Source organism: Solanum lycopersicum, chromosome 10 (genome assembly GCF_036512215.1).
Source record: "Solanum lycopersicum chromosome 10, SLM_r2.1".
In the NCBI taxonomy this organism is placed as follows: domain Eukaryota; kingdom Viridiplantae; phylum Streptophyta; class Magnoliopsida; order Solanales; family Solanaceae; genus Solanum; species Solanum lycopersicum.
Window position 1 is genome coordinate 55,591,859 of NC_090809.1, and position 72,089 is coordinate 55,663,947.

General features: G+C 33.8%; 6 protein-coding genes across 14 annotated transcripts; 4 read left to right on the forward strand and 2 right to left on the reverse strand.

Annotated features, from left to right (window-relative positions):
* Positions 1-3,149: 3,149 nt before the first annotated feature.
* Positions 3,150-5,620, forward strand: LOC101246871 (SKP1-like protein 1B). The gene is made up of 2 exons (XM_004248606.4): positions 3,150-3,523; positions 5,281-5,620. Exons 1-2 carry the CDS (start codon positions 3,245-3,247, stop codon positions 5,452-5,454), a joined length of 453 nt encoding a protein of 150 aa, XP_004248654.1. The 5' UTR covers positions 3,150-3,244; the 3' UTR covers positions 5,455-5,620.
* A 6,347-nt stretch (positions 5,621-11,967) lies between these two features.
* LOC101246572 (SKP1-like protein 1B) lies at positions 11,968-14,177 on the forward strand. Its single transcript, XM_019216024.2, has 2 exons — positions 11,968-12,246; positions 14,004-14,177. Exons 1-2 carry the CDS (start codon positions 11,968-11,970, stop codon positions 14,175-14,177), a joined length of 453 nt encoding a protein of 150 aa, XP_019071569.1.
* Positions 14,178-35,730: 21,553 nt separating this feature from the next.
* LOC101264381 (SKP1-like protein 11) lies at positions 35,731-38,918 on the forward strand. Its single transcript, XM_069290031.1, has 3 exons — positions 35,731-36,099; positions 37,883-38,013; positions 38,133-38,918. The coding sequence occupies exons 1-3, from the start codon at positions 35,796-35,798 to the stop codon at positions 38,322-38,324; spliced, it is 627 nt and encodes a 208-aa protein (XP_069146132.1). The 5' UTR covers positions 35,731-35,795; the 3' UTR covers positions 38,325-38,918.
* A 2,918-nt stretch (positions 38,919-41,836) lies between these two features.
* On the forward strand, positions 41,837-59,374 carry LOC101246287 (SKP1-like protein 1B). 9 transcript variants are annotated; one of them, XM_010329105.4, is made up of 11 exons: positions 41,837-42,054; positions 42,943-43,065; positions 43,317-43,406; positions 46,971-47,047; positions 47,972-48,070; positions 48,715-48,824; positions 49,137-49,253; positions 49,341-49,424; positions 56,896-57,072; positions 57,485-57,808; positions 58,943-59,374. In XM_010329105.4, exons 10-11 carry the CDS (start codon positions 57,530-57,532, stop codon positions 59,114-59,116), a joined length of 453 nt encoding a protein of 150 aa, XP_010327407.1. In that variant the 5' UTR covers positions 41,837-42,054; positions 42,943-43,065; positions 43,317-43,406; positions 46,971-47,047; positions 47,972-48,070; positions 48,715-48,824; positions 49,137-49,253; positions 49,341-49,424; positions 56,896-57,072; positions 57,485-57,529; the 3' UTR covers positions 59,117-59,374. The 9 variants fall into 9 exon arrangements, 8 of the variants coding, with proteins under 8 accessions (XP_010327407.1, XP_010327408.1, XP_010327406.1 ...); XM_010329106.4 differs by lacking the exon at positions 56,896-57,072 and having other exon boundaries at positions 42,943-43,080; XM_010329104.4 differs by lacking the exon at positions 56,896-57,072.
* LOC104649709 (uncharacterized) lies at positions 55,086-56,178 on the reverse strand. The gene is made up of 2 exons (XM_010329234.1): positions 55,777-56,178; positions 55,086-55,523 (listed from the first exon to the last, which is right to left on the reverse strand). Exons 1-2 carry the CDS (start codon positions 56,176-56,178, stop codon positions 55,086-55,088), a joined length of 840 nt encoding a protein of 279 aa, XP_010327536.1.
* Positions 56,434-57,059, reverse strand: LOC104649708 (uncharacterized). Its single transcript, XM_010329233.1, has 2 exons — positions 56,847-57,059; positions 56,434-56,760 (listed from the first exon to the last, which is right to left on the reverse strand). Exons 1-2 carry the CDS (start codon positions 57,057-57,059, stop codon positions 56,434-56,436), a joined length of 540 nt encoding a protein of 179 aa, XP_010327535.1.
* Positions 59,375-72,089: the final 12,715 nt, after the last annotated feature.

Genomic DNA, 72,089 nt, shown 5'->3' on the forward strand with positions numbered 1-72,089 from the left:
TTAGATTGTGACACGTGTCCCGTCATTAGTAAAAAGGTATATACGCTCCAAAATTTAGACGGTAAGGACATCAACGAAGGGTATTTAGATACCATTTATAATAGTTCGGGGGTATATTTGTTCTTTTTCCCTAGTTACTATGTATCCGTTAGCTTTTCATACAAAAGCTAGTTATATGTGGTATGTTCAAATTTGTCGCTGACCAGCATGCAAAAGGTACGCCGTTATAGTTAGTGTCCATTTAGATTAACCTCTTTTGAGGTGATTTTGACTTTAAAGTAGTTTTTTTATAAGCACCCACTTTTAGGGCAAAAAATTTCTAAAATACGTCAAAGTCAAAACAAGGGTACCATCTGATTATGACTTTTAAGTTTTGACTTATATGTTGCTTATCATAAGTCATCCAAATAGCCCCTTATTTTCATTAATTATTGTGCATCGTGATGAGACATGTAACAAAAAGTCGAAGAAAAACGAATTTGTTAAGTGATTTAATATAATGCTGAAGGAAAATAATTTTGGCTAGTGATGTGATATAAATTCGAAGGAAAAAGATTTTGGGTAGTGACATGATTTAAAGCCGAAGATAATTGGTTTTGGTTAGTGATGTGATATAAAGTTGAATGAAAATGATTCTTACTAGTGATATTGTGTCGAAGGTAAATATTCTTGCACATGATAATATCTAAAGCTGATAGGAAATGATTTCAGCTAGTGACATTATGCGAATGCAAAAAGGTTCTGCCAGGTGTTGATTATTGTGATTTGAGGAACTTGACACTTGAGATTGATCTATTTGATACTTGTGATTAATCTACTTGATACATGTGTAGATTCATTTGATACTTGTGATGCATATTCTTTATACTTGCTCGTTGTTGAGCTGTGACTATTGGATTGTGATTGTTACCCCTTGTGAATTATGTATTGTGAAACTGTAAGGTTGAGCTGATTTCTATTCAGGTCATAGTTTGAGGAGGTTTGGTTGGGATGATGGATTACTCATATTCTAGCTAATTTTTTCTTGTTTATTTTGTTACTAATTTAGTATCGTATTGTTTGGTACTCATTCCTCAGTTCTACACTAGCGTATGTTCTTCTTCTGGTTACATCTGAGTAAACATTGAGAAGTAGTTGGTTGCATTGTCATCCGGCGGAACCTCTTGTTTGTTGTTTTATACTTTGGTCTATTTGAGAAATAAAGACATTGAAACTTGTAATTATCTTTCAGTTTCCATTTTATACATTAGTAGTTTGTACACCTGACAATTAGGCTTGGAGGTTATATTAGTATGAATAAGTTTTTCAGTCTTATGCTATTCTAGTTTTACTTTTCACATTTTTCTATTTCGTTAGGTTTAGGTGGACTTATATTGGAGAAAATACACGAGCGTCATGATGCCTATTTTTTGATAGTGACAATCTCTATTGACTGTTATGATTTTTTGATAGAGTCATTTGATACTTGTGATGTGATAGATTCATTTTTAGATAGTGACAATCTTTATCAACTGTTGAAGGATTTTCATTAAGGGGGTTTAAAAAAAATTGATCATATACATAATATCCACATATAAATGAGTCGAATAAGATATAAACGGGTTGGATTAAACATGTAAATATTTGACTTTATAATTAGGTATTAAACTAATAAATCCTAAATTAGCAAGCAGTAGAGCGAATTCCTGAACCCCCACCGCCACTAAGCTACGCCATTGTTGTGTGTTCAGAGGGTTCAATAGTGTATATATACACATAAATTAAATTTGTAATCACATATATATAGTGTAATTTTTTGACGAAAGAAGTTCGTTCAACGTAAATCCTCCCCTGTGTGCAGTAGTTAAAAGAAAAATCAACTTGTGGCTAAAACTTATCCTTGAAAGCAAACAAATATGACACTTCATTGGAAGCTTAAAAAAATGGAATATCACAATTCTAAAGTAGTTTGAAAGAAGGAATGTTCTTCGATGTACATATAGATATACATGTCTATTTAGAGTGGTTATTGTTCAAAATTAAAATCAAATCAATTACTAATAGTTGTAACATCTCGTAAATTGAAATAACTAGGAAGACGCTAATCATTGAAAATAGTCATTTTTGGAAAGAATGAATATCTGGAAATTTTATTAAGTTAGAATAAGTTGAGTCTTGAACAACAGCAAACGTACATAACTTCTAGATCTTGGAATGATCTTTCCAATGTTGTTGAGTTTGCGTGATTCCTATATCGTATGATTGAGTTATGCCCTTCACTAGTTGGATTATTGGAATAAGAAAAATCCAATCCGGATTTTGAAAGGGTAGTTTGGTCTTTCTCTTTCCCAATTATTTTATTTATTTTTTGGTAATTAAGTTAGTATCAAATCAAAATTAGATAAGTTTACACTTTTACCAAATACGTTTTGGGTTTAGAGAAAAGAGAAAAGAAGAGGAGAAAGGAGAAGAGAAGCAAGATTCATCAAGATCGTTGAGTTAGTTGTGGATTTCGTCAAAGGGTGATCTCTACGAGTTATGTGAGATCACATAGCATTGCTTTAGTTCACCCACGCGTCAATCAATAATTTATTCAGCGAATTTAATTCTTTAAAAGTTTAGAAATTAAGTTCTTCATGAACATTATATTGTTGAAGATTTCGTTTGAATTCTTCTGGTTGTGTTGTTGAAGCTTTCTTGCGATTTGATTCATACGTACGAGTGTAATTTCGGTTTTAATCTATCATATATTTATGCTATAAATGATTCTAAGTGTTTGGAGAAAGAACCATTGAAGTTTAGAGAATTTAGAGCTGAAAAATTGGAGAAGAAAAGTCGTCATGCACTTGGGGAAAGGGGTTGGACGTTGGGCTAGTAGTGCGCCCGAAAATAGATTCTTACTTTCACACTTTAATAGTCTTTTTATATTTTTATTTTTATTTTTTTATTTAATGCACAGACCGCCCTATTTATATTTCTCAAGCTTCATAAGTCGATAGACTTATTTAGGCCGGATAAAAAAAACCTTTTCCTTAAATAGATTCAAAAAAATTATAGCTCAATCCTATCAAATTACAAGTTAAATCAGACAAGCCCCATTGGTTTAACCTATATTAACGCTCTAATAAAAGGATGATTTTGACCAAACACCTAATAAAAGTAATATAAGTAGCAAATCCTACCTGGTTGTCTCACTATTGCCTCTTTTTCTTTTCTTTGGTGTACGTTTAGGGTTTGTTGATCGGTTCACATTTTTCTTTCAAAGATGATCGTTTTGAGATGCTCCGATGGAGAGACCTTTGAGGTAGATAAGGCGGTGGCATTGGAATCACAGACCATTAAGCATATGATAGAGGACGACTGCGCTGACACCAGCATCCCTCTGCCCAACATTACTAGCAAGATCTTAGCCCTGGTCATTGAATACTGCAAGCGCCATTTGGAGGTTGCTAAAGTTGAGGATCAGACTGCTGAAGAGGATCTCAAGACTTTTGATGCTGAATTCGTTAAAGTTGATCAGAGCACCCTTTTCAATCTCATTCTAGTATGGATCTTTTTAAATCTATATGTATATCTTAGTTCGTATGTGTTTTTTATTACACTGTGCTGATGGTTCAATTATTAGTGTGTAGGATTATTGATTCTTTGATTAATTTATCCAAAAATAGTTGGATGAAAATTAGAGGTTTAATTCTAAGTGGAGATAAAAAAACAATAGGTGATTCATACCATCTATTCTAGCTTCACCTGCTATTTGTTGTTGATGGGAGATTTAATTCCACAGAATTAGTCGAGGTGCGTGAAAGTCGACGATGCCATGTGTAATTTCAAAAATGGAGTCTAGGATCTTATCCCCTACCCATTGAAGTTAGAGGTTTTTTTTATGGAAGACTAGTGACTCAAGTAGAACACATCGAAGCACCATTTCAGTAAAAGAGAAAGCTGTATCAAAACCCAAAAGAATAAACGTGTCTAGATTTGGAAGTTCTGTAATTTTTCCATTTACCCTAAGTAACATTCTCTTACAGTCGATGACATGTTCTAACTAGAAAGTACTTTCTATTTGTTAGAATTTCCTTTTTCTTTATTAAATTCCATTCCCAGTCAAGCATCATCTCCATATAAAATTGATGAGAATATATTAGTTTTGTGTGATCAACGTGGTAAATTTTTTTAGGTTTTGTTTATTTTGTTAATCTATAGTAGTTTGTCAATTTACCTTTTACTTTTGGCTACCATTGCCTATCGACATCGCTTATGTTTGCTGTCTCTTCCAAAGACTGAGTTTCCCCTCTGGTTTGAACCTGTTTAAGCTTCAATGGTAATACACATTGAGTTTATTAGGGTGGTCACAAATAAATTAATCAATCAATTATGTCTCAGTCCCAAACTAAATCATCTGTTCCATATTCTTTCTGCTTTGTTTGGCTCAAAGGACATTTGTATGTGTAGTTGTTTTGTTGTAGTAACAATAAACTGCAGTTGGTTGTAGTTGTTTTAAGTAATGAAATGGTGTTTGTCTGCTACTTCTATGGTTCTATTAGTCTGTTATATTTGGCAAAAAAACAATTTCCTTTGTCATGGTCAAGTGGACTTTCTATTGCTTAGTACAAAAGTATAGTACTATAGTCTTAAAACGATGGGTAAGAACTAATAAGATTTGTTGTAACACAAAAATTGGAAATAAAATTAAAACATACTTGTAATTGTAAAATTATAGTGAAACATATTTTTACCTTTAGAACATGTAGACACACTTCAGTTTGTTGCCTATTTTAAGAAATAAATGCTATGTGGACATGTTTGCAGCACATTTTGATTTACATGTTTGATATGCCTCTCTGTTCCACCTCTTGAGTTCTTGCGTGGATATTTTGAATCTGTAGAGTGGCTTACAATTGTTGAATGTTTTTTTTAACTGTTATATTTTGCTTTTTTTAAAGCTTACTTATAGGTTTCCATTTCTTTTTAGTTATTTTTATTAACATTTAATGATTTACAATGGACCCTCCCTCTTATATCTAATTTTCTCAAGTTTGTAGAGATATTCTTTTACCTTTTTTCTATTGAGAGCTTGTATTTGAGGTTTACTGTGTTTACGTGATCTCATCCTATGGGTGTTGTTACTATTCCTTGCATATACTTTTTACTGCTTTGCTATTCGTTGCCATGTTTCTCCACCTATTTTTTCATTTTATTACTACTTGGAGTATTTCACTTGGTATGTTGATTTTGAGAGCTTGTATAGAGGTTAAGTATCCTTTGTGGTTGCGTTGAATCATTTGCCTTGTCTCTTCACAGGCTGCCAACTATTTGAACATCAAGAGCTTGATGGATCTGACATGTCAGACAGTAGCAGAGATGATCAAGGGAAAGACGCCTGAAGAGATACGAAAGACATTCAACATCAAGAATGACTTCACTCCTGAAGAAGAGGAAGAAGTCCGGAGGGAGAATGCCTGGGCATTCGAGTGAATTTGAGTCTGTTAAGCGTCCATATCTGATAATGGATCTGCAATATACTTTACTAAATGCTATAAATAACTTATGTTAGTAAGTGTGTCACTGTTGTTTCTTGCACCTTCTGGCTTTGTGAGTTGAACCTCTTTTGCTCCGTTATGCCATGGTTTCTTATGTTCTATGTAAAAATTGAAAATAAAATCATGTTGGTAGCTGATGTCCATTTTCTTTTATCCATTATAGGAGATTCATATTATTTCTCGTGTTTATCATCATTGGTGCATTTAGCTTCTTTACTCTTTACTTAAATGTAAAGTCAATTCCTTGGCTTGTGCCTTTTGCATTATGTAATGGTTTGGTCGTGTTGTTTCCTGTCACAAAAGGATGTTAGACTAGAGAGTGTATGTTGCCTGTTGTGGCTAGTCTTATATGGGCTTGATATTTGAAGGCACATAATGAATGGCCTACTGCTTATAGGTTCTTACCTTGAAGCCCGCTTTAGACAGACTCCATTGAGAGTTTGAGTGTCACTAAGAGATGAAGAAGCCCACATTGGTGGGTGATACAGTATGATGGCCTTGGGCCAATGAGTTTTGCATTTTGAGAAGAATCAATGTTTATCATATTTAAGAGTTGTATATGTCAAGTTTGACCTTCATATCTTGTTCGTGGTGATTTCTTCACTGGTCTTTCTCTTCATTAAGCGTGGCTGTACAACTACACTTGGTTTTTTTTTTTAAGTTTCCGTGTTCTTACTACGTGATTATTTTCATGACATGTTTGTTTCAGTCGGATCTGGTAACTTTACCTGTTGTGGCAGGATGACTGGCTAGACCTTATATTCTTGTTGTTGTTTACACGACATTATGTCCCTGTTGGTTATAGGTAGCTGGTATGAAAATATACTTACAATTTTGCCAATGTAGTTTGGTGTGTGATGGTCATATTATGAATGTGCTCTAAGGAGATCCTTTTCATCAGTATAGTATGTTGCTAACACATGAACAAAGAAGGAACAAAAAGGGATAAGGAAAAATAAAGCAAATAATGATATAACCTTTTGAACAAGAAATTTGCTTTTGTCAAGTGTGTTGTACAATAGCCATAAGTCAAATTGTTGGACTGGAATTAAAGTATTTTACTAAACCAAATACAACAACAAAAAAGTTAGAACATGTTTTGTTTTTCCTCTCCAGAAAACTTTGTGTTTATGATCGATTCTCTATTATATGACTCATTCACTATTAATCACATAGTGAATGTTTAACCAAAAGAAAAAGAAACAAACATTTCCATCTCACTAGGGTGTGAAATTAAGTAAAAAAATTAGAGAACTCACCCAGATAATTATGGGTTGAATTTATTTAAACATTAAACAATTTAGAATGGTTGACAACTTAACCTAGTTTAATTATTACTTCAGCCCACTTTTTGTCTTCATAAAGTCACAAATATTGCCTAGTAGTTTTCATCATATCCAGTAGGATTAGATCCAGATCGGATCGAGTCTTGGGCCCTAGGTCAAGGTTGGAATCAGATCACAAATTCCAAATCAGGGTTGGATTGTACATCACGTGTTTCAGGTTAAGTCCAGAGTCGGTTCTTAGATCGCTAGTCGGGGTCTGGGAGGATCTCAGGTCAGGATCGGTTTGGATCACGTTTGGATTTCGAGTTTCAGATCGGTATTTGTGTTGGATTATGGATTTCGAATTTTGTGTTAGTGTTGGATCTTGTGTCTCGATTTTTGGGTCCAATCATCTCTCTTTGCCCGAGTCTTTGAGACTCAAGTTCCAAGTCGAGTTTTAAGTCTATAATTTTTTTTGTTTTTATTTTTAGCGAATTTGATCTCTTTTCTTTACACGAATTACGTAAGTATGTCAATAATGTTTATATTAAGCAAGTCAAAATGGATGGATCATGATTCAACTTAATTTTTAATTCAGTTTAATCCACTTAATTTAGTCCAAAATAATTTTAATACATGATGATTCAACTGAATTTTTAATTCAATCAATTTAATTTTAACCTCTTTTGTTTAAGCTTGATCTGTGCATTTAACACAACAAACAAACATGATTGTAATTTATGGTTAATTATCTGACGAATGTTTTACTTAAAGAGAAAGGTTATCAATTTGTTGAGTTTGAATACATGGGTTAGACCGAAGTGTGAAGAAAAGGGAAATGAAAGAAAAAGATATTGTTACTACTGCTTTTATCCCAATTTACGTAATGAATTTACTTTTTGAGAGTCAAGCAGTTTAAATTTGACTGAGAATTTGCTCATGAAATCATAAAAGTTTTAAAAAATAAATTATATATTTGTAAACTGCGTAAAAATTAATTTAAGATACAATAAATAACAATTCAAAATATTTAAAATATATATATGAAAAATTTACGGTAAAAATTGAACTTGTTTGAATGTCGATATCCAAGATGTTTCATATAAATTGGAGCAGAGGAAGTACCATTTATTATTGGACCAGTCTCTGGGCACGCACGTGTAGCCCATACGTCAATAAGTAAAAGAGAAAATTACATATAATAACAAACTATTAATTCATATTAAATGTTATAACCATAGTTTGATTTAATTGTATCTCATAACAAACTGTTGTTATTTCGCCTCTCTCCTGTTGAATCTCGCTCGTCACTCTCGTTCTCTCCCTCTCCTCTCACTTTTATACAAAAAACAAATGTATAAAATGTTTTTGTATTTGTATAACGCGAGAGAAAATTTTATAGAGACGTATATTTTCGTTGCCTTCTCCCAGATCTCGCTCTCTAACTCGCCTCTCTTTCTGTATACAAAAACCCAAATGTATAAAATGTGTTTGTATTTGTTTAAAGCGATAGAAAATTGTATATACACATATATTTTTGTTCCTCTCTATCCCCTCTCTCAGATCTCGCTCGCCACTCTCCCAGATCTCGTCCACTCACTCGCATCTCTGACTTTATACAAACATAAATGTATACATTGTGCTTGTGTTTGTATAAAGCTAGAGAAAATTGTATATACAAATGCATAAGGAGGGATGAGTTCGTTTCATATTTGGAGGAACATTTTCTGTGAACAACGGCTTGAAAATTGAAGAACTTAGCCAGAAATCAGCCAAACTTGACCAAAATTTGGAGTATGAGAAAGGACAAGAGTTATAGGTTATAATTTGGGGTGGGTATTATGTTATTTGGGTCTATTTTTAATTAATATGGGTGTATCTTTTAAAAATATGGGTAAAAATTTAATAAAAATAGGGTAAGTGTTTTAGATTGTGACACGTGTCCCGTCATTAGTAAAAAGGTATATACGCTCCAAAATTTAGACGGTAAGGATATCATTGTCCTAAAAATATAACGAAGGGTACTTAGATACCATTTATAATAGTTCGGGGGTATATTTGTTCTTTTTCCCTAGTTATTAAGTATCCGTTAGCTTTTAATACAAAAGCTAGTTATATGTGGTATGTTCAAATTTGTCGCTGACCAGCATGCAAAAGGTACGTCGTTATAGTTAGTGTCCATTTAGATTAACCTCTTTTGAGGTGATTTTGACTTTAAAGTAGTTTTTAATAAGCACCCACTTTTAGGGCAAAAAAGTTCTAAAATAAGTCAAAGTCAAAACAAGGGTACCATCTGATTATGACTTTTAAGTTTTGACTTATATGTTGCTTATCAGAAGTCATCCAAATAGCCCCTTATTTTCATTAATTATTGTGCATCGTGATGATACATGTAACAAAAAAGTCGAAGAAAAACGAATTCGTTAAGTGATTTAATATAATGCTGAAGGAAAATAATTTTGGCTAGTGATGTGATATAAATTCGAAGGAAAAAGATTTTGGGTAGTGACATGATTTAAAGCCGAAGATAATTGGTTTTGGTTAGTGATGTGATATAAAGTTGAATGAAAATGATTCTGACTAGTGATATTGTGTCGAATGTAAATATTCTTGCACATGATAATATCTAAAGCTGATAGGAAATGATTTCAGCTAGTGACATTATCCGAATGGAAAAAGGTTCTGCCAGGTTATGATTATTGTGATTTGAGGAACTTGACACTTGAGATTGATCTATTTGATACTTGTGATTAATCTACTTGATACATGTGTAGATTCATTTGATACTTGTGATGCATATTCTTTATACTTGCTCGTTATTGAGCTGTGACTATTGGATTGTGATTGTTACCCCTTGTGAATTATGTATTGTGAAACTGTAAGGTTGAGCTGATTTCTATTCAGGTCATAGTTTGAGGAGGTTTGGTTGGGATGATGGAGTACTCGTATTCTAGCTAATTTTTTCTTGTTTATTTTGTTACTAATTTAGTATCGTATTGTTTGGTACTCATTCCTCAGTTCTACACTAGCGTATGTTCTTCTTCTGGTTACATCTGAGTAAACATTGAGAAGTAGTTGGTTGCATTGTCATCCGGCGGAACCTCTTGTTTGTTGTTTTATACTTTGGTCTATTTGAGAAATAAAGACATTGAAACTTGTAATTATCTTTCAGTTTCCATTTTATACATTAGTAGTTTGTACACCTGACAATTAGGCTTGGAGGTTATATTAGTATGAATAAGTTTTTCAGTCTTATGTTATTCTAGTTTTACTTTTCACATTTTTCTATTTCGTTAGGTTTAGGTGGACTTGTATTGAAGAAAATACACGAGTGCCATCATGCCTATTTTTGGATAGTGACAATCTCTATTGACTGTTATGAATTTTGGATAGATTCATTTGATACTTGTGATGTGATAGATTCATTTTTAGATAGTGACAATCTTTATCAATTGTTGAAGGATTTTCATTAAGGGGGTTCAAAAAAATTGATCATATACATAATATCCACATATAAATGAGTCGAATAAGATATAAACGGGTTGGATTAAACATGTAAATATTTGACTTTATAATTAGGTATTAAACTAATAAATCCTAAATTAGAAAGCAGTAGAGCGAATTCCTGAACCCCCACCGCCACTGAGCTACGCCATTGTTGTGTGTTCAGAGGGTTCAATAGTGTATATATACACATAAATTAAATTTTTAATCACATATATATAGTGTAATTTTTTGACGAAAGAAGTTCGTTTAACGTAAATCCTCCCCTGTGTGCAGTAGTTAAAAGAAAAATCAACTTGTGGCTAAAACTTATCCTTGAAAGCAAACAAATATGACACTTCATTGGAAGCTTATAAAATGAAATATCACAATTCTAAAGTAGTTTGAAAGAATGAATGATCTTCGATGTACATATAGATATACATGTTTATTTAGAGTGGTTATTGTTCAAAATTAAAATCAAATCAATTACTAATAGTTGTAACATCTCGTAAATTGAAATAACTAGGAAGACGCTAATCATTGAAAATAGTCATTTTTGGAAAGAATGAAAATCTGGAAATTTTATTAAGTTAGAATAAGTTGAGTCTTGACCAACATCAAACGTACATAACTTCTAGATCTTGGAATGATCTTTCCAATGTTGTTGAGTTTGCGTGATTCCTAGATCGTATGATTGAGTTATGCCCTTCACTAGTTGGATTGTTGGAATAAGAAAAATCCAATCCGGATTTTGAAAGGGTAGTTTGGTCTTTCTCTTTCCCAATTATTTTATTTATTTTTTGGTAATTAAGTTAGCATCTAATCAAAATTAGATCAGTTTACACTTTTACCAAATACGCTTTGGGTTTAGAGAAAAGAGAAAAGAAGAGGAGAAAGGAGAAGAGAAGCAAGATCCATCAAGATCGTTGAGTTAGTTGTGGATTTCGTCAAAGGGTGATCTCTACGAGTTATGTGAGATCACATAGCATTGCTTTAGTTCACCCACGCGTCAATCATTAATTTATTCAGCGAATTTAATTCTTTAAAAGTTTAGAAATTAAGTTCTTCATGAACATTATATTGTTGAAGATTTCGTTTGAATTCTTCTGGTTGTGTTGTTGAAGTTTTCTTGCGATTTGATTTATACGTACGAGTGTAATTTTGGTTTGAATCTATCATATATTTATGCTATAAATGATTTTAAGTGTTTGGAGAAAGAATCATTGAAGTTTAAAGAATTTAGAGCTGAAAAATTGGAGAAGAAAAGTCGTCATGCACCTGGGGAAAGGGGTTGGACGTTGGGTCAGTAGCGCGCCCGAAAATATATTTTAAACTTTCACACTTTAATATTCTTTATATATTTTATTTTTAGTTTTTTTATTTAATACACAGACCGCCCTATTTATATTTCTCAAGCTTCATAAGTCGATAGACTTATTTAGGCCGGATAAAAAAACCTTTTCCTTAAATAGATTCCAAAAAATTATAGCTCAATCCTATCAAATTACAAGTTAAATCAGACAGGCCCAATTGGTTTAACCCATATTAACGCTCTAATAAAAGGATGATTTTGACCAAACACCTAATAAAAGTAATATAAGTAGCAAATCCTACCTGGTTGTCTCACTATTGCCTCTTTTTCTTTTCTTTGGTCTACGTTTAGGGTTTGTTGATGGGTTCACATTTTTCTTTCAAAGATGATCGTTTTGAGAAGCTCCGATGGAGAGACCTTTGAGGTCGATAAGGCGGTGGCGCTGGAATCACAGACCATTAAGCATATGATAGAGGACAACTGCGCTGACACCAGCATCCCTCTTCCCAACATTACTAGCAAGATCTTAGCCCTGGTCATTGAATACTGCAAGCGCCATTTGGAGGTTGCTAAAGTTGAGGATAAGATTGCTGAAGAGGATCTCAAGACTTTTGATGCTGAATTCGTTAAAGTTGATCAGAGCACCCTTTTCAATCTCATTCTAGTATGGATATTTTTAAATCTATATGCATATCTTAGTTCGTATGTGTTTTTTATTACGATGTGCTGATGGTTCAATTATTAGTGTGTAGGATTATTGATTCTTTGATTAATTTATCCAAAAATAGTTGGATGAAAAGTAGAGGTTTAACTCTAAGTGGAGACAAAAAAACATTAGGTGATTCGTACCATCTATTCTAGCTTCACCTGCTATTTGTTGTTGATGGGAGATTTAATTCCACGGAATTAGTCGAGATGCGTGAAAGCCGACCATGCCATGTGTAATTTCAAAAATGGAGTCTAGGATCTTATCCCCTACCCTGTGAAGTTAGAGGTTTTTTTATGGAAGACCAGTGACTCAAGTAGAACACATCGTAGCACCATTTCCGTAAAAGAGAAAGTTGTATCAAAACCAAAAAGAACAAAACGTGTCTAGATTTGGAAGTTCTTTAATTTTTCCATTTACCCTAAGTAACATTCTCTTACAGTCGATGACATGTTCTAACTAGAAAGTACTTTCTATTTGTTAGAATTTCCTTTTTCTTTATTAAATTCCATTCCCAGTCAAGCATCATCTCCATATAAAATTGATGAGAATATATTAGTTTTGTGTGATCAACGTGGTAAATTTTTTTAGGTTTTGTTTATTTTGTTAATCTATAGTAGTTTGTCAATTTACCTTTTACTTTTGGCTACCATTGCCTATCGACATCGCCTATGTTTGCTGTCGCTTCCATAGACTGAGTTTCCCCTCTAGTTTGAACCTGTTTAAGCTTTAATGGTAATACACATTGAGTTTATTAGGGTGGTCACAAATAAATTAATCAATCAATTATGTCTCAGTCCCAAACTAAATCATCTGTTCTATATTCTTTCTGCTTTGTTTGGCTCAAAGGACATTTGTATGTGTAGTTGTTTTGTTGTAGTAACAATAAACTGTAGTTGGTTGTAGTTATTTAAAGTAATGAAATGGTGTTTCTCTGCTACTTCTATGGTTCTATTAGTCTGTTATATTTGGCAAAAAAACAATTTCCTTTGTCATGGTCAAGTGGACTTTCTATTGCTTAGTACAAAAGTATAGTACTATAGTCTTAAAACGATGGGTAAGAACTAATAAGATTTGTTGTAACACAAAAATTGGAAATAAAATTAAAACATACTTGTAATTGTAAAATTATAGTGAAACATATTTTTACCTTTAGAACATGTAGTCATACTTCAGTTTGTTGCCTATTTTAAGAAATAAATGCTATGTGGACATGTTTGCAGCACATTTTGATTTACATGTTTGATATGCCTCTCTGTTCCACCTCTTGAGTTCTTGCGTGGATATTTTGAATCTGTAGAGTGGCTTACAATTGTTGAATGTTTTTTTTAACTGTTATATTTTGCTTTTTTTAAAGCTTACTTATAGGTTTCCATTTCTTTTTAGTTATTTTTATTAACATTTAATGATTTACAATGGACCCTCCCTCTTATATCTAATTTTCTCAAGTTTGTAGAGATATTCTTTTACCTTTTTTCTATTGAGAGCTTGTATTTGAGGTTTACTGTGTTTACGTGATCTCATCCTATGGGTGTTGTTACTATTCCTTGCATATACTTGTTACTGCTTTGCTATTCGTTGCCATGTTTCTCCACCTATTTTTTCATTTTATTACTACTTGGAGTATTTCACTTGGTATGTTGATTTTGAGAGCTTGTATAGAGGTTAAGTATCCTTTGTGGTTGCGTTGAATCATTTGCCTTGTCTTTTCACAGGCTGTCAACTATTTGAACATCAAGAGCTTGATGGATCTGACATGTCAGACAGTAGCAGAGATGATCAAGGGAAAGACGCCTGAAGAGATACGAAAGACATTCAACATCAAGAATGACTTCACTCCTGAAGAAGAGGAAGAAGTCCGGAGGGAGAATGCCTGGGCATTCGAGTGAATTTGAGTATGTTAAGCGTCCATATCTGATAATGGATCTGCAATATACTTTACTAAATGCTATAAATAACTTATGTTAGTAAGTGTGTCACTGTTGTTTCTTGCACCTTCTGGCTTTGTGAGTTGAACCTCTTTTGCTCCGTTATGCCATGGTTTCTTATGTTCTATGTAAAAATTGAAAATAAAATCATGTTGGTAGCTGATGTCCATTTTCTTTGATCCATTATAGTTGATTAATATTATTTCTCGTGTTTATCATCATTGGTGCATTTAGCTTCTTTACTCTTTACTTAAATGTAAAGTCAATTCCTTGGCTTGTGCCTTTTGCATTATGTAATGGTTTGGTCGTGTTGTTTCCTGTCACAAAAGGATGTTAGACTAGAGAGTGTATGTTGCCTGTTGTGGCTAGTCTTATATGGGCTTGATATTTGAAGGCACATAATGAATGGCCTACTGCTTATAGGTTCTTACCTTGAAGCCCGCTTTAGACAGACTCCATTGAGAGTTTGAGTGTCACTAAGAGATGAAGAAGCCCACTTTGGTGGGTGATACAGTATGATGGCCTTGGGCCAATGAGTTTTGCATTTTGAGAAGAATCAATGTTTATCATATTTAAGAGTTGTATATGTCAAGTTTGACCTTCATATCTTGTTCGTGGTGATTTCTTCACTGGTCTTTCTCTTCATTAAGCGTGGCTGTACAACTACACTTGGTTTTTTTTTTTTAAGTTTCCGTGTTCTTACTATGTGATTATTTTCATGACATGTTTGTTTCAGTCGGATCTGGTAACTTTACCTGTTGTGGCAGGATGACTGGCTAGACCTTGTATTCTTGTTGTTGTTTACACGACATTATGTCCCTGTTGGTTGTAGGTTGTTGGTATCAAAAATATACTTACAATTTTGCCAATGTAGTTCGGTGTGTGATGGTCATATTATGAATGTGCTCTAAGGAGATCCTTTTCATCAGTATAGTATATCGCTAACACATGAACAAAGAAGGAACAAAGAGGAATAAGGAAAAATAAAGCAAATAATGATATAACCTTTTGAACAAGAAATTTGCTTTTGTCAAGTGTGTTTTACAATAGCCATAAGTCAAATTGTTGGACTGGAATTAAAGTATTTTACCAAACCAAATACAACAACAAAAAAGTTAGAACATGTTTTGTTTTTCTTCTCCAGAGAACTTTGTGTTTATGATCGTTTCTCTATTATATGATTCATTCACTATTAATCACATAGTGAATGTTTAACCAAAAGAAAAAGAAACAAACATTTCCAGCTCACTAGGGTGTGAAATTGAGTAAAAAAACAGAGAACTCACCCAGATAATTATGGGTTGAGTTTTATTTAAACATTAAACATTTTAGAATGGTTGACAACTTAACCTAGTTTAATTCTTACTTCAGCCCACTTTTTGTCTTCATAAAGTCACAAATATTGCCTAGTAGTTTTCATCATATACAGTAGGATTAGATCCAGATCGGATCGAGTATTGGGTCCTAGGTCAAGGTTGGAATCAGATCACAAATTCCAAATCAGGGTTGGATTGTACATCATGTGTTTCGGGTAAAGGCCAGAGTCGGTTCTTAGATCCCTAGTCGGGGTCTGGGAGGATCTCAGGTCAGGACCGGTTTGGATCACGTTTGGATTTCGAGTTTCAGATCGGTATTTGTGTTGGATTATGGATTTCGAATTTTGTGTTAGGGTTGGATCTTGTGTCTCGATTTTTGGGTCCAATCATCTCTCTTTGCCCGAGTCTTTGAGTCTGAAGTTCCAAGTCGAGTTTTAGGTCTATAATTTTTTGGTTTTTATTTTTAGCGAATTTGATCTCTTTTCTTTTCATGAATTACGTAAGTATGTCAATAATGTTTATATTAAGCAAGTCAAAATGGATGGATCATGATTCAACTTAATTTTCAATTCAGTTTAATCCACTTAATTAAGTCCAAAATAATTTTAATACATGATGATTCAAATGAATTTTTAATTCAATCAATTTAATTTTTAACCTCTTTAGTTTAAGCTTGATCTGTGCATTTAACACAACAAACAAATATGATTGTAATTTATGGTTAATTATCTGACGAATGTTTTACTTAAAGAGAAAGGTTATCAATTTGTTGAGTTTGAATACATGGATTAGACCGAAGTGTGAAGAAAAGGGAAATGAAAGAAAAATATATTGTTACTACTACTTTTACCCCAATTTACGTAATGAATTTACTTTTTGAGAGTCAAACAGTTTAAATTTGATTGAGAATTTGCTCATGAAATCATAAAAAATTTTAAAAAGAAATTATATATTTGTAAACTGCGTAAAAAGTAATCTAAGATACAATAACTAACAATTCAAAATATTTAAAATATATATATGAAAAATTTACGGTAAAAATTGAACTTGTTTGAATGTCGATATCCAAGATGTTTCATATAAATTGGAGTAGAGGAAGTACCATTTATTATTGGACCAGTCTCTGGGCACGCACGTGTAGCCCATACGTCAATAAGTAAAAGAGAAAATTACATATAATAACAAACTATTAATTCATATTAAATGTTATAACCATAGTTTGATTTAATTGTATCTCATATCAAACTGTTGTTATTTCGCCTCTCTCCTGTTGAATCTTGCTTGTCACTCTCGTTCTCTCCCTCTCCTCTCACTTTTATACAAAACACAAATGTATAAAATGTGTTTGTATTTGTATAACGCGAGAGAAAATTTTATAGAGACGTATATTTTCGTTCCCCTCTCCCAGATCTCGCTCTCTAACTCACCTCTCTTTCTGTATACAAAAACCCAAATGTATAAAATGTGTTTGTGTTTGTTTAATGCGATAGAAAATTGTATATACACATATATTTTCGTTCCTCTCTATCCCCTCTCTCAGATCTCGCTCTCCACTCTCTCGCATCTCTAACTTTATACAAACATAAATGTTTGCATAGTGCTTGTGTTTGTATAAAACGAGAGAAAATTGTATATACAAATGCATATATTTTCGTTTGGTACATTTATGATTATACAAATATGATTTTTCTCTGCCCAATTTTATTTTGTCTTTCTCTCTTTCTCACTTTATACAAACACAGATTATATAATTGACCTTTTGTATATGTATAACAAAGGAGATTATACAACTTCTTTATTTTGTATACATATAACGAAATTACACAATTATTTTTTTGTATATATATAGCGAAATATACATACTTATGTTTATTATGGAACACATATATAATTTTTATGTTTGCAATATGTGAAAGTTACTCTAAGTAAAAACTCTTTTAAGTAAAATAAATATTATTTTAAAATGTAATACCAAACATAACCTCAATGAATCCAGCTTACTATTTTCTTTTTTTAAAAAAACAAGGGTGAAACTAAATATTATAATATTAGATTTGATCTTGTGCCTAACTTTAAAACAACGAACCAAACCTTTGAAATATAATTAATAAAAAAACACAAAATGTCATTTTATTCATTTAATACAAGGTAATCAAACTTAATCATTGTAGGATGAAGTCATATTTGATATTTCTGATCTTATGAATTCATCTTCCTCAAAAAAAAAATTCAGTGTCTAAATATGAAGATATCAAATTTGCTATATACTCTATGTTAATCTGAAATCATAGATACACTAATTCAATTTTTTTATATTAATGATCTAAATCTTACTAACAAACAATAGAAGATGGGAAATTAGAGAAAAGAAAGGAACTTTACTAGGTAGATTGGCCAGTGGAAGAACCCAGGAAGACAAATTCGTATTTAGTAATGTTATATATTGATTTAGCGGTAACTCTTCGTATTTGTATACTTATTTAAGAACAATTGTTCAATTTTAATTATTTTACCAATTGCTTATGACTCTTGAAATTCTAGAGATCCTAATTGACTCTTGTTCTTTTATATTACCTTTCTAATAAATAATTTACTTTTCAAAAAATAATTAAAATATCATTATTTAACATTTAATTAATTAAATGTTAGATTTAATTTAGGGTAAAATGGTATTCTAACTTTTCATCTTTCGAACTTTCCATTTTTAATAATATATAATGATATTGAGGGAGAGGCCTGCGAGACATGTTTGAATGGTAAAATACAATTAAATTTGACCTTCATTTGCTATGCAGTCATGAACTCGTCCATTCCAGCTTGCTAAGAAAAGGATTACATGATTTACATTTTTATGTATCTACGAGATATGACGTAGTGAATAAGTTATAACAAAGTGTTTATCGGAAGGCTTCTGGTTAAAAAATAAAGAAATACTTTCACATATAACACACACAAAAATCATATTTGTAAGTTATATTTATAGTTTGGATAATTGCCCTCCATAGCAAACATAAATATTTATATTTCGCGGTACATATCAAAAGAAAGCAGTTGTACATAAAAACTTTCTGTTTCAATATACATATACAAAAGATCAATTGTATAATATATGTTTGTATAAAACGAGAAAGAGAAAGACAAAAGAAAACTGGATAGTAGAGTATTTGTATTGTATAATTATAAGTGCATAGTACGAAACTATATGTATTTGCATGTATACATACATTTTTCTCTCGTTTTATACAAACAGAAACACAATTTATACATTTGTTTTCTGTTTGTATAAACGAAAGAGGCGAGGGTGACGGGCGAGATTTGGGAGAGGGGAACGAAATATATGTATTTTTACAATTTTTTCTCTTTTTATACAGATACAAGCACATTTTATACATTTGCTTTTGTATAAAAAGCGAGAGAAGCGAGGGTGAGAACGAGAGTGACGAGCGAAATTCACCAGGAGGCCAAATAACAACAATTTGCTATGAGTTACAATTAGATCAAACTATAATTATATCGTTTAATTTGAATTAATAATTTTAGCCACCTAAATTTGGCACAAACTTTCATTTAGACACCTTAACCACCTTTTGTTCATTTTAAACACCTTATGTAGATGCCTACTATGTCATTTTGGCACTTTTTTTTATAATCAGCAAAAACACTGAGGAGAGTGTAATACACTCGCCTATGATGTGTCAAAGCAACAAATTCCTGAAGACATGTGGCATAAATACCAAAAATAATTAACAATAAATGTACTACAAATAAAAACATATTTTATTTCTCACCATCTTCATCTCTCCTTCTCCAGCTCTCCTTCTCTTACCACCATGAACATATTTTCAAATTTGATAAAATTATGGAAGGTAATGGAATCAAAAGTACTTTATCTATTTTTACTATCATCAGGTCTTGATAATCTTCACCTCCGCTTCTATCTTTTTTATAAATAAATGAATTAGGGGATGCACCAACTTAACTTTCTCCATAAAAGAAGTGGCCTTTTTGACCTAATTGTCTTTCAACAGATTTCATCATTTTTTTCTTTTTGACGAGATAGTCAACATTATTAGGACCAGATAATTTTTGCTTTCTTAGAGGTAAAATTGCATATTGAAGGACAAAAAAGGAAAAGGATCTTAGAAGATTAATATGGCTAGATCCTAGATGTGAGCATTAAAATGATATGCACCACTATCAAAACATCCAGAATCACGGCCTAATTCAGTTTTTTTCTTCTTTGACAAAATTTTTGAATAATTTTGGCAATGTTTATGACAATAGAATGGTGAGAAAATTAGGGGGGAGAAGGTTGGATACAATGGTGGATAATGGAGGAGGTGTTGGAAGGAGAGAGAAGGAAGAAGAAGAAACAAAAAAAAGTAAAAATGTTCAATATTTAAACTTTTCATGCGCTCAAGAACAGTGTAACACACACAATATGACAACTCAGCAAAAAGTATCAAAATGACATAACAAGGAGTGACATAAGGTGTCTAAAATGAATAAAGTCTAGTTAAGGTGTCTAAGTGAAAGTTGATGCCAAGCTTAGGAGGCCACCGATGGGTTCCCCATTTGCTATTATATACCATTTCTTAAAAATAGGAGTAATAAATGGATATTAAGTCATAAATGAATAGTGGTTGATCAAATATTGGCCCCACCCTTGTCGCAAACGGATCACAAACAAGCATAAACTACTCTTCTTCTCCATCTTCAATATATATCTCATACTGCTTTATGGGAGGGTTGAGTTGAGAGCTCAACAATGGAAGAAAATGAGTTGTTATTAGTGAGCTATAACGGCAGGAAGGTGGTGCTAGGTGAGCGAAAAAGTGAAGCAACTGAAAGGAAAACTACCATACCTTCTTCTCGTGTTGTTTCTCTCGATGTCTTTTGAGGCCTCTACGTTTTTGTAAGCAAAATTAATTTCTACCTTCATTCAATATATTTTGTTTACTAATGAGATAACATATCAAGATTCCGCCTAGATTTTTTGAGGAAACAGATTAAATTGATTTTCCTTTATTTATGTTTTCGGGAATATAGGAACCTGGAATTGGTATAGTCCACGACTTCTCTTTCTGTCTTTTTATGCTTTTAAAATTCTTCTTGGCAGAAGAAAAATGGTTTTTATCTTTCATTCTCCCCTAAATTTGTTTAAAGTTGAGTGAGTTAGCAACGAAGTATATTGAAGAGTGTGCTTCGGTTTCCCTTTGAGGAAGAACGATTGACGTAATAGGTAGGTTTGGATCCGAAAGCATGTGATTATGCAGCTTTGGAAAATGTTATAGCGTTTGCTGGGGCAGAGGTATCTCTTAGCACATAATTATACATTACATGATTTTAAGTTTCCATATCTAGTATCGGAATTCTTGCTATTGAGAAGGCGTAAGTAGTGAATAAGTGAAGTTCAGTTTTACACTGGTTAATCAAGCATGTAATGTATTGCTAGTTTTACTTGATTAACCAAGAAAAGGAAGTCCCGATAAAATTGCTAGTACAATGTGAACTCATATTGGCCAAAATGGAGAGAAGAAAATGGTAGAGAAATTTAGCAGAAAGCAAGAACTTTGTTGATGGGACATTTTGATCCCCTTTTGTATCTCATGATCTCGTGGTTCTAGAGAAAGAGTCAACTAAGTATCTATCTCAAAGCAATCTTTGAAATGAATCCTCGAAACCACATTCACAAAAAAGATATGGCCACCTCTCTAAGTTTCATAACCCTTTAGATTATTTTATTCGTGCTCATAACAACTAAAATCACTTGCACCTGTCCCTATAAATATTGATTCACAATGTTCATTGTAAAGATGCTTCTTTAACTACTAAGCTCCTTGCTTTAAGATTTGGATTGCTTGCTTAGTTTCTTTAATGATGATTTTGATAACTACCTTGTCCATGTTTATATTAAGGCAACAGAGTTCTTCTCACGATCCAATCCACTTAAGCCATGACCTGCGCTTAGTAGGAAGCTTATAACATTACAGGATTAAACGAAGAAGGAGAAAGATCAATCCTCTCTGATTTCTGCAAGGTCTTGATCATGCATATGGTGCACAACATATGCATGACTAAGTTTCTGCTTATACCGAAGCTTCTTGAGTTAGTCTTGTAAATTTGGTTTGTGTTGGTAAAGAGGTGACTTAGAACTTCTAAAGTTTTGTGGAAGTCACTGTCTTTCGATTTTGATAGTCTCTTAGACTTATTATGTTGCTATTGTAGTAGGTCGCATTGATGTTTATTCAATGCTGACAAGTTTTAAATTTATGGATTGCTCCTAATACTAAGAAAACTCTGTCGAATTTTAAACGTGAAATATGGTCCAGGCCTGCTCAGTAAGCTTAGACCTACTGAGTGCCGGTCATTGCTTAAGTGGATTGGGTTGTGACAGTTCTTCTCTTTTTATTCTCCTTGTAGAAATTTCACCCAATCTATTATTTTGCTTGGTGCTTTCAACTTATGATGTTTGTGGATTACGATGGTTTTGTTTTTCCGAGCATTGCTCACTTTCAATGGAATGGTGTCCGCTTGACAGACTTTATAATGCCTTTCTTCCTCTTTGTTGTTGGACTTCCCCTGGAAACTGTAAATACGGTATCTATACTTTGATCTTAAGATAAAATCGTGGACATAAACTCAATCATAATGAAAGATATAGGCTTATGATGCATAGTGCTCAGACTTGCATTATGATATTTTGTACTATGTGTTGTCATTTATAAATAAATCATTTGAGTAAGGTCATGCCTGTCTCTAGGTGGTTGTTGCTCTTAGCACTTTCTGAACCTTATCCTCTTTCAAAACTACAGGTAGTTTTAGACGGACCTGGGGCAACCTTGAAAGTGTGATTAGGACCTTTAAACTTTTTATCCTTGGGATTTCCCTTCAAGGTAATTTTGTGTGCTGGCATATCTCAAATCAATATTATGGCTCACTACTAGTGTCGACCGCATAAAAATATTCTGCAACTATAAGCCTGAAAATATGTCTATTGAAATGGATCTTCTATACCCCATACTTTGCAACAAACGAGTCTGTTTTAATTTTGTGATATACTAGATAGGATATTGCTCAGGTTCTTACAAATGAAACGAAGTTCAATGATGGAACAATTTTCTTCTTGAGAACTTGCACATTCAAAAGACCAGCTAGCTCGTCTATGTCTGGCATTTCCTTGGTCCATAAACTTCTGTACAATATAGGAGTTGCACATAAAAAAATCTCTCGAGCTCGGTTAGCTTCAGTTAGTCAAATAAACCAGGTAAGTTTACAGGCCTTTCACAATGGACAACTAACAACATGAATAAAAAGATATGTTTAATCTACAAGAATGTAAATTTACAGGTAGGTTAAGTTCAACGAGAAGACTGTTCAGCGTTAAGGTACTATAGTTTTATTCCTGAGAGGAAAAGCATCAGCAGAAAATAGTCATTGGAGTTTAACTAGGATACAGATTGTTGAATTCTATGTTTTTGTTGTGTGGATGAAGGGCTTTCCCGCTTTGTTATTGATGACCTTTTCTTTTATTAAGAAGTAAGACAACCGAAAGGAGAATTAAGAGAAACTAATTATTCCCTCGAGCCATTAGAGTTTAAATATTTAAGTGTACATATCCTAAAAAGGAATAGAGAATCAAACTACATAATTATAGGAGTAAAATAAGATATACAATATTTACTGCATCGTAGAATACTCTAGAATATCTATGAAATTCTAAAACTCCCCCTAAAACTGGTGCTTATAAATCAATGTACCAAGGTTGTTACAAATGTAGGTAATGCGAGAACCAATTAGGCACTTGGTGAATATATCAACAAGTTGATCATTTGACTCACTTATTTTGTGACATGTCTCCTACGAGTTTTTTTTCTCTAAATAGAGGGTCTTCTTGAAATTTTCCAAGGAGGTAGAAGTAAGGTTTGCATACACTCTAACCCTTCTTAGATCCTACTTATGGGTTTGACTTTGTCTCTTGTTGTTGTTGAAGTGACAATTCATCTCAATGTGTTTACTTCTCTCATGAAAGATCATACTTGATACTATATGAAGAGTAGCCTGGTTATTGCACTTAAGATCCATTGGATTGATTACTTCAAACTTCAATTCTTTGACCAATTAGTTAATATAATTAGTTCTCAAGTTATCATAACCATTGCTCGGTATTCAAATTTTGCAGTAGATTGAGCCATTGCATTCGTCCTTACTTTTCTAAGATTCCACATTAACTCCTATCGGAGCACAATATCTAAATATAGACCGCTAATCTAAAAGTGATCCTACCCCATCAACATTTGTGTGTTCAAGAATCTTCTCATGACGTCAATTCTAATTGTTTTTATCTATAGTTGTTAACTATTAACAGAAGTAGTTGAGCTGGTAGGAAGTTAAAAAATAGTTCTAGAGATTTGATAAAAAAGAAATTGTTCATTTCAGGAAAGAGTTTTAACTAATTTTCCGTTCAAATTTTGTGGAACCTTAGAACTAGTATAAGTACTTGTAATCTAATAGTTAACATATTCTGGAGAAAGAAGAGAAGTAAAAGAGTAGTTGTTCCATAAATCGTTCATTCTATTGTTGTAGAGGAGCAGTTTCCCTACAACAATTATCATTTTTCTCCACTAATTGTGGAGTCATATCACGATCGTTGAAAATGCAATTATTTGCTATGATTTTATGAATTGGAGAAGACGAACAATTGCATCCCAATGATAATTGCGTGGAGATTCCATAACTGCATTACAACACTCGCAAGAAAGACAAATGTCAAGTCAAGTAACTCTGACATAATTGACCTTAATAACTAGCGTTCACTAAACGATTTCTCTTATCTTGGTAGAAGTTTAATGTTCGGGTAGATGAAAGTGTCAATGGTTCTATCATATTTTTCTATTACAAGTCAATATTAGTATCAATGAGTATACAACTTTTCATACTTATCTCCTTAAGAATATCTAAAGCAAACTTACACTGTGAGATGACAATTCCTAATTTGGAGGTGTGACCTCAATGTTGCAATGTGCAGGGTCTGGGAAGGGACCTCTAATAAGTGCCTATTGTAGGCAGCCTTACCTTGTATTTCTACCTGAGGTTGTTTTCAAATTTTGAATTCGTGACCTCCTGTTCTAATGGTAGTAACATTACCAATTATCCTAAAACTCCCCTTCAAATTATAAGTATGTTGATAAAATACAAGATGTTCAGCCTCCAAATAAGTCATACCAACCACTTGAATGACGGTGCTAAACTTATCAAACTATTCTCAAGGGGACTATCTCAAACCATGTAGGATCAACACAACTAGCATACAAGACCTCAGAAGGCCATATTATGATCGATAAAAACTTTGTTAAGTCTAGCTAATAAAGAGGCCAATTATTAACAACAATCATGGATATATGAAGGCCAAAAATGTTATTTTAGCTACGGAGAGATAGTATCACTATGATCAAGTCCACATATTTGAGTATAACCTTTGATAACAAGGTAGGCTTTAAGTCGAACAATTTGACCATGTGAATCAACTTTGACAGGATACCACCACCGACAACTATCAAGTGATTTACCAGGAGGTAGAGGAATAAACTTCCAAGTGCCACTAGCATGAAAAAAAAATATATCTCTTCAATGATAGCATGTCGCCATTCACAATGACATAACGCTTCACTTGCGAACTCAAGGATATAAATAGAGGACAGAGATTACCCAAAGTCATAATGAAGCGATAATACACTATTATAGCTCAAACAAGTATAATGGGGATAGGGATTAAGAGTGGATTGAATACCTTTTCGAAATGCAATCAATGGACTGGTGAAAGACTAGTCCCTAGAAGGCAAAAGATTCAAGTTAAGACTTGAATCATCTATACGTGATGTTGGACATTGAAGTCGATGATAAATCAATAATGGTGGAGTTGTAGAAGATTGAAAAGTTGAACTATGATTTTAGGTGATTGAAAATGAGTTATAGGTAAGGGAATTGGAGTTGTGGGTAAAGATGAGGGGAAGATAGTTATTGAATCTCCAAAAGATGGAATTAGTAACAACATTAAAAATTTATAAGTGATCATATGGATTGGTGATGTATGGTTTGGTTTGGAAAAAAGTAACACCAACAAACATAAGACATTGTTGAAGATCAAGTGATTAGCATCGATTCCTTTTTGTGTCCTCTAGTAAAGTAGAAATGCTCATCTAATGGCACAAAGAACTATCTTATTATTTCAAGAGTAAGTTTGTTAACAAACCACATGCTCTCAGAAACACAAGATGGAAGGGAAAGAAAATATTATCTTTTGGATAGCCGAGGATGACATATGATTAATAAGATAATAGAATATGAAAATTGCATCCCCAAAAAATACAACAAAATATGAGATTGTATGTTTAGGGAATGAGAGTCTCAATGAGGGTGACTATTCATTTAATCTTGAACAACCATGACCTTAGATCTTCTCTATTAAATCGCAAGACCTCCATTCTTGACTAGAGCCGTCAAAATTGGCTTAGCCCATGAGGCTTGTCTAACCCAATCCATTATTGGGGTAGGGTTGGATATAATTTTTCAAGCGCATTTAAAACTAACACTTATAAGCTCAACCCATATAAGCCCTTACCCCTTGAGGCTTATCGAGGCCAGAATGGGGTCGGCTCATGGGCAAAAACTATTTATGCGAGGGTAAATTACAAAGATCTCACTAGTGATGAGCTAATTACTTAGATGAACATTGTGTTGTAATATTACGAATCTTATTTGATTTTTGTGTTAGATACATTTATCTCGAGATACATAGACTCACACAATGTGTAATTTTTTCTATATACACTGTATCCAAGTAGATTCACATGTATTTAGGATATAGAGTACAAATCCTGCGCCCTCACCTCCCACCCATCTCACTCGCCACTCTCCTATCTCGCTCGCATATTTGGAACACATTACAACAGATACATGTATTTCACTTATCTAGTATTAGATACATGCTAATCATACTAGATATTTTTCTATTAAAATTGAAACAACACCATTGTTTGCCATTTTTCATTTAAAATTTTTCTCATTTTCTTGATGCTATAGAATTTTAAGTTTGAAAAAAAAGGCTAGCCCGCCCAAACACGCGGCCCTTCTAGGGTTGGGTTAGGTTGAGCATTTACAGGCCCTTCTAAATGAAGTGTCGTCCTGCCTAGCCCATCAAATTTCATAGCCCGCAAGTCTTGGGCCGTATGGGGATGGACGGACCATTTTTGACAATTTTATTCTTGACCGTAAAGCAATTCGATTGGTGAAATTAATTGTTAGGACTCCTCTATCTCTCCCTTTATAATCTTTCTTCTTATTGGAAATTATAAGAAGGACCTTATTCCTGTTCCTATGGGGTTTTATTCCTTAGAGTCTCCCCAGGAGCTGCTAATTGATCTACTAGTTGGTCCAATTTTTCCAGAGATAAAACTTTACATTCTAAAACTCCAATTTCTGCATCATCTCACACAATTCTCCTACCTGTGAATTAGGGGTTCCACTTGTTGGTTCTTCAATTGCCTTAGTTCCCTTCGCTATTGATGCCACTGATTCAATAGCTCTTATACCACTATTAACAGAATTCTATGAGCTCAACTGTAAAATCAAGAATTCTATGCTAAAATGGGAACTCTACAGAGTAATTCGAGTGAAATGTAATTGAGACAAATGGGGGAGGAGAATTTAGAAGAAGATTGTAACTGAGAAACATGTAAGTGTATTCATGATCAATCAATAGATGATTACACATGTAAGTGTATTCATGATCAATCAATAGACACATCTAACTTGGCTGAGGCCAACTTCCACTAACAAAATTTCCCGCCCTTAGTGTATTCAGAAACTCCTTACTAACATAGCCAATTGAAATGCTGACATATCATCCCTAACGAATTCTATGCTTTATCTCCGCTATGTAAATCATATATCAGTACTCATCGGAGAAGTGAACTACCTAATTGGAGAGTTGTTAGAAAGCAGTGGAACTCTGATGGGTGATGTTAAATTGAGGAGGTCAGTTCCCAAAAGAATGAACATATCCAGAGAGTCGTTGGACTTTCTCCCGCGCACCAAAACATGAGTGAATCTCGCCGGCAATTTAGACTTCTTCCCGATGTATGACAACAAATGAAAAGTCTGATGATAATGGGTTTTCTGGTGTTTGTTTGCCGAAGAGCTCCAAACCCGGTGGTGGTATTGGTTGAGGCTCAACAGCCGCCGACTGACTTATGTAATTTCTATATAGAATGAAATGATAATTGGTATAAAGAGATGTGAAAGATATTTAATGGACTTCTGAAGCAAGTATTTCGGATCAATTCTAATATATTGGAGTTCATTAAGAATCATCGTGCTACTTTATAAAAAGTAGGTCTCATTATGCAAGAATACTAGAACACGTGAATCTGAAAGAGCCTACGGTCGGATTTATTGTTCAAAAAATGATTCGTAGAAAAAAAAAGATTTTGTTTACGGAGTTTTGAGTAGAATACGATTATGAAGTGTATAAAAAAGAAGGTTTTTATGGCTTAATCACATGTGGAGATATATATAATATCTGTCTTTCTTTTCTTTTATTGTTGTATTGTCGTTTTATGTTCTATTCGGGGCAACAAAGGTTGTGCTCTCTGAAAATATAATTTCAATTTTCTATTCAATTCAAAATTCAAATTGAAGTATGATACTTTATATCAAATTGGTATATCAATACCGATTTGATCCGAGCTCTTTGAATTGGAATAAATTTGACAGCGGATTGTGAAATCTTAGTGATCTTCTCTATCTAATGAACGGGGATCCTCTTTAAAATCATTTGCTCGTAACCCAACAAATAAAATACATTTACTTAGTTTACGGATTATCAGCTTATTCATTTAGTGACTTTGGCACTGGACATTTCCATTTAAAATTTTGTTTAATCAATACTCTTAAAGGGTTATGTGAAATTAGGTCTTAGGCCTAACTCACACCCCAAAAGCTAGCTCAAAGGAAGGAGGATTGCCAAAGCCTTACAAAGATTCCACCCATCTCATTAACCACCGATGTGAGACTTTTGTCATTCTTTAACACCCTACCTCACGTCCAGTGCTTAACAATTGGTGCGTGGGCAATTTTGATTTTGGGGGTCCCAACATCGGATGAGACGGGCCCTGCTCTAATACCATGTAAAATTAGATCTTAGTCCTAACTCACACTCCAAAAGCTAAATCAAAATAAAGAGGATTTCTCAAGCCTTATAAGGAGTCCACCCATCTCATTAACCACCGATGTGGGACTTTTGTCATTCTTTAACAGGTTAAATGATATATCTAGTGTGGAATTAGGTCAACATTTCTATTGGAAAGTAAGGGGTTTCCAAATAGATGGCTAAGTACCCTGCGATATTAGCCGAGGCCCGCTTACAAATGCATGCCCCTACGCGCATTGCCTAAGTGACAATGGCAAGTCCCTGTGCGCATCACCCAAGTGACATCGACAGACCCCTGCACATAAAGGCAAGCTCATGGGCACATTTTCAAAGTGAAATCTATCAATTCCCGCGCAGAAGGCCAGGTCTCTGCGCGCATCTATTATGCGATATAACAGAAGCTACATCGGCCAAGGCCTGTGCAGAACGGCATGCCCTGTGCATTGCTCAAGCTACATTGGCATACCCCTCCGGACATCAGTCATGCGACATTGGCCAAGGCCCACGCCCACACACAACGGCAAACCCTTGTGCATATCGGCCAAGCGACATCAGACGATGTCGTGCACAAGCGCAAAACAATGCGTGCATAACTCAAGAGATAACAACCGAGGCGCCCGCATCCACCTGACATTGTCTAATGTCATAGCTTATCTTTTGGAAAATTTCTATACAAAAAAATATTTTTTGTTGAAAACTATTATTTTTGTTATGTATAAATATTTTGTGCAAGCCGAAATGTGTATGATGAAGGGTGTGTTTGGTAGGAAGGAAAATATTTTTCTGGAAAACAAGTAAATTTTCGACTTGTTTTCTCATGTTTGGTTTGGTGAGTAGAAAATATTTTTCGAAAATAATTTTTAGTGTTTGATTTATGAATGAAAAATATTTTTGAGAGACATCTTTTATTTTTACTAGAGTAGAAAATTATTTATAAAATTGAAAATATTTTTTTAAAAACAATTTTTATTTGGGGTGGGGGGGAGGGGGTAGGAGTGAAAAAATAAAAATTTGAACTTTATAATATTTTTAAAAAACAAAATTAATTTTTTTGGTGGTTAGGGGGGGTTCTGGCCCTGGGGGGTAGGAGTCTAAAAATAAAAATTTGAAGTTGAAAATATTCTTAAAAAACAAAATTATTTTTTTGGGGAGGGGGTGAGGTTGGGGGGTGGCCGGTGGTGGGTGGGTGGGGGTCAGAGATCGGGTAAAAAAATAAAATTCTAAAAATATTTTTTTTTTAAATTGTTGTTATTCCCAAAAAAATCTAATTTAAAATTGGAGGAGAGTTTTGGAAAATATTCTCTTTAATTTTTGAAGGGAAGTCATTTTCCTTAATTTTAAGGAAAATGAGTACATTTTCCAAAACTTTAGTACCAACAAAACATGAGAAAATTGAAAAACATTTTCCACAAAATGTTTTCCTTCATACCAAACACACTCGGAGTGTTTCTATTTTTTTTCTATTATATTATCTTTTCCGGAAAATCTCGATGTGTAAAAAAAATAAAATTTTCTTTTTGAGAACTATTGTCTTTTATATTTGAAAGTGATTTGTGCAAAAGGAATTGTGTTTGGTGGTTTTATAAATATTTTTTGATATATTTTTTTCCTATTTAATTATTTTCTTTTTAATTTTAAAATTCTGACTAATTGTGACTAATTGTTCCAGTCAGTAGAATGATGCACAGTGGACAGAAGTTTCTTCTACACTGTTAGTTGCAGAGAAGATTAAGTTTTACGTTGGTTCTTGTATCATCTCCGAAAGTAAGAAATGATTAGAGAATCAAGAAAACCTCAGCTTAATTATTCCTTCAAGTCTTGGGGTTTAAATAGCTAAGTTTACATATTCTAAGAAACAAAAAAAAGAGAATCAAACTACATAATTTCAGGAGAAAATAAAGTTATACTATATTTACAAGATCCTAGAATATTTACAAGATTCTAACACTACTTCTGTATTCTAATTTTGTTCATAGTATATCATTTTCTTGTATGATATCTGAACTTGTTGTTACTGAATCCACATTTGTTTCGTTTCTGGGGATTACTTGCATGGAACTCTGGTTTAACCTATGGTGTAGATATTGAAAGAATAAGATGGATGGGAATTTTACTGGTAACTCTGATATTATTTGTTTTGCTTTTTGCTACCCTGGTATGAGATGACTAGATTAGCTACAAGATTAGTGTTGTTTCATACTAGCATTGCCAGTTGAGATGACTGTCGTCGCATTGCCTCCTACAACTTCTTTTGCTTTGTATCTATGTTTATTATCCTTCCTAAGTGGTCCGTAAGTCTTCGGTCTTCCTTACTTAGACTTTTCAAAAATTGCTTTCGCTTGTGCCCCTTGGTCCTCTACTTGCTGTGAAGTATTGCTCTTGTTGTTCTTTTTAGTTTTGGTGAAAGTGCCTATATGGATTAACTTCCTATTTAGATATTTCTGTGATAGATGCTGATTCTTCAATAGTAGCATCTAACCTGGTTTCCTTGATTATTATAAGAAATTTTCATGTTCTTGTTAGAAGGTTCACTAGTACCCAGGTCAATAGATAGGTGAAGGTGAATAACTTATGCATGTAACCTATTCATTTCAATTACTTGTTCAGAATATTGTACATTTCTTTTCATTTATACAGAGAATAGCAGTTGGATATATTATAGCATCTTTGTGCGAGATATGGCTTCCATGTCACGGGATGAAAAGAGTTGCCTTTTTAAAAAATTATATTTGGCAATGGTAACACAACTACATCGCTGATTTTCAGTAGATTTTTTGTTTTGATTGTGCAATTACTAGGAGTACAACATATCTCTTCTGTTTCCGCATCTTGAAAGTATTATTGCTTTCGAAACTGAAAAGGAAGAATATAAATCAAGTATCTTAACAACGTTGATTTTCTTTTTCCTTTCGATAAACGGAACACAGTCAGATAAACCCTAGAGCTTTAACGATTTGTTATGGTACCAAGCAAAATCTTAGTCGTGGGCTAATTTTTTTCCTTAGTGGAACCGTAAGTGTGTCTTGTCAACTGCTCATAAGTAGGCATTTATCCCCTTTAAGTTATATAAAAATTTAGCTTGCCATTGGTAGAAGTCAAACCCACAACATGTTAGTACAAGGTCTCAACCTAACTACTTGGACTTGGCCTCATTGGTTATTAACATAACAGGTAGATTAAATAGGCAAAAGAGGAGATGTTTGTGAGTTTTTATTGGAAAACTAGCGAGTCCAACTGCAGTGATATTGACAGTCTTATTACTAATCTTCCTTTTTTTATGACAATGGAAACCCGTAGCTTCCACCCTTTGGGTGCGCACAGGGTAAAACCCCCGCTCCTATGCAATAGCTCGCAAACCACATAGGAGAGGTAACCCACATTAGGCAAGCCCAGTGCGACGAGCTCGACCAGCAAGCAAACCCTTGCTTTCGCTGGCAAGGGTAACCACTGGACCACCTCTAAGGGTTTATCAATCTTGCTGTTGTATATTATTGTTTCATGTCCTCTATGGTTTTCATTATCTCTAGTTTTACCTAACAACATTTTACTTCACTTTTAGGTGTGTCAGGTTCCGATTGCCTGCTATATATTGTGGGTTGTTATATGGTATATATGTCCCTGACTTGAAATTCAGTGTGTTGCTGTCAACAGGAAGCACCGTTTATGAATTAGTAGTTGTTTGCTTTCTATTCCCTGTAATAAACTGTATTCTTAAAAGTAAAAACAATGTGACTATGTAAGTGGCTCCAAGCAACACCTTAAGAACTCTATAAAAATTTAAAGATGAATGTGATGAGTCAAAACTACTTTGAGTATGCCCTCTTGGTATCATGCTGCTTTTAATCCGGAAGGCATTGTAAGGTAACAACCTATCATATTTGACTATTACAACTCCATATGAGTATCAATTGGTCTACAACTTGTCATACTTATTCCCTTAAGAATCTCTAGGGCAAACTTACACTGAGATGACAATTCTTAATTTGGAGGTGTGACCTTAATGTCTAGAGAATACCTCTACATGCCTATGTCCTTCATCTTGAAATGTTGGAAGAGATGTTGGTTCAATTTATAAGCAGAAACAATAAGAAATATAAAAAGGGGACCCTGGTGCACTAAGTCTCTCGCTATGCGCAGGGTCTGGGGAAGGCCCGACCATAAGGGCCTATTGTATATATCCTTACCTTACATTTCTGCCTGAGGTTGTTTCCAAGTATTGAACCCATGACCTCCTAGTCTCATGGTAACAACTTTACCAGTTACTCCAAGGCTCCCTTTCAAATTAAAATAAGTATGTCGATACAATACAAAATGATCAGCCTCACTATGAGTCATACCAACCTCTTGACTGACCATGCTGAGCTTATAGAACTGTGCTCAAGGGGTCTATTGCAAACCATATAGGATTGACACAACTGGCACACAAGATCTCAGAATCTGCCAAGCAATATAACAATGGATAAAATTTTCTTAATGTCTAGCTAATAAAGAGACTAATGATTAACAACAACCAAAGGATATATTAAGGCAAAAAATGCCATTTAGCCACGGGGAAGAAGTATCACTACAATCAAGTCAAATATTTGAGTATAACTTTTGATAACAAGGTGGGCTCCAAGTCGACCAATTTGACCATCAGAATCAACTTTGACCGGATACAACCACCGACAACCAACAAGTGATTTACCTAGAGGTAAAGGAATAAGCTTCCTAGTGCCACTTTCATATAAAAAAAGTACATCACATATCCTAGATCAAGTAAAAACTCTGGGTTCCAAGCTACTGCTACATCAATTTCATTAGGAATTGAGATCTATTAATAATACCTTCTAAGGGATGGCTAGTTTAAGATGCTGAACAACAAAGTTTGACCTCTTCGATCATAGCATGTTTCCATTCAGAATGACATAGAACATCAGTGGTGGACTCAGGGATAAAAATAGAAGACAAAGATTATACAATGATGATAAACTATGAAAGCTCAAACAAGTATATTGCGGATAGGGATTACGACTGGACTGAATACCTGTTCGAAATGCAATCGGTGGATAAGTGAAAGACAAGTCCCTAGTGGGCTAAAGGTCAGTTTAAGATTTGAATCATTTGTACGTGATGTTGGACATTAAAGGCGATTATAAATCAAGAATGATAGATTTGAAGAATGTTGAAAAGTTGAACTAGAGTTGTAGGTAATTAAATTGGAGCTATAGGTAAGGATATTGCAGTTGCAAGTGATGATGAAGGGAAGATAGTTATTGAATCTCCAAAAGATGGAAATTGTAACAACCTTAATAATGTCTAAGTGATCACATGGATTGGTGAAGTATGGCTGGGTTATAAAGAAATTAACATTAACAAACATTAGGCACCGTTGAAGATCAGGTGAATAGAATGGATATCCCTTTTGTGTCCTCTAGTAACCTAGAAATGCACATCTAAGGGCACAAGGAACTAACTTATTATTTATGGAGTAAGATTGTGAACAAACCACATGCTCTTGAAGACAGAAGCTGGAAGGGAAAGAAAACATAATATTCTGTATAGCCGAGGATGGCATATGATTAATAAGATAATAGAATATGAAAGTTGCGTCCCGAAAAAATGCAACAAATATTAGATTGTATAAATAGGGAATGAGAGTCTCAATGAGATGCCTATTCTTCAATCTTGAACAACCATGACTTCAAATCTTCTCCATTAAATCGTAAGACCTCCATTCTTGAAACTTGACCATAGAGCAATTCAAGTGGTGAGAATTGTAACTGTTAGGATTCCTTTCGTTCTCTCTCGCTTTGTACTCTTTCTTCTTAATGTCAATTCACAGAAGGACCTTACTCCTGTTCCTATGGGGTTTTATTCCTTCGAGTCTCCCCAGAAGCTGCTAATTGATTTTTCAGTACGACTACTGGTTGGTTCAATTTTTTTAGAGATGAAACTTTACCTGCTAAAAGTCCAATTTCTGCATCATCTCACACAATTCTCCTACCTATGAAGTAGGGGTTCCACTGGTTGGCTCTCCTTTATCTTCCCCTATGTAAATCATGTATCATTACTTGCCTGAGAAGTGGACTGCCTAGTTGGAAAGTTGCTAGAAAGCAGTGGAACTTGAAAGGGTGATGTTGAATTGAGGAGGCGAGTTCCATAGAAGAATAAATGTCGCCAAAGAGTCGCTGGACTCCCTCGCACGAACCAACACATGGGTTTGGTTGATAATGGGTTATATAGGGTTGGATTGCCGAATAGTTCATAACACAGTGGTGGTATTGGTTGAGGCTCAACGCCCGCTTATTCTAACTAATTGTTGTAGTCATTGGGATGATGCACAATGGACAGGAGTTTCTTCTCCGTTGGTAGTTGCACGGAAGATTAAGTTTTATGCTGATTCTTATATCATGTTCAGAAGTAAGACAAATAAAAAGAAAATCTAGAGAAGCTCAGCTAAATTATTCCTTTTAGCCGTTTGAGTTTTAATAACTAAGTGTACCTATTCTAAAAAACAAAAAAAAGAGTCAAAATGCATAATAAGAACTGTCATTCTCATTTTATCATATGAGCACAAAGGAAATTAAAGAGAGAAGGACTAAGGGAGAAGAAATACCTTAAACTGCAGCAACACTTTCAGGAAATTGAAGATGAAAGATAAAGAAAGCTTAGAGTAGATGAAGAGATATTTGAACTTGTGGGAAGTGTAAAGAGAAAGCCAAGGTCTATATTTTGTAGTAAGTAAAATGAATAAGCAAATAAAGACACGATATTTCAGAATGAGATGTCTCCCAAAAAAAGAATTAAATTTAATAGCCAATAAAATAGGGCCATAAATAGCAAAATATTGAATGCATCACAGTACAATCTAAATAGCTTTTGGTCCAATTCTGTAATGTCGGGTTCATCCAAGAAGCCGTCATTTCTAAATAAGGGATAATATAAAAAATGAATATAAATATAAATAAATAAAAGTAGCAAATCATACAAGGTTTTCTCACTCTTGCCTCTTTTTCTTCTCTCTAGCCTACAATTAGGGTTTGTTAATTGGTTCACAAGTCTCCTTCAAAGATGATCATTTTGATGAGCTTTGACGGCAAGACTTTTGAGGTCGATGAGGCGATGGCGCTAGAATTGGAGACGATTAAACATATGATAGAGGATGATTGGGCTAACAACACCATTCCTGTAGCAAACGTTACTGGAAAGATCTTAGCCAAGGTCATCGAATACTGCAAGTGCCATGTGGAGGTTTCTAAAGTTGAAGATAAGATTGCTAAAGAGGATCTTAAGTCTTTTGATGCTAAATTCGTCAAAGTTGAGCAGGGCACCCTTTTTGAATCTCATGCTGGTTTGAATCTTTTTAAATCTTTATGTATATCTTAATTGATTTATATATGTTTCTGATTATGTCGGTGGGATTGTTAACCTATTGGTGTTTGTTATTGTTTATTCTTCAATTATTTTATCTAAACAACTGGAAAGAGGCAAAAGTCAATAAATTTTTATTCTAAATTTATAGTCGAATAAAATGTGTAATACCTATAGAAGTGTCATATAGCAGCTAAGGGTGTGGCTTGACGGTTTTTGAAGTGGTTGAGAACCATGAGATATTAGTTCTGATGTCCTATGGAGACCAAAAACACTAAGTGATTCTTCCTCCTCGGTTTTAACCTCGTGAGAGAGTCACTTAGTACTTATTGTTGGTAGTAGGTGGCAGGTATCCGTGGAATTAGGAGAAGTGCGTGAAAGTTGGCCCAGACACCACATTCAGACTTATTGAAGTGCTTTTTTGGCTTGATTTTTTTTCTTTATTTCTTTTTGTTCCTTGCTGGTAGTTGTGTATATTATTAATCTCAACAGTGTTTTGTTCATTAGTCTATTCTAAAGATGTCTTCTTGTTGGTAGAACTTCATAAATTATTAAATCCCCAAATTTATTTGTTAATATGTACAACATACCATGTGTAATTTCACAAGTGGGGTCTGGGACCTTACCTCCTCCTTCTGAAGGTAGAGGGGTTGTTTCCCAAAGACCCTCAGTTGTAGTAAAACATATTAAAGCATGAAAAAATAAGCCATTTTAGAAAAAGAAACGACTAGTATCAAAACAAAAAAGAATGAGCAATTTTAAAAAGTACTTTTCTATGTGTTAGAACTTTATTATTCTTTATTAAATTTCATTCCCAGTCAAGCACCCTTCCATATAAAATCAACTAGAAGATTATTAGTTTTCCGTGATCAGTTTGGTAGTTTTTGTTATTTTGTGGATCTATGGTAGTTTATCAACTCAACTTTTACTTCCGACTACCATGTCCCATCTACTTGGAATTTTTTTTATGCTTCTTCCATAGACTGAGTTTCTGCTCCAGTTTACTCATGTCTAAGCTTCATTGGTTACAGTGAGTTTATTAGGGTGGTCATGAATAAACTAATAAATCAATTATGTCTCTGTCCCAAACTAGATCATATTTGATCTATATCCATTCCACTTTATTTGTCTACAAGGACATTTCTATGCGTAGTCATTTTGTTGTAGTATACAATATATCGCAGTTGGTTGTAGTTGTTTGAAGTAATAAAATGGCGTTTGACTGCTACTTTTATAGTTCTATTTGTCTGTTATATTTGACAAAAAACATTTCCCTTTGTCATGGTCTAGTGAAATTTCTATTGCTCAGTACAACAATATAGTAGTATAGTGGCTCATTCTAAAACATTGGGTAAGAACTAAGAAGCTTTCTGTAACATTAAAATTGAAAATAAAACTAAAACATGCTTGTAATTGTAAAATTAGAGTGAAGCATATATTTCACATTTAGAACATATAGTCATACTTTAGTTTGTTGCCTTTTTTTTAAAGAAATAAATGTTATAAGGACATGTTTGCAACACATTTTGCTTACATGTCTGATATGCCTCTCTGTTCTACCTCCTGAGTTCTTGCCTGGGCATTTTGAATCTGTAGAGTGGCTTATAATTGTTGAACGTGTTTTTTAACTGTTAAATTTTACATACTGCTGTTACTAGGCTTACTTATTGGTTTCTATTCTTTTTAGTTACTGCCATTAGCGTTTAATGATTTACAATGGACCCTCCCTTTTTTTGTTGAGAGCTTGTATTTGAGGTTTACTATGTTTAGGTGATTTCATCCTGCAGGTGTTGTTACAGTTAAATTGTTACTGCTTTGTTATTTGTTGCCATGTTTCTCCACTCGTTTTCTTGTTTTATTACTGCTTGAGTTGCTTGAGCGGAGAGTCTTTGGGAACCAGCCTCTCTACCTCTCCGAGGTATTGGTATGGACTGTGTACACTCTACCCTCCCAGACACCACTTTATGGAATTTCACTTGGTATGCTGTTGTTGTTGAGAGCTTGTAGGTTAATTATCTATTGTTATTGTATTAAATCATTTGCCTTGTCTCTTTACAAACTGCCAACTACTTAAACATAAAGAGCATGCTTGACCTGACATGTCAGACAGTTGCTGACATGATCAAAGAGAAGACCCCTGAAGAGATATATAAGACATTCAACATCGAGAACGACTTCACTCCTGAGGAAGAGGAAAAAATTAAGAGGGAGAATGCTTGGGCAGGCTAGTGAATTTGAGTCCACTAAGCGTCCATATGTGATGATATATCTGCTATATACTTTAGTAGATGTTATGAATAACTTATATTAGTAAGTGTGTGACTGTTGTTTCTCGGTTGTCAGTTGAACTTCTTCTGCTCTGTTATGCCATGGTTTCTTGTGTTCTCAGAAAAAATTGAAGATAAAAATCATGTTAGTGGCTTATGTCCATTTTCATTGATCTATTATTGCAAAATCCTGTATTTATCCTCACTGGTGCATTTAGCTTCTTTACTCTTACTGCAATGTGGTTGTGTTGTTTTCTGTCATAAAGGATGTTAAACTAGAGTGTGTATGTTACCTGTTGTGACTTGTCTTACAAGGGCATTGTATTTGAAAGCACATAATGGTCTAGGGGGCCTATAGGTTCTTACCTTGAAGCTTGCTTTAGATACTCGGTTGAGAGTTTAAGCGTGACCAAGAGATGGAGAAGTACACTTTGGTGGCGATACGGTGTGATGGTCTTGGGCCAATGAGTAGGGCATTATGAGAAGAACCAATGTTAATCATAGATAAGAGTTGTGTATTCATGAGAAATTCTTCTCAGGTCTTATCTCCTCATTAAGTGGCTGCACAACTCTACTTGGGTGTGACATGATGATTTGTTAGAACTTATGTTTACTTGTTATTATTTTGTGGCTATTTTTTTTTATGATGCTAGTATTTTGTATTCCTGTAGCCTCATTCTGTGGCTGTTTTTTTCATGACCCTAGTATTTAGGCAATTGTATTGCACGTGTACTCCATAACTATAAATAAAAACTATTAAAAAATTACATAATTTCTTTTAAAATTATATTTGATTTACGATAAAAATATGAAAAGTAAAATGATAAATGTTTATAGTGTATAGTTAATTCATAAGAATTAACTTTTTTGGATTTAGTACTCCTCTTATTATAATTTAGATATATATAATTTATATTTGTTTTAAAAGCTAATACGAAGTAGCAAAAAACAAAAATATAGACACGCCACTTTATGATTAACTTCCTTAAAATGTCTTTCTTGTCTCATAAAAATATTGAAATTAAATTAATAGTTATGGGATACACATTTCAAAAAGAGAATGCTTGACATTAATTTGTAGAAGATGAAATTATTCTTCTCACTAAGTAGAAGCAATTAAGTAATTCAAGTTTATAACTAAGAAAATTTAATTAGAAGAAAATAACTAATGAATAAAAATGCGAAGATTGGTATTTAAATTTTGTCATTATATAATTAAAATAATATTTAATTAAATAAATCAGATTTTGATTTAGTGGAGAGCCAAAATAACAATATTAATATTTTTACAATTAAAAGTTTGTAAAATATATTTTAGGTTTTTTTTGTTAAAAGTATATTTTGAGCAATATTGGTCGAGGTTAAATGATCTTTCAAATACATTCTTAAAATGTAATTACAAATATAAAGAAAGAAAAAATCACAAGAGCAAGCTCAGCACAAGGTTACCAGCGAAAATAGAAAATTTTTAAGACAATCTTTCCTTACTTTCTAATGATAATGCAAATTGGAACAAAGCGTGATAAACATTCAATCTGCCACAAAAAAAGTTAAATATCTTGGAAGACAAGTTAACGGAAGTGACATTCAACTATATAAATGAAGGTGTCTTATCATAGTTCTAATCTCGACAAATAACTTAAAAACAAATACATCAGATTTTAACGTTCTAGTAATTGGTGTTATTATCCCTAGAATCACGTTATGCGTTATAATTTTGACACAAAAACGACAGACCGTCCCGTTAATTTCACTGCATCACCTCCCTATTTCTTCCATTGTACCTCTATCGTCAATGACTGCGGGATTTTCTTTATAAACAAAACTAACCTTATTGATTGCTCATAAGTGAGCCAGAGTCTAATTTCACTAATAGTTGTTGCAAAAAATAGAAGCTAATGGTGGAGGATTTGGCACAAATTTGGTCACTTCATCTTTTTCTTCCTTTAAGCGAACATGACGATTCACATGATGAACAAATGCTTTCAACATTCAAGCTGTAAGTATTTCTTCTTCTTCACATAGAAAAATCAATTTTGACAATCGAAACAAGCCTCATGAATTGAGCACTGACCTTCCTTTTGTCACTCGTTAACTTATTTGTTAGAAACAAAGACGTTCAACAAAGAACATTGATAGCTAAGGAAGAAGAACCATAGCAAATCCTAAAAATGAAATCAATTCGTGATTGTGGTTGAGGGTTGGGGGGAGTGCACAAAATCAAAGGGAGAAAGAAAATCAATTTTTAAATATTTTTTTAATAGAAATTTATTTGTTTTTGCCTTTTATTTAATTTTAGTTACTCCTTCCGTTTCATAAAGAATGACATGGTTTGACTTGACATGGAGTTTAAGAGTATAAAAAAGACTTTTGTATCTTATGATTCTAAATTAAAGTTAGGTTAAATGTACAAAATTGTCCCTCTATCTTGTGGCCTTAAACATGCCATGTGAAAAACTGATTTTAAAATGTTACCACAAAAAGAAAGAGGTCATTCTTTTTTAAACAGATTAAAAAGGAAAGGAGATTATTTTTTTAAACGGAGGGAGTACTAATAAAGAATATTTTTCAGGATAATTATGACATGACATTATTATATGTGACATGCATATGACATGTTATTTGTGTAAAGGAGCTACACACATAGGGAAAGGTTGACAAACAATTAAGTAAAAGTGTTTCGAATATAAACTCATATAAATATAAGGATCCATAAGAGCATCTCGCCATAAACTAATTCAACACTTAAAATGACAATACCACTAAAAATGACAATAATGTTGAATATTTATTTCTTTAGTTTTGCGTTGATTCAGACATTCAAAATGCATAATCTAATTTTAAATATGTTTTTATACTTATTTTTATCATGATTTAGTAAATAACTGTATTTTGGTTGGACTAAAGAAATACTGGGAACACAACTTAATTATACGTTTGTATGAATACTAAACCAAAAAAAATTCAAACATTTGAAGAAAAAAAATTCGAGGTTTATTACTTTGGTTTGATTTAAAAATTTAAAAATTTGACACAAATGTTTGATTTGGTATTTGAAAATTTTGAACCAACCTGATGATGAAAAATCTGAGTTTAATCAATTTGGTTTAATTTACAATTTTTTTTATGTAAATGGTTTGATTTGATATTTGAAAAATGTATAATATATAAACACGACCTTTAACTTAGTTTCAACAAACAACTATACTCTTTAATTTTGATTGTGCACAAGTAGATACTTAAACTTTTATAAAATTAAACAAGATATGTGTATCATTCCTGACATAATACACGTAGAACACAAAATTATCATGTAGAGTACAATCTAAAATGAATATGTCTATTTATTTAATTTTAAACAAATTTAAGTATTATAAACACCCAATTAAAAACCGTAATTGTAAGTTAATACCAAGTTAAAGAATAATGCGTATGTATTATGCTTTAAAAACCCAAAGGGTCATGTACACCCGTACTGTTGGTCAACTAATTGGCTCCACCTCATAGATGTTCCTGTTGCAAAGCATAAAATTATCTTTTCCTCTATCTTCAATATAGTAATATAAACTTCTGTCATACTGCTTGCGGAGAGTTGAGTTGGGAGCTCAGAAATGGCAGAGGTGCTTGCTGAGAAACTCAAAGGAAAACTACTACACCTTCTTCCCGTATTGTTTATCTCCATGTGTTTCGAGGTCTCTGCGAATTTATAAGCAAATTTATTTTGACGATTTTGTTTACTGATGAGATAACAGATTAAGATTCTGCCTAGAATAGCCAATTTTTAGAAGAATTTCTGCAATTTGAATTTTTGACGAAGCTGTCGATCAGCTGTGGATGTTGATTCTTTTGTTTGCTCTGAAATGAAATTCAAACTTGTTCCTTTGAATGTATTGATCTTGACAACTCCGTAGGCATGATTATGATTTTTGTATGTATGTTGTGAAAATTGAAGGATTTTTCCTGCTTTCTGGAATATCAGAACCTGGAGTTGGTTTAGTCCACAACTTCTCTCTCTTTTTCTGCTTTTTAACCTGCCCAGAAAACGACGGAATACAGAAAAATGAATTTTTGTTTTCTTTTTCCCTTAACTTGATAGTACAATAGGCCAAAATGGAGAGAAGAAAATAGTAGAGAAATTTAGCAGAAAGCCATCACATTGTTGATGGGACATAGGGATCTCCTTTTTTATCTCATGCTCCCCTGGTTCTAGAGGAAAGAGTCAACCCAAGTATCTATCTCAGAGCAATCTTTAAAATCAAACCTTGAAACCACATTCACAAAGATGATATTGCCACCTCTTTTAAGTTTCAGAAATCTTTAGATTGTTCTATTCGTGCTAATTAGTAACTGCACTTGAATCTGTTCCTATAGATAACAATTCTCAAACTCAATTGTAAAGATGCTTCTTTATAACTCAACACCTTTCTTTAAGGTTACGATTGATTGCTTTTGTTTCTGTAACACTGATTCTGATAACTCTCCTTGTACACATTTAGATTAAGATAGAGTTCTTCTCTTTTCCTTCACGCTTGAAGGAACCGATTTACAGCTTATGATTTTAATTTGTTTGCTGCTTTCAGCTTATGATGCTTGTGGATTATCTGGTTCTGTTTATCCCAGCATTGCTCACTCCCCATGGAATGGTGTCCGCTTGGCAGACTTTGTAATGCCTTTTTTCCTCTTTTGTTGTTAGAGTTTCACAGGTAATTGTAAATAAGGTATCGATACTTTGAGTTGTAAATTAGGTATCTATACTTTGATCTTCAGATAAAATTGCGGACATAAACCCAATCATTATGAAAGATATAGGCTCATGATGCGTAGTGGTCAGATTTGCATCATAATATCTATACTATGTGCTGTCAATTTATAGTTAAATCATCTTAGTAAGATCATGCCTGTCACCAGGTGGTTGTGTTGCTCTTAGCACTTTCTGAACCTTTTCCTCTTTCAGACCTGCAGATAGTTTTAGACAGAACTGGGGCAACCTTGAAAGTTGTGATTAGGACCTTGAAACTTTTTATCCTTGGCATTTTCCTTCAAGGTAATTTTGTGTACTAGAATTTCTCAAATTAATGTTACGGCTCACTATTGATGTCAACCGCTTAACAATATTCTGCAACTATAAGCCTGTATATATGTCTTTTGAGATGGAACTTCTATACCCCATCCACTGCAACAAACGAGTCTGTTTTAATTTTGTGGTATACTAGATAGGATATTTCTCCAGTTCTTACAAATAAAACGAAGTTAAATGATGGAACGTTTTTCTTCTTGAGAACTTGCTACATTTAAAAGACCAGCTGCTCGTCTCTGTTCGGCATTTTGAGCCTTGGTCCATCAGCTTCTGTACAACCTAGGAGCTTCATTCAAAGAAAGTTCTCGATCTCAATAAACCAAGCAGGTTTAAAGGCCTTCCACAATGGACAACAAACAACATGAAGAAAGAGAGATATTTAATCAACAAGAGTGTAAATTTACAGGTAGGTTAAGCTCAACGAGAAGACAATGTTCAGCGTGAAGGTACTGTAGTTTAATTCCTGAGAGGAAAAGCATCATCAGAAAATAGTCAAAATTGAAGATGTTACGGTACCAAGTAACATAATAGAATACATCTTCTGACGTATGTTTTTAGCTAGGATACAAATTCTTGGATTCTATGCTTTTCTTTTGTGGATGAAGGGCTTTCCTGCTTTGCTCTTGATGACCTTTTCTTCTTATTTAGGAAGTAAGACAAACGAAACGAGAATTGAGAGAAACTAATTATTCTCTCTAGCCATTGGGGTTTAAATAACTATGTGTACATATTCTAAGAAAAGAGAATCAAATTACAGGAGTAAATCAAGATATACAATATTTACTGGATCCTATAATACTCTTGAATATCTATGAAATTCTAAAACTCCCCCTCAAAATGGTGCGTATAAATCATGTACCAAGATTATTACAAATGTAGGTAATACGAGAATCAATGATACACTTGGTGAATAGTTCAACTGTTTTCTCAAATTTTGTTGGCTCTTTAACTCTAGGCCAGACATAGTTATGTTTTAAGTCTCCTCTAGTTTTTTTTTTTTGAATTTGTGGCTGGCACTCGTGTCTTAACTGCTATCATGTAACGGAGCTAGAATATCTACTTTTGTACTCTTTGAATCTTCTTGATGCCGGTAATGAAACAACTTACTTCATCAAAAAAAAAGAAAATATCTACAAGTTGATCACTTGACTCACATTTTTTGTGACATCTATCGTAAATGTATTTTTTTTTATCTCTAAGCCGGGGATCTTTTGGAAATTTCCCATTGAGGTAGAAGTAAGGTTTGCATACACTCTAACCGTTCTCTGGCCCCACTTGTGGGATTTCATTTTGTTTGTTGTTGCTGAAGTGACAATTGATCTCAATGTGTTAAGTTCTAATATTTGAGTATAGCCTTTGATAACAAGGTGGGCTTTCAGTCAACCAATTTCACCATCTGAATCAACCTTGACTGGATACAACCACTGACAACCAACAAGTGATTTACTTGGAGGTAGAGTACCAAGCTTCAAAGTGCCACTAGCATGTAAAAAATTACATCTCTTCGATCATAGCTTGTTGCTTCTCGCCATTCAGGATGACATAACGCTTCACTTGTGGACTCAAAGTTGAATTAGAGTTGTAGGTGATTGAACTGGAGCTATAGGTAATGGAATTGCAGTTGTAGGTGATGATTAAGGGAAGATAATACGTGAATCTCCAAAAGATGGACTTAGTAACAAGCTCCAAAATGTCAATGTGATCACCTGGATTGGTGAAGTATGGTTGGGTTCAAAGAAAGTAACATCAACAAACATAAGGCATCGTTGAAGATCAGGTGAATAGCATCGATATCCGTTTTGTGTCCTCTGATAGCCTAGAAATACTCATTCAAGGGCACATGGAAGTGAGGAACTAACTTATTATTTCTGGAGCAAGGTTGTGAACAAACCACATGCTCTCAGAGACAAAAGCTAGAAGGAAAAGAAAACATAATATTCTGGATAGCTGAGGATGGCATGTGATTAATAAGATAATAGAATATGAAAATTGCATCCCAAGAAAACACAACAAATGTGTGATTGTATTATTGGGAAATGAGAGTCTCAATGAGATGCCTTTTCTTCAATCTTGAACAACCATGACCTCAAATCTTCTCCATTAAATCGCAAGACCTCCATTCTTGACCATAGAGCAATTCGAGCGGTGAGAATTGTAACTGTTAGGACTCCTTTCCCTCACTCCCGTTGTTATTTCTTCTTAATGGCCGATCCAGGAAGGACTTTACTCATGTTCCAATGGGGTTTTATTCCTTCGAGTCTCCCCAGAAGCTGCTAATTGATTTTTCCATTCAACTGTTGGTTGATCCAATTTTTTCAAATATGAAATTTTACCTGTTAAAGCTCCAATTTCTGCTATCATATTCTGCATCATCTCATGCAATTCTCCTACCTCTGAAGGGGTTCCACTGGTTGGTTCTCCAATTTCCTTAGTGCCCTTCGCCATTTATGCCAAGAATTCAATAGCTCTGGTACTACTGTTAACATAATTCCAGGAGCTCAATTGTAAGCTCGAGAATTCTAAGCTAAACAGGAAATCTACTGAGCATTTCGACTAAAATGTAACTGAGACAAATGGCGGAAGAGAATTGTAGAAGAAGAAGATTTTAATCGAGACAAATGTAAATGTATTCATGATCAATCAATAGAGGATTACTTCTCTATATAGATGTACTTGGATCAGATCTAACTTGGCTGAGGCTAACTGCCAGTAACGAACTTTCCCACCCTTAGAGTATCCGAAACTAACTCCTAACTAACATAACCAACTGAAATGCTAACATGTCATCCCTAACTAATTCTATCCCTTATCTCCCCCATGTAAATCATGTATCAGTACTCGCCAGAGAAGTGGATTGCCTAGTTGGAAAGTTGTCAGAAAGCAGTGGAACTTAGATGTGTGATGTCGAATCGAGGAGGCAAGTTCCACAGAAGAATAAACGTCGCTATGCAGTCGCTGGAATCCCTCACACGCGCCGGCACATAGGTGAATCTCTCCAGAAAATCAAACTTCTTCCTGGCGTTTAAAAAGACGTGAAGAGTCTGATGATGATGGGTTTTCTGGGGTTGGTTTGCCGACGGGTTCCAAACACAGTGTTGGTGATAGTTGAGGCCTAAACCCCACAGATTCTGTCTAATTGTTGCACAGTCACTGGAATGATGCGCAGTGACGGGAGTTTCTTCTCCGCTGGTAGTTGCACAGAAGACTTAGTTTTACGCGAGCTCTGTTCGAAAGTAAGAAAACAAAAAGAGAATCTAGAAAACCTCAGCTTAATTATTCCTTCAAGCAGTTGGGGTTTACATATCTAAGTGTACATATTCAGATATTCTAAGAAACAAAAAAAGAAAATCAGAATACATAATTTCAGGAGTTAACCAAGCTATACTATATTTACAAGATGCTAGAATACTTACGAGATTCTAACACTACTGTTGTCTTCTGATATTTTTCATAGTATATCGTTTTCTTGTATGAGATATCTTAACTTGATGTTAATGGATCATTACTGATTCCACATTTGTTTTGTTTCAGGGGGTTACTTGCATGGAGTAACTGGTTTAACCTATGGTGTAGATATTGAAAGAATACGATGGATGGGAATTTTGCAGGTAATTTTGATATTATTTTTTTTGCTTTTTTGCTACCCTGGTATGAAATGACTAGATTAGCTACAAGATAAGTTCCGTTTCAGTTTCATTAGCATTTCCTGTTGAGATGAGTGTCATCACATTGCCTCCAACGATTTCCTTTGCTTTGTAGCTATGTTTCTTATTCTTTCTAAGATAGAGGGTATCCAGGATTTCGAGATGATGGGTGCACTATTATGAAAAAGTGGATCTAATCAGTTTGACATTTAGGTTCATATCATTGAAAACAGTTAAAATTTTAAAATTATAGGTCCAAAATCAAAATGCTTAATTAATTAAAACGCCAAAAGTGCTATCAATAACCTCTTAGAGAGGTGTTATCCAATTTTAGAAAAAAGAATTTAGATAGATGTAAAATTCAAATTTCTAATATCACTAAGAGGTGCACCCAATCATCATCACATTATATGATACTTCGTGTGTGGGTCCACACATCTATATTTAACAATAAATTAAGAAACATAACACTATTATATATGATTTTGGGAGAAAAGCATGGGTTCACGTGAACCCGATGACCCCCTCCTGCATACACCTATGTTATAAGTGGTTCATAAGTCCTTAGTTAGACCTCTAAAGACTGTTTTCGCTTGTGTTCCTTGTTCCTCTGCTTTAGCCTGTGAGGTATTGCTCGTGTGGTTCTTCTTAGTTTCAGTGAACTGCTTATATGGATTAACTATTTAGCTATTTCTATGACAGATGCTGATTCTTCAAGAGTAGAATCTAACCTGGTTTCCCTGATTATTATATAAGTCTGCATTTTCTTGTTAGAAGGATTACTAGTCACTAGGTCAAAAGATAGGTGCAGATGAAGAACTTATGCATGTAACCTGTTCATTTCGATTATTTGTTCAGAATATTAAACATTTCTTTTCATATATGCAGAGAATAGCTGTTGGATATTATAGCAGCTTTGTGCGAGATATGGCTTCCATGTCAAGAGATGAAAAGAGTTGCCCTTTTCAGAAATTAAATTTGGCAATGGTAAGACAACTACATCCCTGAGTTTCAGGCAGATTCTTTATTTTGATTGTGCAATTGTTTGGAGTACTACATATATCTTCTGTTTCTGCATCATGAAGGTATTGCTTTGGAAACTAAGAAGGAAGAAAATAAAATAAATATCTTAATAACGCTTGATTTCCTTTTTCCTTTTGGTAAATGGAACATATTGAGATAAACCAAGAGCTTTAACTATTTCTTATTGTACCAAGCAAAATCTTACTCGTGTGCCAGATTCTTTTCCTCAGTGGAACCATAAGTGTGTCTTGTTATGCATACTGTGAACTTCATTTAACAATTATGAGAAAACAACTTCTCGTAAGTAGGCATTAATCCCCTTTAAATTAGATAATTATTTAGCTTGTCGATGTGCAAGTCAAATTCATGACATGTTGGTACAAGGTATCAACCTAACTACTTGAATTAGGCCTCATTGGTTATCAACAGGTAGTTAAATAGGCAAAACAGTAGAAATTTTGTGTGTTTTTATTGGAGAACTAGTGAGTCCAACTGCAATGATGTTGGCAGTCTTAGTATCAATAATCTTTTTATATAGTGTTATTTCTTGTCCTCTATGGTTATCTTTATCTCTAGTTTTACCTAACAACATTTTACTTCATTTGTAGGTGTAACATGTTCTCTATTGTCTGCTATACATTGTGGGTTGTTCTATGGCCTGTACGTCCCCAACTGGCAATTCAGTGTGTCGCAGTCAACTGGAAGCACTATTTATGAGGTTAGCACTATATTCTAAAATATAAAACAATGTGGCTATGTGAGTGGCTCCAAGTAACACATTAAGAACTCTTCAGAAACTTAAAAGATGAATGTGATGAGTCATTACTGCTTTAATAAGTTATATCAGTACTAATTTTTCTACCTTGGATGTAGCATGTAAAACCCTTGCTCGAAGTCAAGAACTTTTGTGATCAATTCTTATCCTATAGATGCTTTTTGTCACTATAATCCAATAAAACCTTAAAAATGACTGGTCCCTTGTTACCACTTTGTGTATGATCAGTTCGATTCCTAATTGATCGAGTTGCAGGTAAAATGTTCTGTTAGAGGATATCGTAGACCCGCATGTAATTCTGCTGGAATGATTGATCGCTATATTCTTGGCATAGATCACCTCTATGCAAAACCTGTATATAGAAATATGAAGGTAACTTTATACTGAACTGCACCGCTGACATGCTTATGTCCAGACCTCACAGTTAGCCCCTTCATGACCAATATTGATCTTTCACAGGAATGCAATGGATCCAACAGTGACAGTTTCTGAGAGTATGCTCTCTTGGTGTCATGCTGATTTGGATCCTGAAGGCATTGTGAGGTAACAACCTTTCATATTTGTCTATTACAAGTCGATATGAGTATCAACGGGTCTACAACTTGTCATACTTATCTCCTTAAGAATGTCTAGGGCAAACTTCCACTATGAGATGACAATTCTTAATTTGGAGGTGTGACCTCAATGCCTAGAGAATACCTCAATCTGCCTAGGTCCTTCATATGGAAATGTTGGAAGAGGTGTTGATTCAACTTAAAAGCACAAATAATGAGAAGTATAAAAAGTGCACCCCAGTACACTAAGGCTCCCGCTATGCGCAGGGTCTGGGTAAGGGCCTGACCATAAGGGCATATTGTCGCAGCCTTACCTCGCATTTCTGCCCGAGGTTGTTTCCAAGTTTTGAACCCGTGACCTCCTAGTCTCATGGTAACAACTTTTCCAGGTACTCCAAGGCTCCCCTTCAAATTGTACGAAATATGTCGATACAATAGAAAATGATCGGCCTCACTATAAGTCATACCAACCTCTTGAATGACCATGCTAAATTATCAAACTGTGCTTAAGGGGTCTATTTTAGATCATATAGGATTGACACATTTGGCATACAAGACCTCAGACTCTGCCAAGCAATATCACGATGGATAAAAGATTTCTTAATATCTAGCTAATAAAGAGGCTAATGAATAAACAATCATGGATATATGAAGTCAATTAATGCTATTTAGCCACGGGGAGAAAGTATCTTTATAATTAAGTCCAAATATTTGAGTATAAGTTTCGATGACCAGGTGCGCTTTAAGTCGACCAATTAGACCATCTGAATCAACTTTGACGGGATACAACCACTGACAACCAACAAGTGATTTACCTGGAAGTAGAGGAACACGCTTCCAAGTGCCACTAGCATGTAAAAAAATACATCACATATCTAGATCAAGTAAAATCTATGGGGTTCCAACAAGCTACTGCTACATCCATTTCATTAGGAATTGATTATCTTTTAGCAATATCTTCTAAGGGATGTCTAGTTCAAGATGCTAAACAACAAAGTTTGATCTCTTCGACCATAGCCTATTGCCATTCAGGACAACATAGCGTTTCACTTGTGGACTCATGGATAGATATAGAGGACAAAGATTACACAAAGGCATAATGAAACTATAATAAACTATGATAGGTCAAACAAATATAATGGGGATAGGGGTTACGAGTGGACTGAAAATGTAATCGGTGGACTAGTGAAAGACAAGTCCCTAGTAGGCTAAGGATTCAGTTAAGACTTGAATCATCTGTTCGTGATGTTGGACATTGAAGGCAATGATAAATCAAGAATGATGGAGTTGTAGAAAGTTGAAAAGTTGAACCGGAGTTGTAGCCTTGTAGGTGATTGAACTGGAGCTATAGATAAAAGAATTGGAGTTTTAGGTGATGATGAAGGGAAGATAGATATTGAATCTCCAAAAGATGGAATTAGTAACAACCTCCAAAATGTCTAAGTGATCACCTGGATTCGTGAAGTATGCTGGTTTTCAAAGGAAGTAACATCAACAAACATAAGGCATCGCTGAAGATCAGGTGAATGCATCGATATCCCCTTTGTGTCCTCTAGTAACATAGAAATGCACATTTAAGGGCAAAAGGAACTAACATCTTATTCATGGAGGAAGGTTGTGAACAAAACACACTAACTCGAAGATCAGGTGAATGCATTGATATCCCCTTTGTGTCCTCTAGTAACCTAGAAATGCACATTTAAGGGCACAAGAACTAACTTATTATATATGGAGGAAGGTAGTGAACAAACCACACGAACTCGAAGACACAAGATAGAAGGAAAAGAAAACATAATATTTTGGATAGCCGAGGATAGCATACGATTAATAAGATAATAGAATATGAAAATTGCATCCCCAAAAGAACGCCACAAATATGAGATTGTATGAATAGGGAATGAGAGTCTCAATGAGATGCCTATTCTTCAATCTTGAACAACCATGACTTCAGATCTTCGCCATTAAATCGTAAGACCTCCATTCTTGAATCTTGACCATAGAGCAATTCGAGTGGTGAGATTTATAATAGTTAGGACTCCTTTCTTTCTCTCCCCCTTTGTACCCTTTCTTCTTAATGGCCATTCCGAGAACGAACTTTTTCCTGTTCCTATGGAGTTTTATACCTTTGCGTCTCTCGGAAGCTGCTAATTGATTCTTCAATTCGACTACTGATTGGTCCAATTTTTTCAGAGATGAAACTTTACCTGCTAAAACTCCAATTTCTGCATTTCACACATTTCTCCTACCTCTGAAGTAGGGCTTCCACTGGTTGGTTCTCCAATTGCCTTAGTGCCCTTCGCCATTGATGCGAAGGATTCACTAGCTCTTACACCACTGTTAAAAGAATTCCAGGAGCTCAATTGTAAGCTCGAGAGTTCTAAGCTAATACAGGAACTCTACATAGTAACTCGAGTGAAATGTAATTGAGATAAATGGGGAAGAGAATTGTAGAAGAAGAAGATTGTAACTGAGATAAATGTAAATGTATTCATGATCAATCAAAAGAGGATTACTTCTCTATATAGCTGTACTTGGATCACATCTAACTTGGCTGAGACCAACTGCCACTAACAAATTTTCCCGCCCTTAGTGTATTCAAAAACTCCTAACTAGCATAGCCGAATGAAATGCTGACATGTTATCCCTAACGAATTATGTCCTTTATCTCTCCTATGTAAATCATGTATTGGTACTTGCCGGAGAAGTGGACTGCCTAGTCGGAAAGTTGTCAAAAAGCAGTGGAACTTGGATTGAGTTTAGGAGGTGAGTTCCAAAGAAAAATGAACGTTGCCAAAGAGTCGCTGAACTCCCTCTCACGGACCGGCAATTGGTTGAATCTCACCGGAAAATCAGACTTCCTCTTGTGTGACAACACATAAAGAGTCTGATGATGATGCGTTTTCTAGGGTTGGATTGCCAAAGAGTTCCAAACACAGTGGTGGTATTGGTTGAGGCTCAATGCCTGCTAATTCTTACTAAATGTTGCACAGTCATTGGAATGATGCACAATGGACAGGAGTTTCTTCTCCATTAGTAGTTGCACAGAAGATTAAGTTTTATGCTGATTGTGATATCTTGTTTGAAAGTAAGACAAACGAAAAGAGAATCTAGAGAACCTCAGATTAATTATTCCTTTTAGCTGTTGGGGTTTAAATAGCTAAGTGTACATATTCTAAGAAACAAAAAAATAGAATCAAAATACATAATAAGAACTGCCATTCTCATTTTATCATTTGAGCACAAAGAAAATTGAAGAGAGAAGAAGAACAAAGGGAGAAGAAAGACCTTAAACTGCAGCAACAGTTTCAGAAAATGGAAGATGAAAAGGGCTTTGAGTAGATGAAGAGATATTTGAACCCGTGGGAAGTAGAAAGAGAAAGCTAAGGTCTATATTTATTTTTTTGAAACTGTAACTTTTTCTATATATGTTAGAATTCGAATCTTACAAGAGTTGTAGCAGCCCCATATTTACGAAGTACTACCTACATCTATGATTCTATGATCCTATGTCTATAATGAGTCTAAAACATCAATAATAGTGACAGGATCATTTAAAAGTAACCGATTACACCAAAAACACAGTAGCAAGATGCAATTAAGTGTAATCTGTTGCATACTATTCTCTGTGCTCTCAAAACACCTAGAATTCCTCTCCTTCCATATTGTCCGCCAAATGCTTGCTGGGACTATCCTCCACCTGCCTTTATTCTTGGCCAACAACCCAGCTTGTTCCCAACTTGTGAAAACCTCTGTAATTTTCCCAGGCATGCTCCTTGCTATTCCTATGAGGTTCAAAAACAATCTCCATAGTTGTCCTGTGATTCTACAATGTAGGAATAGATGATTCACATTTTCTGCCTGCTTCCCACACAAGAAGCACCTAGGGCTTGAATTTATCCCTTTTTCATTAGATTCTCTTGGGTAAGCACTACCTCCATTGCCAAAAGCCACACAAGCATGCCACTTTATGTGGTATCTTGGTTGAGAAAATGACATATATAGTCGCTTAACTATAGGAGTAGGTCTAAAATGGTCCCTTAATTATATACTTGACGAATATAGTCCTTGAACTATTCAAAAATTTGTCAGCTTTGGTCCCTTAACTATACACTTACCAGTTTTAGTCCCTTAACTATAAAATTATCGATTTTAGTCCTGTAAGTATTCAAAAACTTATCAGGTTTGGTCTTTTTTCATTTTGTAATATAAATATCTTAGGTTCATATTAACGGAATCCATTTCTTGAGAAATGAAATCTTTTGGCAATTTTTTCTGTTGTTTCTCTCTCTCTCTGGTTCATTTTCTTCAAATTAACCTTATGTGAAGAACCTTAACCTTAATGATTCAAAATAAAATTTACGAGCAAGGAAAATATAAGTCATAATTTTATTCAATATAGGATAAAATGAAACATATTTATTGCTACTAATGACTTGAATATGCTAAACTTTATTATAAAAAGAAAAAAATTATTCACTGTTAAATTCAAAGTTTGTACTCCAACGACTTCATTGAGCGGTCAGAAATTGTAATTTATAAAATGGTATATTTGTAAAAAAATTTAATTATTTTTAAATAGATCAATTTTATTATTCTATTCGTTTTATTTTACATAAAGAATGTATGCTTAATTTTATCCTCCATTGAATAAAATTAGGACTTATATCTTGTTTCCCCATTAATTTTATTTTGACGTTATTGTTCTTTTTATAATAGTAGTTTGAAGAAAAAAGGGCGGGGATAGAGAAACAACTTTAAAAATGGAGATTTAATTTTACGAATATTTTTGTTTATATAAATCTATTTGTGATAAAGAAATGGACAAAGACCAAACCTGATAAGTTTTTGAATACTTAAAGGACTAAAATCAGTAACTTTATAGTCAAGCGACTAAAACCGGTAAGTGTATAGTTAAGGGACCAGAACTGACAAGTTTTTGAATAGTTAAAGGACTATATATGTTAAATGTATAGTTAAGGGGACATTTTAGACCTACTCCTATAGTTAAGGGACTATTTATGTCATTTTTTGTATTTTGGTTTTCCAAATGTTCTTCCATGGCCAACTGTTTGGCTGTTGGTAGTGGTTCACTTTCATGTACGCTTTGCTCACTTTGTATGTGCCTTTTTCATCTCCCTTCCACCATAGTTCATTTTCATCCGTTCCCAACCCACTAAATTGCCCAATCTTGTTGATGAATTCTGCCATCTTGGTATTTCCCAATCACTGAGTTGCCTTCTGAAGTTGAATCTCCATCCCTCTGTTGTCCATAATTCTGCCATGGTACTCTGTTGGTGTAGTACTAATGAGTAAATATCTGGAAATAAGCTTTCTAAATTGTCTTCTTCATGTCATTCATCTTTCCAGAACTTAGTTTTAGCCCCATTGTTTACCTTGATCTTGAAGAAGCACTTCAGTTCATTCCAGAGATCTCTGATGGATCTTCACAAGTTAACTCCATAAGAAGTTGTAATTTCTTTAGTCATCCATATGTCTTCCTCCTCATATTTAGCTTCTATGACTCTTCCCATAGTGTTGCTTTATCATTGGCATACTTCCATAGCCATTTCATTCTGAGTGCCTTACTACGAGTATCCAGATTCTTTATCCCCAAACCTCCAAACTTCTTGTCAATTATCAGAGATTCCCATTAGACCAAGTAGTAGCTTTTCCTGTCTTTATTTTCTTGCCACAAAAACTTCTTCCTGATTCTGTCTAGCCTACTAATGATTTTTGCTGGTATAGGGAACAAAGACATCATATAAGTTGGCAAGGAATCTAACACGGAGTTGATGAGGGTTAATCTACCCCCTAGTGATAAGTACTGTCTTTTCCACCTTGCCAATTTCTTCTCACATTTTTCAACCACATTGTTCCAGATTTCGTTAGACTTTGAGTTTGCTCCTAAAGGCATACCCAAATGCATTGTTGGTAGACTACCAATCTCTCCTCCCGGAATTGCATTTACGGATTGCATGGTTATGACCTCATTGATCGGATAAAGAAAGCTCTTACCCCAATTGATGTGCAATCCTGACATCCCTTCAAAGAGAACAAATATCACCCTCAAAATTTTTTTGTTCTTCATCTGTATCACAAAAAATAGGGTATCATCTGCATATTGCAAATGAGTCACCTCCTAATTATCCATTGCTTCTCTTGATGCATTGAAACCTCTCAACCACCCATTCATATTTTCTGTTCTGACCATGCTGTTGAGACCTTCATAAGAATGGTGACAAAGGGTCACCTTGCCTTAGACCCTTTTGTGCCTTGAAAAACCCTGTTGGTGAGCCATTGATGATAATTGGAAAATTCACGGTGGATATGCAAAATTTTACCCAGTTTATCCACTTTTGTCCAAACCCCATCCTATTTAGCATTCCCAATAGATATGCCCAATAGACATAGTCATAGGCTTTCTCTATGTCAAGTTTGCAAAGAATCCCTGGTTTTCCTTGCTTCTGTCTGGATCGCATTGCTTCATTAGCTACCAAAACCGCATCCATGATTTGCCTAACTTTAATAAAGGCCATTTCTTGTGAGTCCACCAGTTTTGTCATCACTCCTTTTAACCTCTCTGCGAGTACTTTAGAGAAGATTTTGTATATAATACCTATCAAACTTATTGGCCTGAAATCCTGTAACTCTTTTGCACCTTTCTTCTTTGGAATGAGCCTAATAAAGGTAGCATTGAAGCTCCTTTCAAACATGTCCTCATGAAAATTATGAAAAGCATTCATTATATCATATTTCACCACTTCCCATCATTTGATAAAAAATCCCGTGGTAAAACCATCAGGCCCTAGTGCCTTGTCTGTAGCGCACATCTTTAGGCATCTCAACCTCTTCTTCCTCAACTTCCTTGCATACTCTCCTTTCCCTTGTTGATAGAACTGGGCAGTTTGGAACTGGTAAGTGGGTCTCCAATGATGTTTCTGTATATAAGCTTTGATAAAATTCCACAATCTCCTCTTCAATTCTAGCATTATCCTGAATTATTTCTCCTTCACACAAAGTTGGTCTATACTGTTGTACTTTTTGTTAACATCGGGAACCTTGTGAAAAAACTTAGTATATCTGTCTCCCTCCTTTAGCCATAGTGCCCTTGATCTTTGCCTCCAAGAAATTTCTTCTTTCTTAATCAAATGTTCATACTCAAGCAACAATTCACCTTTATTTGTTGTCTCTTCATGGGTAAGCATTCTTATCCCGGCAATTGTTTCTAAAGCAGCCAAATTCCTTAGCAAAGTATTCCTCTGTGACCCAAGATTCCCCTGCTCACTCTTGCTCCATTCTTTGAGTTTGTTCTTTAAAGCTTTCATCTTACAGGCCAGAACGTAATCAGGTCTTCCTTCATAGCTGAAGCTATTCCACCAACCTTTAACTCTGTCTATAAAACCCTCATTACCCAACCACCAATTTTCAAATTTAAAGTAACTATTCCTTTTTTTTCCCAGGATGCCCCTTGTAGAGCAATAGGAGTGTGATCAGAAGTAATCCTTTGCAGGGGAATCTGTTTCATATTATTGAAACTATCATCCCAATCTGCAGTGATCAACATCCTGTCAATTCTTGAAGCAGCTTCATGGAGGCCCCCCTTGAACCATGTGTATTTTTGCATCTTCTAAGTGCAGGTCAATGAGATTCATATCTTCGATAAAATCTGAGAACTCCTCCATTTCATTTGTTCTTCTGGTGCAGTTTCTTTTTTCAGAAATGTATCTGCCTACATTAAAAGCCAAGGTCTATATTTTGTAGCAAGTATAATGAATAAGCAAATAAAAACACGTGTGATATTTCAAAATAAAGATGTCTCCCAAAAAATGAATGAAATTTAATAGTTTATCATATAGGGCCACAAATAGCAAAATTTTAAATGCATCACAGTACAATTTAAATAGCTTTTGGTTCAATTTTGTAATGTTGTGTTTGTCCAAGAAGCTGTCATTTCTAAATAAGGGATAATATAAAAAAATGAATATAAATAAATAAAAGTAGTAAATCCTACAAGGTTTTCTTACTCTTGCCTCTTTTTCTTCTCTCTAGCCTACAATTAGGGTTTGTTAATTGGTTCACAAGTCTCCTTCAAAGATGATCATTTTGAGGAGCTTCAACGGAGAGAGTTTTGAGGTCGATGAGACGGTGGCGCTAGAATCGGAGACGATTAAACATATGATTGAGGATGACTGCGCTAACAACACCATTCCTGTACCCAACGTTACTGGCAAGATCTTAGCCAAGGTCATCAAATATTGCAAGCGCCATGTGGAGGTTTCTAAAGCTGAAGATAACACTGCTAAAGAGGATCTGAAGACTTTTGATGCTGAATTCGTCAAAGTTGATCAGAGCACCCTTTTCAATCTCATACTGGTTTGGACCTTTTTAAATCTTCATGTATATCTTAATTGATTCCTATGTTTTCTGATTACGTCGGTGGGATTGTTCAATTATTGGTGTGCATGATTGTTTATTCTTAAATTAATCTAAACAACTAGAAAGAGGCAAACGTCAATAACTTCTTTATATTCTAAAATTCTAATCGATTTAAATATGCGACTCCTATAGAAGTGTCATATAGCAGCTAAGGGTGTGGCTTGGTGATTAATGAAGTGGTTGAGATATTAGGTTATGATTCCCTGGGGAGACAGAAAACACTAGGTGATTCTTCCTCCTCTGTCTTAACCTCGTGACAGAGTCGCTTAGTACTTGTTGCTAGTGGGAGGTGGCAAAAAACATTGCCGTTTGTGAAGATTATATTGCTTAGTACAACAGTACAGTACTATAGTGGCTAATTCTAAAACATTGGGTAAGAACTCAGAAGATTTTTTGTAACACTAAAATTGAAATAAAACTAAAACATGCTTGTAATTAGAGTGAAGCATATATTTTACATTTAGAACATGTAGTCATTCTTTAGTTTATTGCCTATTGTTTTAAAAAATAAATGCCATATGTACATGTTTGCCGCATATTTTGTTTACACATCTGATATGCCTCTCTCTTCAACATCCTGAGTTCTTTCCTGGGCATTTTGAATCTGTAGAGTGGCTTACTATTGTTGAATGTGTTATTTTACTGTTAAATTTTGCATACTGCTGTTACTGGGCTTACTTATTGGTTTCCATTTCTTTTTAGTTATTGCTATTAATATTTAATGATTTACAGTGGACCCTCCCTTTTTTGTTGAGAGCTTGTATATGAGGTTTACTATGTTTAGGTGATTTCACCCTGCAAGTGTCGTTATGGTTAATTGTTACTGCTTTGTTATTTGTTTCCGTGTTTCTCCACTCTTTTTTGTTTTATTACTGCTTGGAGTTGCTTGAGCAGAGGGTCTTTGGGAACCAGCTTCTCTACCTCTCCGAGGTATTGGTAAGGACTGCGTACACTCTACCCTCCCACAAACCACTTTGTGGGACTTCACTTGTTATGTTGTTGTTGAGAGCTTGTATAGAGGTTAAGTATCTATTGCTGTTGCATTAAATCATGTGCCTTGTCTCTTTACAGGCTGCCAACTATTTAAAAATAAAGAGCCTGATTGACCTGACATGTCAGACACTTGCTGACATGATCAAAGGGAAGACCCCTGAAGAGATTCGTAACTTACTTAACATCAAGAACGACTTCACTCCTGAGGAAGAGGAAGAAATCAGGAGGGAGAATGCTTGGGCAGGCTGGTGAATTTGAGTCTGCTAAGCATCCATATCTGATGATATATCTGCAATATACTTCAGTAGATGCTATAAATAACTTACATTAGTAAGTGTGACTGTTGTGTTTCGGACCTTCTAGCTTTGTCAGTTGAACCTCTTTTGCTATGTTATGCCATGGTTTCTTGTATTGTTAGAAAAAATTGAAGATAAAATCATGTTGGTAGCTGATGTCCATTTTCATTGATCTATTATTGGTAATTCACATTGTTTCTTGTGTTTATCCTCACTCGTGCATTTAGCTTCTTTACTCTTACTGCAATGGTTTGGTTATGCTGTTTTTTTCACAGAAGGATGTTAGACTATGAGTGTATGTTGCTTGTTGTGACTAGTCTTACATGGGCATTGTACTTGAAGGCACATAATGTTCTAGGGCTTGTAGGTTCTTACCTTGAAACCCACTTTAGACACTCCGTTGAGAGTTTGAGCGTGACTAAGAGATGGAGAAGTCCACTTACGGTGTACGTGCTGGTCTTGGACCAATGAGTAGTGCATTATGAGAAAAACCAATATATAAGCTTCGTATCTTATTCACTGAGAATTTCTTCTCAGGTCTTATCTCCTCATTAAGTGGTTGCACAACTATGCTTGGGTTTGGCAGGATGATTTGTTAGATCTTATGTTTCCATGTTCTTTTTGTTTCAATGACATGTTTCTTTCAGTTGGATCTGTAACCTCGTTTTGTGGCTGTTTTGATGACATTATGTCTGTTTTCCCTACTACGTTCAGCCTGTAAAAGTTGATGGTTGAAGGTACCTGCTATACATTTATCTCATAGTGTCAATATTCTTTCTTGTTCAACTCTTTGAGAGCAACCTGAACTTTTTTAAGCTTCTGCCACAGTTTCATCATTGCAGTCCATGTACCAGGACTCTTCCGAGCTCCTTCAACTAAAGTAAGAAAGTTTGGATGGCCTATCATATAATAAAGAACCTGAACACTTTCCCTCCCCTAGCAAGTCCTTCTATTGAAACAGTCATTGGGGAGTGGTCGGAAAAGAGTGGGTCCAAAATATGAGTTTCCAAACACCATTTACCACGGATCTGTCTATCCTACTATAGACATGTCGATGGTCCAAGTAAATGACCTACCTACACTTCGCAAGAATGTCAGTCATGACGTTGGTGATCCTTTTGTAGCATTTACCCACTCTCCCTAAATTGCTTGCATTATCTCCTCCGGTGGTTGTAGTATTAGTTTGGTCCTGCAATCGTTTTTATACATTGCGATCTCCCCTGGCTGACATTTGACTCTCTTTTGGCCTATGATGCTTCCAGACCTGTTGTAAAGGCTTTTTAACCTCTACTTTCTTCTTCATAGGTTCATCAGGAAACACTTAATAGAGGTTTCCAATCAAATCCTATCTCCTTCTTAAATATATTTCGATTAGCCTCCTGTACCTTTGCATGTCTTGGTGACTTCAATTAGAAATCTAGCATAGGAGATTGGATTGATTGTCGAGGTGCACTCATCTACATAGATTGGTCTACCCATGGTACTACCATTCGACTCAATGAATCCTTCCCCCAACAGCTCAACGGCAAAAAATTGGGAAGTCAAATCCATAGAGGAATGGTGCGCAGTACCTCTTCATTGAAGTTGAATTCAGGGCTCCATCCTTTTACAATGACAGCTCGGTTATTCAACATATATGGATCCATATACATCATAACATCACCCTCTTCCATACTAGCAAATTTTACTAGCAAGTGAAGTAGCCATCATTGTGGTAGTACACATCTCTGGTTTGGTTGTTATTTTGCCTTAGCTATCAGGAATCTACGAACAGACCCTATCCATGGAGATTCACCTACAACATAAAGTACCACTGACCCATTTTCCAGTGACACAGTTAATGTGCGCCAAGGGAAGGCAACTCTAGATAGAGAAAAAACTAAAACAAATAACGGTTGCCGCTAAACATACGTGTCAACTAAAACCACCACTAAAACAAATAACAGTCGTCGCTAAAGGTTAGTATCAGTGGCAATTCAAACCGCCGCTAAACGTCACTTTTAGTGGCAACTGAAACTGTCACTAAAACCAATAACAATCGCCGCTAAAGGTAAGTTTTAGTAGCAACTAAAACCTCCCCCAAGTCAACTAAAAGTCGCCGCTAAATGTAAGTATTCATGGCAACTAAAACCTCCACTAAATAAAATATAAGTATTCTTGACAACTAAAACTGCCACAAAATCAAATAAAAGTCACCGCTAAAGGTCAGTTTTAGTGTCAATTTAAACCGCCACTAAAATAAATAATGGTCGCCACTAAAGGTAAGTATCACTAACAACTAAAACCGACGCTAAATCAAATAAAAGTTGCCGCTAAAAGTCAGTTTCAGTCAGAGGCGGAGTCAGGATTTGGAGGTCGGGGGTGTCAAGACATTCAAGTAAAGATAAAGGATCGGTTGCTTTAATTTTGGATTACAATTTGAGTTTTTGATTTATTTTTTTGATAAGTAAATCGATCAAATATGCATGTTAGTAATATTTTTTTATAGATATTTTGTGATTAGAGATAACTAAAAAATTTAATTTTTATTTCCTTTTCGAAATTAGGTGTGTCTTATTTGCTGAAACTTTGAGGAAAAAAAGATTTTTCACATTAAAATTTGAGTTTGTATAAATCATCTAATAGTATCAACATAATATATTCATCTTTCATTGACTTTATGTATTGTTGGAGATACATAGTAGGAATAGAATAAAATTGTATCTTAAGCGTAGTCATCTTACTTAGGATGAACGTCGGTGATGATCGAAAGAACCTTTAAATTAAAAAAATCTAACTATAATATTCATCATTTTGAAAACTTATGTTTATTTTAAAAACTACCATTTAAATATATTCTTAATAATATTTATTTGATGCTCATAATTCAATACTCACTAATTAATTTTAAAAAAACATGTTACACACATATCAAGAACTTAATAATTAGTACAAGAGGAAGTAAAAAAAAACTAAAAATTAATCATGGAAAGGGTCAATTTGAATTAATAAAGAATAGTAAATAAATTAGAATAAATGGAGAAAAAGAAAATTAGTACAAGAGGAAATAAAAAAAACTAAAGATTAATTATGGAAAGGGGTCAATTTGGATTAATAAAGAATAGTAAATAAATAAGAATAATTGGAGAAAAAGAAAAGAAAAGCAAAAAAAGAACAACAAAACAGTAGATGTTGTTGGTGTGGTTCAAACTGTTGTTGTGTAAGATGGCAAACCCTTTCTTTGCCACTTGAATTGTTTTGCTTTCAAGTTATTGGGTGGCAAAGGTAATATTTATTCAATTATAATACATATATATACATATATATATATATGCCGTTGCACCCCCACCTCTAAACGTAGATCTGCCCCTGGTTTTAGTAGCAACTTAAACCGTAGTAAAACCATTATCTTTTGCCGCTAAAGGTAAGTTTTAGTAGCAACTAAAATCGCTAGTAAAACAAATTACTGTTGCCGCTAAAGATAAGTATTTGTTACAACGAAACCGCCACTAAATAAAATAAAGGTTAGTATTCATGGCAACTAAAACTGCCATTAATTCAAATAAGTCGCCGTTAAAGAAATGTTTTAGCGGCAACTCAAACCGCCACTAAATAATAAAAGTAACCGCTAAAGATAAGTATTCATGAAAAATGAAACCGCCACTAAACTACATTTGAATAGTATGGTCCATTACCATTCAAAACTAAAAGTTTGAATGTGAAGAATCCTTCCCTGTTATGTGTAAATACTTTCAGAATTAAACTTTGAAATTGCATTTTAAGAACCAATTTTACAAAGATTAATGTTATCATAGGAAAAGGTAATTATATAATCAAATTTTAACATGAGAAGAAAAGAGAGTGAAAAACTACAAAATAAAGGATAACAAAAAATACATGATTGTATCATCTATTTTATGTTTTTCTTTCATAGTATATTTTTTTAATTATTTAGTGAATAAAATATAAAAGGTAGAACTACTACTTTAATTTTAACATTTTCTATTTTATAACTCAACTTTTTAATATATAAAAATTAATAATAATAAGGGACAAACGTGAATGTTCTCATAAATTAGTATATAAACAAAGAAGAAAGAAAATCATACGCCAAATAGAGAAAATGGAGAAAGAAAAAAGGAAAAATAAAGCAAACCATGACAATATTTTGGACAAGAGGCATTTGTCAGATTGTTGGATTAGGATTGAAGTGTCTTTTATTTAACTAGTTTTTGGAAATGTGCTAGGCTCGTTTATCTCTTATCATTTCCATAAAATTTGTACATGCCTAATTTTATATTTTCAAATTTCATAATTTCAAAGATTGTTATTCTTATAAAATTTGTAACATGCCAAATTTAATGTATTATTCTACTAAGTGTGCTTTATCAAACACAACAGTATAAATCTAATTTTAACAAAATTTTAGTTATTACTCTCACTATTTTTTTAGTTGTTATATTACGCTTTTTGAGAGTCAACTGGACTAATTTTTTAAGCTAATTTAAAGTGCACTAATTTGATATTTTGAAATAAGAATTTATATATTCAAAACTATACAAAACGTACTATAAATTGCAATTTTTTCATATCAATATAAAGGAAAAATACATATGAAAATGTTAGTTAAAGTTTATATTGTTTGACTATTTAAGAGAAAATAGTAACAACTGCAAAAGAACGAAGGGAGTAGTTCATGAAATAGCAAATGTTGAACTATGTAAAACTAATCAAGATAATATAGCATCTAACATTATCGGAGTTGCTGACATAGAATTAGCATTGATACTTATAATATTAAAAATATAATTAAAACATCAATAAAGGACTAACTTGATTTTTACCAATCCAAAAAGGCACAAGTAAATAAATAACGATGCACAATATTCGAAGAAACTATGTTATTCTCATGTATACATGTCCAGTTGTTGGATTTTAAAAAGGTGTGAATGGAAAATGAAGAGTTGCGACTTCTATGAAGAGTTGTGACTTTTATGAAAAGTTGCGACTTTTATGAAAAGTTGTGACTTTTATGGAAAGTTAAGACTTTTATGAAAGGTGACGACCTTTCTGAAAGATTATGACTTTTCCAAAGGTTTGTGACATTTCCGATAAGACACAATAAGAACCTTTTCGCACTATCCTTTGTTTTCTATAAATAGAGGATTTCCTCTCATTTTAAATAAAATTTATGGACTTCTTCTTCAACTACTAAATCTAGCATTCTAAGTGTACTTTACTGCCGTTGAGTGGTTCGCTGACACCGGAGTTTTTGGTATCTATACTCTGGTGATTGAGATCATTTTACCCTGGGAGGTCATATTCCAAATCAAACCTCGGATACTAGAGGGGAATAATTTCCTTAAGGGGACACTGTGAATTCAGTGGACTTGATCTTTTTCCTATTAAAATTTTTTCCAGATTCTGGTACGTGTTATACAAACTTTAGATTTGTGAATTAATTTCAGTTCTTCTATTCTTTTGTTCTTCACTAGTTTATTAAACTTGGTAACTTCGTGTTTCTGCAAAGTTTGTTGGAATCAGTAAGATTCTTTAGACACATATTAACAACAATTCTTCTTTAAGAAAAATATTTCGTATATTTTTTTTAAAATCTGTTTCTGATTCTAGTTTCGCTACTAGTTTTAATTTTCTAGTTGTGAAAATGTTCTTAAACTTTGTTTTATTACAAAGATGTTCAAAGTTTTGTTCTAAGTATGTTTGGAATACAAGATGAACAACAATCTTAAGGAAATTATTGTGTTGTTAGTATTTTTTGGTATTCTACTGATTGAGAGAATCTGATCATGGAAGTAGAAGATATATGCATTACTTCTCCATAATTCGTTGCTTTGTTTTAGCAAAGTCGAAGTGAGAATGTAACCAAAAAAAATTTATGGTATTCCGTTTAAACATGTAACCTTCTTATTAAATTATCTAAGGAGGAAAATAGTTTCTAAGAGTAATCATCTTTGATTTTTTATATTTTCTTATTATGTGTATCTTTGGAAAAAGATTTGCAAACCATATGTTGTGGAATGAATTTTACTTCGCAGATATTGTTACTTTTAAAATTCTTTAGTTTGCAAAAATGAGAGATGCATATTTTTGTTTGATAAAATAGTATGTCAAAATGTTATAGTTGGAAGACTATTTGAAAAGAAAAACATTTCTATGTGATAAAGAATATGTATTATTCTGTTTGGAGAAAAAAAAGACTTTTTGTAGTTTTGTACTCCATGAGAAATGTTAGTGTGTATGATTTTTGTAGACTAAAAACTTTTGTGATTTTATACTCTGGATAAATTGCACTATGCAATTGGTTTGAAGAATATGAAAACTTCACATAATAAGTCAGTGTTGTACTTTTGATTTTCTATAAACTTCAATGTAATATAGAAATAAATTGTACAATTTTTTTTCCTTATTTTTAGTATTCAAACTAAGTGGTATGTCTATTTATGATAAGGGAAAAATACCAGTGACTTAGAATTTGTGATTTTGTGTCTCTATGGAATGAATTTTGACATTGTGTAAACATTGTCAAAGAGAATTGCAGCACTATAATTCTTTCGTAGAATAATGTTTCCAACATTAAAATATGTGGAAAAACTATTTTCAAATACTTGAAAAATATTTTTGAGATCACATTTGAAATGTGGGGGTTATTTGCTTATGATTAGACTTGGTGTCTAATTTAACTTTGGAGCAAAAGATATGGAAATTAATGATACTTTTGTATTATGTTATACCCACAAAATTCTTGGAGTATATTTTTTTGTGGTTGTTGAGTTTCTCTATTACTAGTGTATAGTGTGACTAGTATGAAACATCCAAATTATATATATACTTGTTCAAAATAATTCTGTTCTTTTATGGTTAAAAAAAACACTTAAAATATTGTGATTTTTCACGAAAAGATATGTCTATTATAATAAAAGTATTTGCATAGACATGAATATTGGTGAATAGTCATTGGTTATGTTTTTGTAAAAATAACATTTTGACTATATTGTCTTTATTGAACCCGGTGAAACTTTGTTCATGGGTAGTTCTATAACAATCATATTGAAAGTTATGGAAATGTCCTTCTGAAAAGGACATGTGACAATCTAAACAATGTTTGTATCACACAAAATTGTAAGAAATAGAAACAAAATATTAGTGAGAAAAAAAAACTACCTCGCGAAGAGCTTTTCAAACTCAATGTTTTTATTTGTTCTTACTTACTTGAGTCAATGTTTGTGACATGAACACTTGGGGCATATCAATTACAAAACCTTGTAAGGAAAACTGATCAACTTAGGAGTTTTGCCTAACTTTGAGTGCAATAAATAAAAATGTCAAATTTTTGTGGAATCTAAGTATGTTGAACATTCTTATAAATCTGTTGAAAGGAATTCTAATCCCTTAGAATTGATTTACACTGACATTTGTGATATGAAATTAACACCATCTCATGGTGGGAAAAAGTATTTGCTACTTTTATTGAGAATTGCATTATAAATGACTATGTCTATTTGCTGAATGGTAAGGATGAAGCAATAGAAATGTCTAGACAATGTAATATCGAAGTTGAAAATCAGTGTGAAAAAATATATAAGAAGTGATAAGAATGGAGAGTATTAATGTCATTGTGCAGAAATATGTTTGGAAAGTGAAATATCAAACTACTGTCATATTCACATCAAATCTAATGAAAAACCGAACGTTGAAAGAAATGATGGATGCATTATTTATAAGTTCGGGTTTACACAAAACTTGTGTGGAGGAACTATCCTTATTACAAAAGATGAACAACAAAAAAGTTGTCTTTTTAGAAAGAAAGCGACTTTGTTTGATCAGAATACAATCTTTTCCATATGAGAAATGGAAAGGAAGAAAATTCAACTTGAAATATTTCAAAGTGTAGGAGTATCCAGTCAAAGTCCATGTTCCTATTCCTAAAAGATTAAAATATGACCTATCACTGTGGACTCTAAAATTAGACTTGAGTAGTCTAGAGAACGGTCTAAAATGCCTAGGAAATGAAAAGGATAATGTACTTAATAAAGAGATTCAGAGGCTTAGTAAATGTTAAAGGACATTTACTTCCTTTGAATATGACTTTGTAACATTCATGTGTCTTCTGTAGACTCATTCTTTGGAATGATGGTGTCAATAAACAATATTGTATGTTAATTGATCTTCTTCAAAAAAATAAACCTTTGGGTTCAAAGTGAATTTTTAGAAGGAAAATAACAGTTGATGGAACTGTTGAAAAATATAAAGCAAGACTTTGTGTCAAAGGCTTTAGAAAAAAAACAAGGTTTTGATCTTGTCAATATATATATACTCGTTAGTAATTAGAATTATATCCATTCAGATGCAAAAATTATTAGTGTGGTATATGACCTCCAAATTCATCAATTGAATGTGAAAAGAACTTTCTTAAATGTAGAATTGGAGGAAGAAATTTACATGGAACAACCCGAGGGTTTTGTGGTTCCTGATAAATAAAAGAAAGTATGTGAACTTGTTAAGTCACATTATGGAAGCACCAAAACAATGACATAATTCAATCAAACCATGTCGGCAAATGGATTGAAGAATGATGGAAGTGATAAATGTATTCAAATTAAAATCATAAGGTCATTGTTTGTTTGTATATTGGTGATATGTTGATCATCAATAGAGACACTAATGACATAAATGCTACTAAATGTATGCTATAAAGCAAGTTGAATGAAAATTTTGCTAATGCGATCTTAGATATAAGAATTCGTAGAACACCATAATGTTTAGCATTTTCACGGTCTCATTGCATTGAAAAGGTACTTAACTAGTTCAAATATTTGAATGTCAATATTGTCAAATGTCCAATAAATGTGAGCTTTTCATTTCAAAAGAGTGAAAACAAAAGTGACTCACAATTGGATTGTGCTAGATTTTTGGGAAGCATGATGTATATCATATAGTGTGTGCGATCAGATATAGCATTTGCTATTTTAAACTGAGTCCGTTCACAAGTGATCCCAAATAAATTCATTAGATGACAATAAATAGAATTTTGGAGTATTTAAAATAATACTTAAAACTATGTTTTGCCTTGTAACAATATCCAACAATATTGAAAGATATAGTGATGCAAATTGAATCATCGAAAGAATGAAGTAAAATTCACGAGTGGATATGTATTTACTATTGGTAGAGGAGCAGTCTCTTAGAAATATTTCAAAAGAGGCATGTATGATCTTTGAGCTAGGTGATCTAGATAAGGTCAGTGAATAAGTCAAAAGACTATGGAATTTCTTAATAGATATTCTATTTTGGCCCAAACCATTGGCATTAGTATGCATACACTTTCACAGTCAAGATGCAATAGGTAGGGCATGGAGCATGACGTATAACGGAAAGTCTCGTTATATACGACATAGACATGATATTGTTAGAAAACTACTCTCTAGTGGAATTATCAGAATTGACTATGTAAAGTCAAAGGATAATGTGTCGGATCCACTTACAAAAAGGCCTAACTAGAGAGAAAGTTAAAAGATCATCTAAGGGAATGAATTTATGGATTAGGACAAGTCATCATGGCAGTAACTCTATCTAGCAGACTGGAGATCCCAAGAGCTAGATTCAAGGAGAAAAACAAAGTTGTGAATGACGGTTCGGCATTGTCAATAAACTCAATCCATTCTCATGATGAAGACAATGCTCAGGGACAAGGATACAACATTAAGGATTGTTAATGAGTTAATAAAGCTTAATGGTTTTAATGATTTGCTAAGTTTGGCAGAGTTGACCAAATAGTGTATCTACATGATAACACGGTTAGAAATCACCTATGTGAGTGTGAAGTGTAAGCTGCTTCAAAGAAGATAATTGTCAAAAGTTCATCTCTCTATACACTCATGAAACCAGGAGGTGTTCATGACTAAAACGAACACAAATTGTAAGAACCATAAATGGTAAAGGGTTAATTGTGTGACATATGGTTGTCTAGGTATACACCAAAGTTCGACGGTTCAAAGATTTCGCATCTACCGATTGACCGAGTATATCCGACATATGTTCACTACGGAAAGTCCAACGGGAAACCTACTTATCCAGATGCAATTAATTCTTGCTTGTAAAGTACACATACTTGTCTGTTTCTTTGTCTTCGAGTCATTCCCCATTCATGCGGGGTATTGTTGGATTTTAAAAAGGTGTGAATGGAAAATGAAGAGTTGCGACTTTTATAAAGAGTTGTGACTTTTATGAAATGTTGCGACTTTTATGAAAAGTTGTGACTTTTATGAAAAGTTGTGACTCTTATGAAAAGTTGTGACTTTTATGGAAAGTTGTGACTTTTATGAAAGGTGACGACCTTCCTGAAAGATTATGACTTTTCCAAAGGTTTGTGACATTTCCGGTAAGGCACAATAAGAACCTTTTCGCACTATCCTTTGTTTTCTATAAATAGAGGGATTTCCTCTCATTTTAAATAGAATTTATGGACTTCTTCTTCAACTACTAAATCTAGTATTCTAAGTGTACTTTACTGCCGTTGAGTGGTTCGCTGACACCAGAGTTTTTGGTATCTATACTCTGGTGATTGAGATCATTTTACCCTGGGAGGTCATATTCCAAATCAAACCTCGGATACTAGAGGGGAATAATTTCCTTAAGGGGACACTGTGAATTCAGTGGACTTGATCTTTTTCCTATTAAAAATTTTTCAGATTCTGGTACGTGTTTTACAAACTTTAGATTGTGAATTAATTTCAGTTCTTCTATTCTTTTGTTCTTCACTAGTTTATTAAACTTGGTAACTTCGTGTTTCTGCAAAGTTTGTTGGAATCTGTAAGATTCTTTAGACACATATTAACAACAATTCTTCTTTAAGAAAAATATTTCGTATATTTTTTTTTTATATCTGTTTCTGATTCTAGTTTCGCTACTAGTTTTAATTTTCTAGTTGTGAAAATGTTCTTAAACTTTGTTTTCTTACAAAGATGTTTAAAGTTTTATTCTAAGTATGTTTGGAATACAAGATGAACAACACTAGTAACTCCATTATCTTTAGAATGTGATACATAATCTTTAGGTTTATTCAAAAGTATGTAATTTTTATTTTGGTTAAAAGATGCAACAAGAAAATAACAAAAAACTTCATTTCATACAACAAATACCTTTTCAAGAAGCAACATATATATTAGGCAACCAGGATTATATCTTCATGTTGGTTCACTACTAAATCATTAGAAACTCAATTATGCTAAATTATGATTATAACTTCTAAACTCTACGTGTATGGAGAAATAAATGAAAAGGTTAAGTATATTTTATCAGAAAAATGAATCCTTGATTGATTACATGCACATTGACATTTCAAAAGTTAATATTGCAATAAAGATCGGAAGATGAAGCAATTCAAGATTGATATAAAATAAATATAGTTACTAAAAAGGTGATACAAAGGTCAAGAAATAGAAAATACACATTAGTAAGTTTATGGAAATTCAAAATACACGTTTCACCAACTATAAGGAGAAGCCTAAACATCCAAACTATTCATAGACTAATGACATACGATCGTATATAGATCTTACTATTAACTGATTTTATTAATTGTATGAATAGTATTTACCACAATTTTTGAGTTTCTCACCCATATTTTTATGTTTAAAATTATGTAAATTTAACTTATTCAAACATTACTCATCTTTAAAATGATTATCTTTGTAAAATTACAAATATTACCCAAATATTTTTCATCATATCCAAGATTAGATCTCGAATTGAGTCTTGGGTCCATGGTCAAGGTTGAATCAAATCACGAGTTTCAAATCGGGGTTGAATTTTGGGTCTCGGGTTCCAGATTAAGGTCGAGGTCGGGTCTTAGATCCCTGTCAAGGTCTGGATGAATCTTGGGTCAGTATCATGTCGTAGGTCAGGATCAATTCTCAGTTTGGATCATGTTCCGATCTCGAATTTCAAATTGGAATTGGTGTTGGATTTTGAATTTCATGACAAGGTGGTTCTTGTGTCTCAATTTTTGGGTATGATCGTCTCTGTAGGCCCGATGCTTGAGTCTTGAATTTCAAGTTTAGTTTTAGGTCTATAATTTTTTGAATTTTTTTAGCAAATTTGATCTCTTTTCTTTTTTATAAATTACATAAGTATGTCAATATTGTTTAGATTAAGTAGGTTATACGCTCAAGCTTACTTCTCAAATAAGAAGTAAAACGGTCGTATCAAGTAAAGAACCCAATTAATGAGGTTGAAATCGTTCCGACGAGGAAAATAGTTCACACTTAACTTTAATCTATTATTTAGTCAATTATTCCCTTAGAAAACAAAAGACAATAAAGGGGGGGGGGGGTATTTCTAAATTAATGAAAATAACTAACTAAATTAAAGTAAACAACTAACAGATTCAAATCTTGGAGTTTAATCAATTAATAAAAGTAACTAGGGTTTAAGTGTTCCCCACAGGTTCCTAACTTGATAATTCTAACTATAACAGTTCTTTCCTAGTATCTTGCATGCAAAGTGATATGTTTGTATTTTTAAATCCTTGGTCCGGCATCTAGAAAATTTCACTACGCACCTTGATCCGGCTACGTGTGTTGTTATACTAGCCCTTACCTTTACCTCATATTAAGCATTGTATTCGATATTTGACTAAGTTATTACCTCGTACCAACCGACACTAGCCTATTAGATAGTATACACTAAATCTATGTTGATAATTCTTTTCCTATTATTTACCTCATTGGTCCGGAAAGTAGCATTTAGGCGAATTCTAACGTTGGACATCCGTTAAAAAAACTTCTAAACGAAAGAATTATCAATACATGCAAGACACTATTCTAGAATTGCTATTTTAGTTAATTTTTACCTCATTATTCACCCATGGTTCCCACAACCCTTGTTATGGAATTAGTTACTCATGATCATAATCACACTATTCATATATT

Bases quoted from the DNA above. Each gene is read 5' to 3' on its own strand.
- LOC104649709 (XM_010329234.1), bottom strand. From the start codon at position 56,178: ATGAATGCTTTTCATAATTTTCATGAGGACATGTTTGAAAGGAGCTTC. The intron at 55,524-55,776 runs GTAAAATTTTGC...TTTGTGATACAG, and splicing joins GACAAAAGTGGATAAACTGG to ATGAAGAACAAAAAAATTTT.
- LOC101246572 (XM_019216024.2), top strand. From the start codon at position 11,968: ATGATCGTTTTGAGAAGCTCCGATGGAGAGACCTTTGAGGTCGATAAG. The intron at 12,247-14,003 runs GTATGGATATTT...GTCTTTTCACAG, and splicing joins CCCTTTTCAATCTCATTCTA to GCTGTCAACTATTTGAACAT.
- LOC101264381 (XM_069290031.1), top strand. From the start codon at position 35,796: ATGATCATTTTGATGAGCTTTGACGGCAAGACTTTTGAGGTCGATGAG. The intron at 36,100-37,882 runs GTATATCTTAAT...TTCATCCTGCAG, and splicing joins GAATCTTTTTAAATCTTTAT to GTGTTGTTACAGTTAAATTG. The intron at 38,014-38,132 runs GTATTGGTATGG...TTGTATTAAATC, and splicing joins AGCCTCTCTACCTCTCCGAG to ATTTGCCTTGTCTCTTTACA.
- LOC104649708 (XM_010329233.1), bottom strand. From the start codon at position 57,059: ATGCAAAAATACACATGGTTCAAGGGGGGCCTCCATGAAGCTGCTTCA. The intron at 56,761-56,846 runs GTAATGAGGGTT...CTGGCCTGTAAG, and splicing joins ATTTGAAAATTGGTGGTTGG to ATGAAAGCTTTAAAGAACAA.
- LOC101246287 (XM_010329106.4), top strand. From the start codon at position 57,530: ATGATCATTTTGAGGAGCTTCAACGGAGAGAGTTTTGAGGTCGATGAG. The intron at 57,809-58,942 runs GTTTGGACCTTT...GTCTCTTTACAG, and splicing joins CCCTTTTCAATCTCATACTG to GCTGCCAACTATTTAAAAAT.
- LOC101246871 (XM_004248606.4), top strand. From the start codon at position 3,245: ATGATCGTTTTGAGATGCTCCGATGGAGAGACCTTTGAGGTAGATAAG. The intron at 3,524-5,280 runs GTATGGATCTTT...GTCTCTTCACAG, and splicing joins CCCTTTTCAATCTCATTCTA to GCTGCCAACTATTTGAACAT.